Source organism: Penicillium arizonense (assembly GCF_001773325.1).
Source record: "Penicillium arizonense strain CBS 141311 chromosome Unknown PENARI_contig019, whole genome shotgun sequence".
NCBI lineage: Eukaryota > Fungi > Ascomycota > Eurotiomycetes > Eurotiales > Aspergillaceae > Penicillium > Penicillium arizonense.
Window position 1 is genome coordinate 530,309 of NW_019173296.1, and position 67,428 is coordinate 597,736.

Consider the following 67,428-nt stretch of genomic DNA (forward strand, 5'->3'; position numbering starts at 1 on the left):
CAGTTTCCAGCTGTCATCGTCGTGATCCTTGCCCTTGCCCAACTCCTTGATCGCATTGGAGTAGAAGATAAGGACCAGATCTTCAGCTCGCCGGTCCTTCTCCATGCGCTTTCGGAACGAGTCTTCTTTCAAGGTGTTGAGAAAAGCAGCGAAAGTGCGTACGACCAGGTGATCTTGGTATTCCTTCCGTTTCTCCTTTCCCATCAACACGCCCGTTAAGCGCTTCTCCAGCTCGGACACGAATCCATGGGGAATCCTTGTGCTCTTGGAGTCCCTGACCAGCGAGAAGTCACTCATCAAATCATGAATCGAGGTCGACGATCGCTTTGGCCGCGCCGGCGCGGCTGGGGCATTTTGGATGCGACGGGAGCGAGGGTGGAGGAGGTAGGCAAGATAGGCGACTCGAACGGCATGGCTGTATGCCACGTTGGCATTCAAAGGGCGTCGCCGTGACAAAGAGGAGTTGCGCGAATGGCGACCCTCATTTTGGAGGCTGTTAATCCGTCGGTTGACTCCTCGGGATTGGCTAGATGCTGTCGACATGGGGTGGTGCTCAACTAAATTCGTGCAACTTTGCGAGGTAAAAGACACTGGAATGCGGGACCATGGAGTGGAAGACCACACCGGGAGATAGAGGCTTTTCAGGATACTTTTCTCAAAGAACCCGAGGTGAAAAGCTGTCGCAAAACCAGAGGGGATAATTGTTTGAAGGGGAGAGAGGGGCGGAGGTGAAACAAAAGCTCCCGAACCAACTGACGTAGGCGCCCAAAACAAATACTATCTACCTGATAACTGTTGGTGTTTACTTCCCCTATACTTCCAAGGGGATGTCCTTGTTCTCCTTCGACTAAACAGGGATCGTCGATTTAAAGCAAGGGTGTAACGTTATTCGACATATACCATTACCATCCCCAGTATGTCATGCCGTTGCGCAAAGGAGTGATACTGCGACAGGTTTGCCTCTTTGTCTCTTTGGCCCTCTACAGACACCAGTCTCTCCAGATGCGAGCCTACAAAGATCAAAGTAGTTTTATCCAAATTCATTCCGAACATGCAATCGGGCTTTTCGGGGTTTGAAACATGGGACTGTCGGCCAACCGACCATCAGTCCCTCAAGTGACGCCGAATATAAAAAGTCGTACTGGTATTTACACAACAATAAAAAGAGACCAGATGCCAATCACCACTTGTCTTCACCGGACTTGCGAGCCTAGATAGAAGTATTAGCTCGTCTGCTCAAAAGGTCTCCACAGAGGGGATATGTATGGTCACGTACCGGTAGAGCATTGGGCCCTCCCAGCTCCTTCTCCAGACCATCGGCATAGGTCTTGGGGGCACTCGGCTTGTCGGGGTAGTACATGCCGACAACGCCGCACACGCTAAGGAAAGCGACAACGAAGCATCCGAGGTGGAAGAAGCCCTTGCCGGCGGAGACGTGGGTGTATTGCTCGGGACTGAACACACCGAGGATTTCGTTGTCCTCGTGCACAGGTTCACCGAAGTTGCGCTTCTCCTGGGCGTCCCACCAGCCACCGTAGGGATCTCTGAAGGCCCGCTTCACACGGGGAGGGTTAGGGTAGTTGTTGTTCTGTCTCGGTGTTAGATGCCGTCGCTACCAGGCGGGGAAGACCGTATAGGCGCCATATAAGGTATATACCTGGAAAGGGTCCTCGGCTTCAGCAGCACGGAGGGCTGGGACCTGGGAGAAGGCTGCGCGGGGAGCAATGGCGCGGGCGGCAACCTGGGGGAGGCGCCGGGCTAGGATCCGTTGAGACAGCATCTGAGAGGAATTGAACGTCAGAGAAGGTGCGGGGGAGAATAAAAGACGGCGTAGAGCTAGACAAAGAACTCACTGCTATGCTGAAAGACCGGAAGCAAATGAGTGTCTGAGGGAGGCAAGAGAGCCAATTGAGTAGAGGGGGTTGAATATCGATGATGAACGGATGGAGGTTTGCGGAATGTGGCCTGAGGCCACCAGTCACAGGACTCAGGCCGACAGGCAGCCACGCGCGGCGCGACCAGGTAATCGCTCCAACGAAAAAACCACTCTCCACGTATTCTCATTCATCTTCCATCCTTTTCCGTCCCCATCAATGCTACGGTGCCGATAAGCATGCGAAACTTCGTGTGGCATATATACTCGATCATACCTACTCGCTAATGCCAAAATATTTCACTCTGACCGCGCCATTATTGGGATAACTGGGGTCACCTGCCATAAACGGCCCCTGTCGTCTGCGCCTCTAAGTCATGCAAAACGGCAGCCCCGACGGCCCATCAACTCAAGATGAACGCGTAACTCCTGTGCCTGATCTCACACCTCTCAACGGGTCTGAAATCGAAAATACAACGGTTTCTGCCCCCCACGAATCGATCCCTTCCGAGCCGAAAGATGTCGAAGCTGTCCCGCAACCCGAAGAGCCCCCATCCAAGAAACGCAGGCTTACAGATTCTGCCTCATCGCCACGTTCAACCCCCCGGCCACCATCTCCGCCCTGGAAGAAAGCTGGTTTCGATGGTCCGACGTCGTTCTTGCTTGAAGGGAAGCGCAGGTCTTCGCGGACCAACGCGGTACCTGTCGAACCCCAACCTCCATCAGATAAGAGACACACGCGGGGGGCGCAGAAGCAGCATGGCAGGTCCGCTCGCGATAGCACAAAACCGGTCACTTCCTCGCCGTTATCCGTGACGCAGTCACGCGCCGAACTCAATGGAAAGCTAGGTGGCAAGCCGACTGCCAATGTATCGCCCAGAACGCCATCGTCGCGCACCGTGGCTACCAAGCCCCAGCGAGTCTCACAGACGCCGGCTTCCAAACCAAGTCATTCGCGCACACGATCTCGAAGTTCCGCTACCCTTCCTCGTCCCCCCGGTGCCAACGTGAACGGGACCAGTTCTCGTTCACTCCGCGATCGACATTCACTTTCAAACTTAGCGCAAGAGGTCAATGGAGGCTCAGATGATGTTAAGGTGGATGGCGGTGAGCAAGATCAAAGCTCACAAAAAGTTCCACGATTACGGCTTAAAGTTGGCAAGCCTGTCCTTCCGATTCGACATCCCGGCCATATTCCACAAAGGAAATACACGTCATTCCGGGAATGGGTAGACCAAGAAGACCGCTCGAACACACTGTCAAATGATGAGGCCATAATAGAAGCGCGCAAGCGGCGTGAGGTCATGGATGCTGCGGAGGCTGGTGGACCACTAAGCTCGGAAGTTTGCTCGGCATACCTCACTGAGCAGCAGGAGGAGCCCCCACCGCAGTACTCACATCAGGATCATTTGGTTTCCCACGCGCTTTATTTCCAAAAGCTCCTCGACAAGGAACACAAACGTCACCGACAGACCGCCAAACTCTTCGCGCAATGGTGTGCAGATGCCTATCGGAAACGCCATAAAAACCCTGAGGATATTCTCCGCGAACAACAAGAGGAAATGCGCGGGAAACGCAAGCAGCTAGCCAAGGATCTCCAGAAGATGTTCGACTTAACCCGTGCCGAAATTGACCGGGTCCGTTTAGCACGCTGGGAAGAAGAGCGCAAAGTACAAGACCAACAAGCTCTTGATCGTGCGATCCAAAAGTCCACAGCGCTGTTTGAGAAACGGCGAGCCGAGATTCTAGGCGAAGCTCCTAGTGATGCCCCCGCGACCAGTGATGAGGACCTCGAGTCTGGCTCCGAATCTGGCTCAGGTGAAGACGATGAGAGCAACATGTCGGGTTCTGAATCCGCAACCGACGACGAAGCAAATGTAGATGACGATGCTGCATTAACGGCCGAAGAACTCCGATTGAAATACGCCAACCTACCTGATGATCAGACCGACCGAATGTCCATAGTCTCTGGAACCACTGCGATGACCAACCCCAACGAATCCATGGACCCTGAAGCTGCCCTAGAAGATGTCGATTCACAAATTACTCCCGGAGATACCAATCTTGATGACGTGGACTCGGTGCTCATGGACGACAGCGATGCCTCCACCGATATGGATGACGATATGGGTGATAGTGACGAGGAAGAAGATGACTCGAGTGAAGAGGATTCAGACGAAAATGGCGATGACAGGTCTGGTCTGATGGGCTTCTTTTCCAAGAAGGAGATCTCTACGCCCCAGGACGGTGAGGGAGAAGCTGAAGATGCGGATCCTGAGCCAGATGATGTCTCGGACGACGAGCAATCAGATGAAGATGAAGATGATAGATCTGGTTTGCTTGGTTTCTTTTCCAAGAAAGACGTATCCGCAATCAATTATGACCAGGACGTCAAGGAAGCAGGCACAGACCTTGAGCAAGACGACGAGGAGCTCGACTTCGAGGATCAGGATGAAGTCTCACTTGTTCCAAACGGGCCAACAGCCAGTGAAGGCAACTCGCCAGAAGGAACGCCCTCATACATTGTCAATGCCTCCGAAGCTTCTCCTGCTAATGGTGGAGAAACACCTGCCACGGATACCCCGATGGAAGACGGACACACTGAAACAGAAGCCGAAGAAGGCCCCCCTGTTGGTGCCACAGATGACACCGATCAAGACCAGCCTATGGAGGTAGATACCGTCTATAACGGTCAACCCAGCGGCGAACTGTCCAGCGAGGCTTCGCCGGGAACATTCGCAACCAAGCCATCTGAACCCGAGTCCGTGTCTTCGCTAGAGCCTGCCATGGAGAAGGCATTGCAAACAGCCCATTCACCTGCTCCTGGTATGCAAACGCCTATTCCATCACTCCTCCGCGGCACGCTACGTGAATACCAGCACTACGGTTTGGACTGGCTTGCAGGTCTCTACAACAACCACATCAACGGTATTCTAGCAGACGAGATGGGTCTGGGTAAAACGATTCAAACAATTGCCCTACTCGCCCACCTTGCCGTGGACCATGGTGTCTGGGGCCCACATCTGGTAGTTGTTCCCACCAGCGTGATGCTCAACTGGGAAATGGAGTTCAAGAAATGGTGTCCAGGTTTCAAGATCATGACATACTATGGTAACCAAGAAGAGCGCAAGCAGAAGCGCCGCGGCTGGACAGACGATAATGCCTGGAACGTGTTGATTACATCATATCAACTCGTCTTGCAAGACCAGCAGTCTCTCAAGCGAAGGAACTGGCACTACATGATTCTTGATGAAGCGCATAACATCAAGAACTTCCGATCGCAGAGATGGCAGGCCCTTCTCACGTTCAAGTCTCGCGCCAGGCTTCTCCTAACTGGTACGCCGCTACAGAATAATCTGACTGAGCTGTGGTCCCTACTATTTTTCTTGATGCCCTCAGACGGTTCCAGTGGTGGCGTTGAAGGATTTGCAGACCTTAAAGATTTCTCTGAATGGTTCCGCCGTCCAGTAGAACAAATTTTGGAGCATGGTAGGGATACCATGGACGAAGAAGCCAAGGGTGTGATCACCAAACTTCACACCGTTCTTCGTCCGTATATCCTGCGTCGACTCAAGGCCGACGTCGAGAAACAAATGCCCGGCAAGTATGAGCATGTAGTCTACTGCCGGCTCTCCAAGCGTCAGCGCTATCTCTACGATGGCTTCATGTCGATGGCGCAGACCAAGGAGACGCTCGCATCGGGAAATTTCCTCTCCATCATCCACTGTCTCATGCAGCTCCGTAAAGTCTGCAATCACCCGGATCTCTTCGAAACTCGCCCCATCTCCACCTCCTTTGCCATGCCGCGATCTGTGGTAACAGATTTCAATGTCAAGGAATCTCTTGTTCGGCGAAGGCTCCTTTTTGAACACCCTCTCACCAAGATTGACTTGGATTTCCTCAACCTCGCCCCCGTGTCTCGCGAGGATATCTCGCGACGGTTGGCCGACGACAGTATCAGGCTCATGGCTATTGGTCCTTTCAAAACTCTTCGAGAACGCCAATACAATCGAACCAATTGGGAAATGGGCTTCGATGGCTCCAACATGCAAACCATTTTGGAATCTCTCGAGAACGCGTGCCGCAAGAGGCGAATGGCCGAGTTAGAGCGATGTCTCTACTTTGAAACCAAGCGCCACGGCCGTCGTCCTATCTATGGTAGCAGCCTCATTGAGTTCCTCAGGGCTGGCACCAAGGAACATGCTCTGTCCAATGCACCATTGCGGAAACGCTCGATGGCCGACTGGCTGTCGAGCCGATCCTCGGTGCTTGCTTCGATGATACTGACTGTCGAAGAGCGAGCTCTGGAAATGGATGGCTATGTTCAGAGATTCGCCTGTGTCACCCCTGCTGCCGTCGCTGCTGGCATGAACGAAGCCGCCTTGACTCCTGTTGAGACACGGCTTTTGACGAATACCCGCAAAGACCAGCCCTACGATCCGTTCCATGAAGCACGGATGCGCCTCTCTATTGCGTTCCCAGATAAGAGACTCCTACAATACGATTGTGGCAAGCTGCAGCGCCTAGACAAGTTGTTGCGCGACCTCAAAGCCGGGGGCCATCGAGCCTTGATCTTCACCCAGATGACCAAGATGCTCGATATTCTGGAACAGTTCCTCAACATCCATGGCCATCGCTACCTCCGGCTCGACGGAACTACAAAGGTCGAATCGCGACAGATGCTCACGGAACGGTTCAATAGCGATCCTCGTATCCTGGCTTTCATTCTGTCGAGTCGATCCGGTGGTCTTGGTATCAACCTGACGGGCGCCGACACGGTCATCTTCTACGATCTAGACTGGAACCCGGCCATGGACAAGCAATGTCAAGACCGTTGCCACCGTATCGGTCAAACTCGGGACGTCCACATCTACCGCTTCGTGTCTGAGTACACTATTGAATCCAACATCCTCCGGAAAGCCAACCAGAAGCGTATGCTGGATGACGTGATCATCCAAGAAGGCGAATTCACGACGGACTACTTCACCAAATTGGATACTCAGGGTCTGGCCGAGAGCGACGAGCGCGACGGCCAAGACGAGGCCAGTGCCGCCATGGACCGTGTCTTGGGCAATCGCGTCGCGGGCACTCGCGTCTTCGAGCACGCAGAGGACAAGGAGGATCTAGATGCGGCCAAGAACGCGCAGAAAGAACAGGAGCATGCAGATGACGGCGACTTCGAGGAGCCCAGTGCTTCACATGGGACGCCTGCGCAGGTCGGCACGCCCCTGGACGATGGCTCTGGGACCCCTACACAGTCCGTACCCACCGAGGACCCAGACCTAGAGGTGCAGCCTGGTCACATTGATGACTATTTGTTACGCTTCATGGAGTGGAACATGAAGGATGAGCCCCTGGTTCTGCCTCCAGATAAGAGCAAGAAGAAATCCAAAAAGGGCAAGGAGCATCATCTCAAGAGGCGACGCTAGGAAGCCGTCAGGAGAGCGCATTTCTCGCACCAATGGCTTATTGTTTTCTCCACCCTAACCGTTTCACAATTCAATAACTCGGAGCGCCCTGCCTGTTTGGCGATAGTTGCCTCCTCCCCGGTTGGAGGCAAACTTTGTGTATTAGTCTGTATAATGGCGTGGTTTTCTTTCTGAGCTTGTCTTTATTATTTTACTACTTACTATTGTCTCTTCTATTTGACCATCTCTATATCTCCTGGCTTTCCCTTTCCTGTTACGGTTAATCTGTGGTTAACCTGCAGTAGAACTCCTTAACTACTAGTATTGCACAGTGGGGAAGAAATAGAGAAATAGACTTTATAGTGCATCCGAAATAGCATCCGAAGTCGGAACCGGCCATTGACACTATCCTATATTAACCCGGAGCTGCTACCTAACTCGTTAAGTGGATCGGGGCACATCTGCAACCCAGTGCCTTGGGTCTCGTTGGGGTAGATCATGTTGCAACCGCCGGAAATATAGACCCTGGGCTTGGACCTGCAAGACTATAACGTTTAGCCCTGGAGTTTATTGTGGACGGCGTGGACCGCAAGGGAATTGCCTATTGTGCACACTCCAAGTAGTTGGCCAGGCTTATATTAAATAGATCGGTATGAGATCATGGCTGTTCCAGTATAACTGCTAGTGCAACTGTTAGTGTTGGTGAGTTCTTGGTACCGAGTTTATCGAGAGAAAAAGTTGGACAGAGTAGATGCAGGTACGTTTGGCACACCGCAATTGGAGTCCGGTCGGAGCCATGTATGTCGTGTATCAGATAGAATGGTTCCAGGTTCCAGTCGAACGTACAAGGCAACGTGACGGAGAAGATGACGGCAGATCTGCTCGGGAGGCTTTCCCCTATTCTTCTGCCTGTACTCCAATGGAGAGCCGTGGCCCGGTCGATCTTCCCCAAAAGCCAATTTCCACTGCCTCGGCAGGTCCTCTCCGAGCAGCCATTGAGCGGTAATATGGGGTGGGAAGAGTGGATATGGTGCACTTGGACCTCGGATACGATGATTATACGAGGGGTGCGAAAGCATATGATCGTGACTTTAGGGATTAGCGGGAATAATACCTAGGCGTGGTTCGTCGTTCCTTTTGCATAATTGGGGGTCATGTTGGAGAAGATTCAAGACATTGTTGCCGAGCATTCCACGGGGCGAAAGATGTTTGGCTCTTGGAGATTAATCTCCACATGATCGCCACCAGTCGCCACCAAAACTGGAATAGTGTAGGGCTTTCGCAACGAGGATACTCAATTGAGTGAAAGACCCGCGATCCAAGCTTCGAAGCTTTTTCTCGGGCAACCTCCATGTGTTGCAGTAGACCCACGGTGATCTGGAGATCCCTCTAGCCCATTAATATCCCGGCGTGAACTCGGCTTGTGGCAGCGAGGGATTAGCGCGGGACCGCTGGTGGCGCTGATTGACCAGGTCAAGCTCGTCAAATATAGTAACTAAAAACAACAATTGCCCTTGGCCCTATGAGAAGGGCGTGAAACGAAAGAGGAAAGAGCGGAATATGCGGAAATAATATGCCAATGATAATAAACACTCGGAGTTTTTGCTTTTTTTTTGCTTCCTCTTTTTGCTTTCTTTTTGCTTTTTCTCGACAGGTCCAGAACTGCTCCTGACATGCGTTAGTATTGATTTTCTTTGTATGTCCCAAAGTGGATATGGTAGGATAGTTGCCTTGGAGTAACTCCGTGGTTAGATTGGAGATCCGCGCGGATGGAAAGCCGGCGCGGGCCATGTTACTATCCTTGTCCATCTGAGACGGTCTCTAACAAAGAGAGGCATTTAGGTTTGGTCCATGGGGACCAATGCAAGGCGGCATTTCTCCAGATCCTCTGTCCCGACGTTGGAGCTTTAACCCATGGATTCGTGATCAGTTCAAGATATTGAACCACACTTCAACATCCGAGGGGTCGGTGTGAAGAATATGACATATGCACGGAGAACAGTGATTGGCAGCGGGGAAGCAGATGCAGTGGCAACCCCTGCCGGGACCGTGCAGGTGGTTCTGATTCTCCTTCGTCAAGTAAAACGTTCTGTGTCTCAAGACTAAACTGAATTGTATAATATTTTGAGCCTGGGTGGTCTCCCATTGGGTGATTTTCCGGACAGGCAAAACGTGGAGCTTGCCAACATCCACTATTGAGGACCCGGGCAGATCGTTGACGATCAATTTGCCAGATCGATTGGCGTTCGTACGAACCGGTACTCCACGGATGCCCTAGCCATTGGTCCGAGTCATGAGGGGCTGGACACTAGTCCAGACACCATCTGTCTTAGCGTATTCGGTTCAAGTTGAGTCCGGAGAAGCGTTCCCAGTAAGATGGATGGGGTCGATAGTGTTGGATCCCAGTCGGGTCCCAGGCACATGATGCGATGATCCTCCGAAGCTCACATGGGATATCCAATATTCCAGTACGGAGTCAGGGTAAGGTTTCGAATCTCCAACGGCTTCCTTTCACTTTGGGAAGATTCACCGGGTGCAGAACCACAAACTGTCTTGTGTGGGAATCCCGAAATGATCGGCGACCACGAGGAGGGATCTAAGCCCAACTCCGCGGGTGAGAGAAGCTAGACACGGGGCTTATCAAGGCTAGGCGATGTCTCCCATCTGACCGTTCTGGGTCTCTGGATCTCGGCTTCCTTCCGGCTCTTGATGCCGGTGAATCCATACCGGAATGGAACAGATCGAACTGTAGAGAGAGAGAGAGAAAGAAAAAGTAATACAGTAGTTTGTTGTCAGAGATGATCCATCCATTTCGGATGCTGGTATTGCTTTGTTAGGATGCGCCAAGCACTCGACTGGGCATAGTGAAGCAGATGTCAGTGAATGCCCTCAAGGGATCGTCGTAGATCCACATTAATAACCACGTCAAGGATGAGCTTCATATCGTCATGCGAATCTGGATGATCGACGGGGGGGTGTTTGACAAGGCAAAAGAGACTGGCTCTAACAAACACCTCTATATTTGCTCCTCCCCGGCTCTCTCCACTCCCTTATTTCCTCCCCATACTTATATTCCTGTCTCGCCCGTTTCCTATCTCTTTTTATTTTTTATTTTTTTGGCTTTCGCTGATCATTGATCTTCTTCTAATTCTTATCCTTAACTCTTCTTTCCTACCCTTCCCCTCCCCTAACCCCTTTGATTGGACAGTGAGTTTCTGTCCTCTGAGGATGAAGACTTCGATTTCGTCGGATGTATGGGAGAAGAAAAAGGCGTTGATTGCAAAGTTGTATATGGAAGAGGAATGGCCGTTGAAGCAGGTCATCAAGCAGATCCGGTCCGATGATTTCAATCCAAGGTGCGTTTGATACATTCGTCTTCACCTGGCAGGGTTGTCCTAACATCTTCTCTCAGTGAAACCCAACTACGAAGCAGACTGAAGAAATGGCGAGTCACCAAGCCGTCTCGTCAAACTCGCAAGAAGACTCAGGCCTCCAGTTCAAGCGCCGAGCCAGACTCAGACAGAGACGTGACCCGGAAGCCGTCTATCCAACGACCACTACCAAGAGATCCCCCAAGAGCTCGCCATGACTGGCCTGGAGCTCAGTCTATCTACACCCCCGTCTCAGAGGATCCACCTCACAGCAAATGGAACTCGCATCTCGCTCAGCAGCTCACCCCAAGCCCGTCGGGCGAACATGCCCTTGTCTCGGATCGCTCGGCAGTCCACTCCCACTCCTACCCAGACCTCAGCCCAACCACAACATCCTTTGACCACGCTCACGCCTCCCCAGTGGGCGAGGCTCTCATGGTCAACACCACTTCCGCCGTGGCCCCGTCTTACCCTGCCGGATCCGCCTACCCTCTGTCTCCGGAATCATGTCTGCCCAGCCCTGGTGGCACTGCAAACACTACTCCCGGTGGCATTGCCTGGCCTCCTCGTGCTGCGTCTGCCGATTACGGCCTCAACCCAGCTCAGTGGTACCAACTGCCCTTCGAGGCCATCACTCCTCCCAACGGCGTCGCCCAGTCCACTGCCCCCATGGCTCCTTCATTAGCTGGGTACCTCCCGCCTATCTCGGGTCATGTCTACCAACCCCAGTACTCCAATTACCAGGGCGAGGCATCTGAGTACCACCATGGCTATGGCGACAAGAATTGGAAACGTGCCATGTCGTTGCAGTATGACATGGGTGGACACCCAGCCCTTGGCCGGGCTGAGCATGTAGAGAGGAAGCTGATTCATCATGGTCAGCCTCAGACAGTGATGTCTCCTTCTCATACGCAGTCTGGTCCGCAGTCCGTGATGTGTGCTCCCATACCTTATATGGGTCAAGATCACTACCAGAAGCCCCCTGGCATTGGCTATTAGGGATACGGCTTGACATTTTCCTTTCTTATATTATTAAATACTTGTGATACCTTTTGATTTGAATATGTGAAATATGGGTGGTTTTGTTTTGTTTTGTCATACCCGGTATTGTTGCTTTTGGGTGTTTATTTGTCAAATAGTCTGGGGGGCGTTGAACAGGAACTGTATATATTGATACCTCTGAATCCAATGTTCTGTACTCTACATATACAGTGTCTGAGTATCTGAGTATATATGTCATCGGTGTTCTCTCCTTAGCCGCCAAGCGCCTCAGTTATCCGAGAAGCAACCTCGGCATCTTTCACGCGGGGAAAACCCGAGCTCTTTTCTGCAGCTCTTCTTCTCAATTATATCTGAATTGTTCTTTCTTCAACCATTCCATCATAAAATTAAAAGACATCAATCTCAAGTCTCCATCAATACTAAGAACAGACTCAAAATGCGTGCCGTCCAAGTCAGCGAATACGTCAAGGTACCAACTGGCAACCACCTACCTCCCAACCCATCTACAACCAACAAACCAAACTAACCTGTTCACAGGGCCCCCTGGACCTAAAAGTAACCGACGTCCCAACCCCAACCCCAGCAACAGACAAATACCTAATCGAAATCCACTCGGCGGGCACAAACTTCTTCGATATCCTCCAAATCCAAGGCAAATACCAACACCAACCACCACTCCCGTGGATCGGCGGCGCCGAATTCGCCGGCACAATCACCGCCATCCCAATCTCCTCCAAGAACCCGCGCTTCAAAGTCGGCGACCGCGTCTTCGGCGCCACACAGGGCGCCTACGCAACCCACGTTCTCGCACCCGAGCACACCCTCCTCCCCGTGCCAGCCGGATGGAGTTTCGAAGATGCGGCCGGCTTGTTCGTTACGGCGCCAACTTCCTATGGAGGTCTTGTTCACCGGGCTGGGGTGAAGGCTGGTGATTGGGTTCTTGTTCATGCCGCTGCTGGTGGTGTGGGACTTGCTGCTGTGCAGATTGCCAAGGCTATGGGCGCGACTGTTGTTGCTACTGCTGGGACGGAGAGAAAGAGGCAGATTGCGCGGGAGTTTGGGGCGGATTATGTGGTTGATTATGGGAATAGGGATTGGCCGGAGGAGGTGAAGAAGTTGTGTAAGGAGAAGAGGAGTGGCAATGGGGCTGCGGGTGTGGATATTGTTTATGATCCTGTTGGGATGATCGAGGCCAGTTTGAAGTGCGTTGCTTGGAATGCGCGGTTGTTGGTTATTGGGTTTGCGGCTGGGAAGATTGAGAAGGTTGCGTTGAACCGGGTGCTGTTGAAGAATGTTAGCTTGGTTGGGCTGCATTGGGGGCAGTATGCCAAGTTTGAGACTGGCACTGTTGGTGACGTTTGGAATGGGATCTTTGATCTTGTTGCTCAGGGGAAGTTTAGGGGCACTGCGTTCAAGGATGAGAGCTTTGTTGGGCTGGAGAGTGTGCCCAAGGCCTTGCAGGCGCTTGGCGGTCGGGAGACTTGGGGTAAGGTTGTTGTCAACGTTGTTGGCAACGAGAAGGCGAAGAGCAGACTATGAGGTCTACATGATGGGCTGAAGATGTACTGAGAAGCAATAGATTTCATTTCATGGTATATGAATGTAGTGCGCAAGGAGTCATGCTCTCGTAGACAAAGTTAACCCAGAAGGGAAGACTCGAGCAAGTATAACATGAACTATGAAGGCCCTTTATTGCTCTGGCAACTGATGAATTTCAAGTGAGCGCGAGATCCTCGAAAGAAACCCGGCTCGCAATCCAGCTCCAGTCGGTCGCGGCCACAAGACGTGACGCTGCGGTGACTGTCCTCCAGAGAGGGTCCTTGAATATATCCTGGTATGGACTGGGACAGCTGGATTGAGAAGTTGCGAATGGCAGATCTTGTCTGGCGTAGATGTGAGACGGCGTATTGGAGGTCATTGAAAGGTTAACTGTGTTATCTGGAGCTGTTAGTGTTGAACGGGGTTATTATTCGACAGATGCCCTCAGAATACACATTAGATTCTGTAGAGACGTTGTCTTACGCGGAAAAAGTTGGGTGAGTGAAGGAAGAAAAAAAAAATAGAAAATAGAACAGCGCGGGCTGTCAGCCTGCTGAGTCAGCCCAGCCACTTTCCCAATTGTCGGATTGGATCTATAGGATTGTACCAGAGCATACATCAACTTCCAGTCAATGGCATGATCACTCGGTTTACATGAAACTTATAGCTTATCCACACATCAATTAATTTACAGAAGATTCCGGGTCGAAACACGAGCTGAAACCACAACTATGAAGGATCCAGATTTCCCTAACATGAAACAAATAAGATATAGAAAAGTAACCGTAACATCATGACTCAATCATATCGTAAGTTAGTATCTCATTAGCGATATTTCGTGATTCGCATAGCAGATCAATCACTCGTGGACCCTCAATGATGACGCTCACGCATCTCGACAACAGTAGTCCATCCCTCACAGCAAGATCGGCTCATGTTGTGGCCACACCAACAGCAAGTCACTTTGTGAGGCAAGAGAGGAGCTGGGCGCAAATCAGACATACCCTGGGAGCTACGGGAGATAGAAAGGTTGCCGAATTGTCGCGAGCCAGAGAGTCGCCGGCTACCAGTGTGGTCTGGGATGAGGACATTGGATTTCTTTGAATGGGATCGACCAAGCTTTGACTCTGTGCCGAGACGTTCTGGACAGGCAAGTCGGGCATAGACCTCGGAGGGCATATCTTGCCAGTATTTGCAGCGGCAGCAGATGACGAAGATTTTGGCGATGGTTTGGGGTTTCCGTGGGCTTTTATTCTTTTGGGATCTTCTTTTAAGAATACTTATAGGGCCGTTTCGGAGTGGAGGAGTATCAGGTTGGCTGCCAGGTTGGGGCATTCGACTAGCAGGAAGGTCTTGTGTAGTTGCCTCCGCAGTGGCCTCAGGCTTAGTCTCCACACGAGTCAGCGAGTTAAGGTGTAATTCAGGAGACTCAGGTGTATCTTCGTCCGCAGTATCATAATTCGAATGTTCATCATGGGAAGAAGTGTAGGACGGTGTGCGGTTGTGCCCTGGAAAGAATCCTCCGGGTCCCCTGCGCTTATCCTGGTTCCCTGAGGTATCATTCGAATTGTAAGAGGTTCGACGGGGAGATCTCGCAGGAACAGAGTACGACCCATCTGCCAAGTTTGTCGATGTTCGTCTGTTCTCCTTGTTGGTGGATGGATGAGATTGCTCATCAGGCGAAGAATTTCCCGTGTGGAAAGGAGATCGAACAGCCACTTTAAAAGGAGCTGGATCGTCTCTCGGTGTATGTGGTAAAACATTATCGGTTGAAGCAGTTGATTGCCTCCAGCTGTCTTGGCTTCGCCTTTCACTTTTGATAGGTATCTGTGGCGGTTCAGGTGAATCTGGGCCCTCGTGAAAATTTTCCTTGAATCGACTCTGCTGAATAGGACCAGAAGACGTAGGCAAGCGACTTCTCCCTCGATTGTCATCAGGCTGAAGAGGATGTCGAGCTAGCTGCGATGCGTTCGCATGGAGACTTGGCATTGTCGATGCCTTCGGGATCCTAGAATTTCTCTGAGCCACGTCATCTGTGTTTGCGGGGTTCAAAGCAAGAGGGGAAGATTTGTAGATCTTTGGTTGGGTATGCGAGTTAGGTTCCAATCGACCTGGTTTGACAAGGTCCCCTGTAGAGTTTGCGTGCGCCAGTTGGAGGGGATGATAGGTTGATGCAGCAGGTGAACTCGATGCATACTCTAGAGTTTCTGGAGGGGGTATTGCTTGCAGCTGCCGCGCTGTGGAAACTTTGAGAGTAGGCAATCCATGCTGAAGAAGATCAGCTTGCGTTGAGGTTTTTGATGTTGGCATGGTGGTAGCCCTGTACGAGCCATCGTTCCGAGTGAGACGCTCAAGGGAGTAGTCCGTCACTGGTACACTCTTCCGATCATGTTTAAGCACCGCAGAGAACTGCTCACGATCTAAATCACGCGGGAGAGTATTTGTCTCGCTGCCTTGAGCACCGTGTGGGGATTTGGGCAAGCCACTGACATTGCCCTGTGTCTGCTCAGGCATTAGCGGGTTTGGGACATTCTCATCATTCTTTGTCTTCCATGCCTCGGCCATTTTCCAACTCTCGCGAAGATCATCAGACTTGGCTGCCGAATGCAAGGCCAACCGGCGTTGCATTGAATTTGTCGAGTTCGTTGGGTTCTGCTTTTGCTGGTTGGTGGATAGATTCAGTGAAGTGCCGTGTTTGGAAGCCAGCTCTCGTGTAATGGCTGTACCAAACCTTTCTGGCAGAGTCAGAGGGAGAGATGGGGGGCTAGTATCTGTCCGAAGCTGGCTGGCGTCGGCAGACTGGAAGTCGGCGTCACTCGCATTGGAGTTTGAACGAGAACGTCTAAACAGCGAAGAGAAGCCGCTGGAAGATCGGGGCCGTTCCCTGTTTGCGCTAGAAGATCTGCTCGAGGTGCTGACGGGTTGCTTCTTGGTCAGTCGACGGGAGTTTCTGTCGTAGATTCCATGGTCTGCATTGAGTTGGGCTTCCTCGAGGGCTTGCAAACGCTTCTCAAGTTCCTTTCTCTCAGCCTCCAATCTCCTTGTGACACGCTTTTCCTTTTTGCTTGTATCCCACGTCGGAGATTTACAGATCTTGGCTCCATCGTTGGGATTGTTAATGGCCAGCGGTGTCATTGGCTGGGTTGGGGTATCATCCTCAGGGACTCCAACCGGTGCAACTGATGGGCTAGAGCCAGGTGTGCCAGTAGAGGGCAAACGAGAGTGCATAGAAGAGTAGGAAACTGAACTTGGCCCAGTTTCATCCTTCAAAGAGCGCCTGGTCCAGGAATGGTCGCTTGCTGCCTTGTTGTGCGCAAACGCTTCGCGGCGCGCAGCTGGAGACACAAGGTCGCCATGAGAACTGTATCGTTTCTTGGGGGTGTCAAATCATATTCTCAATATTTGCTATGCTGTACTTACCTCCTGGGACTTGTTAAACACACGGTTGAGATGCCCAGTAATTGATGATCGACGCGACCGACGGGGCTGCTCCGACATTCTGGCTTGACGCGACCGAGTGGTTAATGAAAGAAAGCAAAGGACATTAAATCGCTGATAGAGCGGCTCAAGAAGAGGCAAACCGCGAGGATGTTGCGGGGACCGGTGAGCAGAGAAGTGAAAGGTTGTGCGATATGCGAAAAAGAACGAGAGACAAAGACCCGAAGGCCATACGAGCAGAGAAAGAGGAAAAGAAAAAGAGACACGTTAAGTCTTGAATCGAGAGAAATTCTAAAATCCGCCACTATGTTGCATTGGTCACAGCATCTGAAACCTGCAGGCCTATTCTTAGCTTCAGATTTGATATCTCACACAGGCACACAGTGTATACAGTAAGTATATTGACGCTGATACACTGTTGGCTTCTATCTACATGCTACCTAAGGAGGTATACAAAAATCAATAAGCATGTCAAAATCCAGAAATTTACAATGCTTGTAATCTACACCGCATACTCGGACAAAGAAGAGGCAGTCAAGTTGGAAATGCATCAGTCTATCTGAGATTCAAAGAGAACTTGGATCAAAATATCGGACGTCCAACGTTAAAACTCTTGCGCCCCCAAGCTTGGCATTCTCACCTCTCACCTTCCAAAGCCAACTGAGCTTTGTACTCCCCCCAGACGAAAATCAAGATCTCCAGATCTCCCCACAAAACAAGGCTACCAGCCACATCTGCAGTCATGAACCCCTTCAGAAGAAAGACCGATCTACCGCCAAGCTATGATGCATCACAGTCGATCTCCGGCCAGCCACAGTTCCAGCCGCAGTCTCAGTATCAGAGGCAGGCAGAAGTCAACCCACCACCCTACCACAACTGGCAAGAGGCAGTCCCAGACACCGCCACATTCCCACCACCACCAATAACAGGCTACCTCATCTCGGGCACCGGCAACGCCTCAGAAGACGACGCCCAAAGAGCCCATGACTTCTGCGACAACGTGCCTCTTTGGTTGCCTACCCAGCCTTCAAATGCTGTCTACAGTGATGTCCAAGCACACGATCTGAGACCAGTTCATCCACGCGAACTGCGCGGTCAGGTTACTGCCACCGCGCGCGGACGCTGGAGCGGCCAGAGTGCGGACCGGAATGGGGATTGTGTGATTATGACGCAGTTACCGATGTACTTTCCTACCATGGATTCGCCGTTTGTGCGGGAGCAGAGAAAAACGATTTACTTTGAGGTTAAGGTGTTGGCGTTTAGGGCTGGGCCTGCCGGTAATGGTGATGATAGCGGGATTTCTATTGGGTATGCGGCTCAGCCTTATCCTTCTTGGAGATCACCTGGTTGGGAACGAGGTGGATTGGGAGTGTTCTCTGACGATGGATGTCGGTTTGTTAATGATTCGTTTGGGGGCCGGGATTTCACCAGTGCGTTTAGGGTTGGTGAGACTGTTGGGATTGGGATGGTGTTTTCTCTTCCAGATGATCTAAATATCGGGGCAGGTGACAAAAAGATGACTTGCAAGGTGGAAATCTTCTTTACTCGAAATGGGCAGAGGGCCGGGGGCTGGAATCTACATGAAGAGGTTGATGCAGATTCTGGGGGCGTCGAAGGTCTGGAAGGCGATTACGACCTGTACGGAGCGATTGGGTTGTTCGGTGGCGTCGATTTCGAATCTTGTTTTAACCCTGCAGGCTGGCTATACAAACCTGCCGAGTAAACAGTTGCTAGATGCAGGTTTAGTCCAGATCGCTCATCTTGCCAAGCTGGAGTAAGAGGTTACGATCCGATCCGGTAGGGCTGAAACTGGAATTTTATATGGGATATTGCTATTTTTGCTTAGTATCAATCTATCAGAAACACAGCCCAAGAACCATCCGTAATGAGTATCACAAGGATTCTATTAAAAGAAACAAGACAGACGTCCAAAGCCCAGAACAGCAAGATGGATTGCCTGATTGAAGCCTAGGGCTTAAGACATTGCACACAGCCTATTTCAACGGCCAACGCCGAGTCTCCAGACGCACCTGCATATGGCGTAAACGAGTTCTGCACGAGCATGGGTTCTAGAACGGTATTTTTTTTTCTTTTCTTTTCTCGGCCAACACATCAGGATTCCTGGTCACCGCGCGCATTAGTGCCGGGGGGAAGCACGAGGTGCATGCCGCTGCGACTATGGCCATCGCTACGCTTAGGGCAATGGGAAGAAGCCTGCATCTCCTGCCGCTTTTCCGTAGGCCCCAGTCACTTCGTGCATCGATGCATGAACGAGCCGGAATTGTGGCTTGACGTCATGAGATGCCTGCCGAGCGCATTGCGATCTTTGGCGTTATGCATATTTTGTAGTCAATTAGGAGGTGCATGTATACGAGGTGTTGCGCGGAGGGCTTGAACTTGGATGGTATTGTTAGGGCTATATACCCTCCTTCTCAATATATTGTGCAGGAGAACCATCACGAATTTTGGGTCTAGAGGCTGAGCTACTACAGTAAATTAATGTAAGATAGATTATAGTTATATATTATATTATATTATATTATATGTTTTCTATTTTACTAATTCATTTGCCTCGGGATGGAGGATGGGGGTCGGAGCGCGCACAGATAAGCGTAAGCGATAGATAGTACGCGTACCTCAAGAGCCGCAACATCGGGTCCAAGTTCGCTACATGACTCAGGAGAGAACTAGTACGGCTGACATGATTAATGAGACGGGTTAAACATACGTTAATGTGTAAAAAAGTCTTAAGTTAGTAAGTGTAGTGTAGTGTAGTGGTGTGGTGTGTGTAGTGTACCGGACATAAGTGTCCTTTGTTCTCCGGGTGAATACAGTAATTTAGTTACCAGTGGAGCCAAAGTCGGTGATTATCCCGGGGCTAAAGCGATGGTTGCAGTAGGATGGAGCCACCGCAGCCATAGCTGCAGCTAAACCCGCCAGAATGCGAGTGGCCAGAATGGCTCGGATGATTGTACCTTCGAATAAACCAACCTGTCTGATCCTATAATTATTCTTGGCGTCCTATTTGGTCAAGTGAAAAGTACTCGCTTAGGTAGTACTGTGCATGTACTTAAGTGGTCCCCTGCATAGTCGTTGCCACAAGATCTATATTCGAATCAAAGTCGCAAGTTGAAAGTGGATAATGCTGACTCGAGCTCTGCCCGCTGTGGATGCGTGAGTCTCCAGTTTATACACTTGGCTGAGGGGTAATGGGCCTACTGGAACAGAAAATCTCGAGAACAGACAATGCGGTTGTGTACTTTAGCCACCAGAGAGGCAGTTGGGGCCAAGAGAGGGGAAAGTCTGATCGTCCTGCAAGTCATCGCCCCTTTTTCCCGTGACATCTGTACTGTATTTGGCGTTCACTCCCGTTTATATTATTATACTTTTAATACGCGGCACAGTTCACAGTTCGCACTATATTCTTACATGTTACATACTACATACATAGAATATATAATATCTAATATCTAATATATTATATCCATGTATTATATATTACTATTACTATTTACTGTACTATATTCTACCCAAGTCCGGCCATTCCCGAGGTGGGGATGTCCGTGCAGCCGAGATACGCGTTTGTTTCACTCCACGTCCTGGCGAATCGGCCTAACACCGTGGCTAATTATTCCAATCGGTCCCCGGTTCGGCCGGAACTTATATGCAGAGTTGATCCAAGAAGGAAATTCTGCAGCTTGGAATCATACCGGGGTTTGGGAAAAGCCCGCGGAACTGCGGCCTGTGCTGGAGGGGCCTTAGCGGAGAGTTTCAATACAGACAGCGATTGCGTAGCCAGAGTTTTCGACGATCATTGTGGTCATATCCACATCGGGCCTTTTGCAGCAGGTGGGATCCTCCGTGCTCCATTCCGCTAAGGCTGGCCTTAGGTATGCCTCTCATTAGACGCCAAAGCGATACTGGCGCGAGTCTGCGGTTGTCTAAGACCGTGCTTGACTAGAGAGGAAGGAGTCGACCGTTTGTGGATGCCAATCATCAAATGTCAAAGTTGCCAGGTTGCTAACCCTGGAGGTTGCCTTGGATATATTACTAAGTTGAGCACGGCCTTGTACTCACGAGACTTGCCCTTTACACTTCACGCCACCAAGGCATTTGCTAACCTTTGCCTTTGCTAACTCTTGTTGTTATCAGGCCACCTGCGCACTTTGCCTTGAAAAGTACTGTTTTTAGGCGAGTGGCTCCACTCGAGCTTGTGTACGAACTAGGTCGCACGGGCAATTTGGCGATCGCCACTAGGATTACCGTTTTACCAGTTCAGCCCAAGTCTAAGCATTTGGCACAGGTCGTGACTTCCGACCATTTGGCATGCACGTTAAAATTAAAGAATCCATCTTGGGGGCACGCCCAGCGTTTAACTATGCCCGATACTACAGCTCGTGCGGTCGATCTATGGAGCTTTGACGATTCGGCCGTGTTGTAGTACTTTTGATCTTCGACAAGGCGCTAAAAGTATTGTCAGAAAGTGGTTATGGAGTATAGACCGTCGGGATTGTTCCACAAATCATAGCATCCCCAAAGATAAAGATCAAACACTGTACATTTACAGTGTATCCTTCGGATTTGTTCTCCTGAAGCACACAAGTACGTGGTTGCCTTTACATAGATCGACATACTAATACAGCCCAATCACATATACTTCCCCACAGCGTTTACATACTCCGTGTAGAACATAATTTATGATCTGACTGTAACATACCATGCATGGGCCATCCTCTCCACCCTTCATCTAGATCCAGGGTCTCTGACGCACGAGGCAAAACTACACCTGCAGCACACTCAAAACGACAACGGAGACTGGGGCATAGCTTTTTTAGTCTTTTCTCTTTTGGGGGTTCCCGTTTTATTTTTAATTTGGTTGTTTTATTGTTCGCATGTGCTTTTTCTACTTTTAATCGGCTTTCCCCAAAGTACTTCATTTTTCCTTTTCCCCTTTCCTTTTCTCTGGAAGCTTTGTCTCCCTGACATTCGTTTTTGCCTGGCATATTGGGTGAAGCGAATTGCCTCTGGTATCGAGTTTGGAACATGGCATTTCCGTTTCTGCGAGCCTTTGTCGCGCTATTGTGAGTATCTTCCTGTATGGGTTGGAAACTAGGCTAACGGACCAAGTGTCTATCGATACACCCGCCTCGTGCTGAACCTCTTCTCCTTCTGGACCTTTAAGCCAATTCCACCACCGGAGAACCCCAAATTGACCTCCCAAGATGTGACGGTCATTATTCCAACTTTGGAGGGCTGTGGCGATGAATTGGTGGAGACAATACGGACAATTCTCGACAATCAGCCCTTTGAATTGCTCCTGGTGACCATCGAGGCCAATCGCAAAAAGGCTGAAAGAATGTTGAGCGCAATGCCGGCGTCCAAGTCACGCATTCGCTTGTTCACGGTCATGCACCCTAATAAGCGGCGTCAGATGACCCGGGCTATCCCCGAAGTCCGAACGGCCATTACTCTCCTTGCGGATGACGATGTGAGCTGGCCCCGTACCCTGCTCCCCTGGATCTTGGCGCCCTTTGAAAAGGATGAGAAGTACGGTGGTGTGGTGACCTGTCAGCGGTTGCGCCGCGCCATTGAACCGAGCCTCTCACAGCGAGTCTGGGGCTTCCTGGGCGCGTTGTACCTGGAACGACGCAACTTTGACTGCGGCGCGACAACCCATGTGGACGGTGGCCTTCCCTGCATGTCGGGACGGACGGTTGCGTATCGGACGCGAATCCTGCAGAATGAGGGCTTCACTTATGCCTTTACGAATGAGGAATGGTGGTGGGGGAAGTACCAACTCAACGCCGACGATGATAACTTTATCACCCGTTGGATGGTCTCGCATGGATGGGAAACTTATATGCAGTACCACCCGGAGGCCGAGGTACTTACTACTCTGGAGGACAATCCCCGTTTTTTGAAGCAATGCGCCCGCTGGTCTCGAAGTAATTGGCGGAGCAATCTGACGTCCATGTTTCACGAGAAGCACATCTGGTAGTAAGTTGCACTCCGATTGGCCTCGGTGTCTATCGAGAATAAATCGTCGAAACAATGCTAATCACTTTATAGTCGTCAACCTTGGAGCGCCTATGCTGTTCACTTGACAACCTTGTCGCCGCCTGCCCTGATCGGAGACTTGTTACTTGTTTGGCTGTGCCACAAGGCCACTGGATCGTGGGGAGAGGTGTTCCATGATCGCTCCATGACTGCTCTGTATATGTGGATTTTCACTAGCAAATGGATCAAGCTACTTGGTCACTATCTTCGTTATCCCGTCGACGTCTTCTTGTTGCCAGTTTCTATCCTCTTCGGCTATTTCCACGGCGCAATCAAGATGTATGCAGTGATGACACTCAATGTGGTATGTACAGTCCAAGCGCGGCCCCCTCTCGTATTCTTCCTATAATATCTCGGCATCACAACGCTTTGATCCTCCTTCTTGCATCCTCTGCACATTGATACTGACTATTCCCTTTCTAGACTACTTGGGGTAGCCGTGACGGCGCTGATGATTACGACGCCGAGCGTATGAAGAAGCGAACGGACGCTGATCGAACTAAGCAGCCCTATTATCCGCAATATCTCATCAAATGAGTAGCCATTTGGCTTATGACGAAATGCCGTGACGACAAATTTTCTAGATGTGCAACCTTTCGTCGCACAGAGGCCTTGAAACGTCCTTTTCCCCCATGTTCTTCTTTGCACTTTTTTTTTCTTCTTTTCTGTAAATTACAAAAGCATGGGCGGATGTCGTTTTGCATGACTCTTTCTTCCATCTTTGATTCCCCTGAGCGTTGATCTTTACTTAGATGCACGGGCGGTCTTTTCGAGTCTTCTCTTGGTTTTTGCTTCACTGGTAATCTCTAATAGGGGAAAAAAACGCAATTTGTTCTGATCTTGTGTCATAGTACCTGGCTCTGATGCAATATTGCAGAAGACCTAGATCTAGAACCGTCTCATAGAGGTTCAGAGTAGAAAGAAAACAGGGTGAGATCGACATGATCACAAGAATACAGACGCATAAATTATGCGAGACAGGTAGAAGCTGTGGCGCGTGTGGCGGGCCAAGACTTCGAAAAGTTCACTCCGAACGTCAACTTTGATTCAGGAACCACCTTCTTCTCTACTTTACTTTATTGCTCGACTCTCCCAACACATCATGATTCTTCCTCGCGCTGCGCTCCCATCGCAGCTATCGGCTGTTGCTAGGCACCCCGTGACGCTATGTCGGCGCATACATTCATCTCCCTTCAGATCGGCTGTCGCACACCCAGTCACAGCTCACGGTCCTCCCCCTAAAGCTCCTGATGCCTCGCCAGAATTTAAGGAACCCGCAGGGTCAAATGCTCAAGTTGCACCCGAGGTCGAATTAAAACGGACCCCCAAGCTTACTGCCGCGCTCAAGAAGCGGTTTTGGAAGGACGTCCATGTGAACGGAAAGTCAGGTATGGATAACTGAAGCAGTTGTCCTTGCTAGTCTTACTCGCTAACACACGTTCTGCTGTTCAGATGAATACGAAGTCCTGCTTGACAAGCGACCCGTGAGAACACCCACGAAAGAAGTGCTCTCAATTCCTCCTACAAAGCCTCACCTCGCCCATGCCATTGCCCTCGAGTGGGATGTGATGACCTCCGCCCAACAGGCCCTTAAAAGCCATCTCATCCCCATGACATCCCTCGCAGCCCGTGCGACCGATATCGCCCGCGAAGATGCCCAGGGCGTGGATACTACCCGAAGCCAAATCATCACAACTGCCATGCGCTATCTAGACACCGATACCCTGCTCTGCTGGGAGCCCGAGCGGGAAACTCACTGGTTGGAGCGCACATCAGGCGAGGGTGATGGGCCTACCGAGAGCCTACGGGATATTCAAATGCGCGTTGCTAAGGATATCATGGCCTTCTTGTCAACGAAGGTCTGGCCCGGTCTGGAAATTGTTCCTATTCTCGACTCTGAGAGCATCCTCCCTCTCTCCCAACCTAAGGCTACGAAGGAGAGTATTTGCACTTGGGTTTCGGAGCTGTCTGCCCATGACCTGGCTGGTCTTGAGCGTGGTATCCTTGCATCGAAGAGTCTTCTCATTGCGGTTCGTCTGCTGACGGAGTGGAGTGAGAACTTCCGCCATCTTCAGCGCCACGACGCGAACAAGTTCGGCATTGAGGAGGCAGCTGAGGCAGCAAACTTGGAGGTAAAGTGGCAGACCGATATGTGGGGTGAAGTTGAGGATACCCACGATGTCGGAAGGGAGGACCTGAAGCGACAATTGGGCAGTGTTATTGTGTTGGTCAGCGGAGAGACTCGATAAGCATGAGGATTATACTGTACGATACATCTAGACCGTGGGCCTTGCTTTATGCAAGTGTATATACAATGAATATACTCCCTTTGGGGACAATGTTAGGCGGATCCTAATTATAAATTCGCGATCGCGATCGCGATTGAGGGCATCCTCATGTTGCCAAGGCGGAGATCAGCGTCATTTGCCCCCCAAAACAAAGCCCAAAGCGCCCCCCGAATTTCCTCCCGAACCCATTACCTTCAAGATACTCGCTGATGTACTGGGAATAGTTCAACATGTCTGACCGACCCGAAGGGTGAGTTCCCATGCCTAATCCATGGTAATCCATGGTGACTGTGGCAGAAGCGATGTCATCAGTGGCTTTCATGTCTTCACCTGGGCCTCTGGGAATCCTCGAGCCCCTGCCCCGTTGCATCATACCTTTACATGTGATACTAATATGCCACCTTCCTTCAGGCACAAGCGCTCTCGAAGTGCCATAGCACTTGCCCTCCTTCACCGCGATAAATCCAAAGGTGAAGACAAGGAGATGGACGACGATAACAACTCGGTTACTTCTGCCTCCTCGAATGGCCCCTCCTTGAAACACACCCGCAGTAGCAGCCGTCGCAAACAAGTCCAAGACCCGAGTCCTCCCCCGCCCATTCAAGAATCCACCGAAGATATGGACACAGTGGAAGGTCTACCTTCCTTGACCCAGATGGAAAGTGGCAGCATGTCTCTCGAGCAGTCGGTTCGCACCTTTCGTCTCTTCGAGATCCTGCGCAGCGGGGATACCACTGCTATCTCCAAGGCTATCAACGATACTAAGGACGCGCAGGGCGCGAGTGGTCTAAACGGAACCACCGTCCTCCACCTGGCTTTGCAATGCGCCGAGCCACAGGTCGTGGAATATGTGCTGTCCGCCGCGGAGGGTTTGGATATCAACTCGCGAGACCGCGAGGGAAACACCCCACTCCACATTGCTGCCCAGCTGGGCCGGGGCCCTCTGGTTCGCGAATTGCTGAATAGGCCGCTCATCAATGATTCCATTGTCAACTATCGGGGTCAGACGGCGCTGGATATGGCTCGTACCCCTGAAATCTTCCAGCAGCTTCAGCTTGCCCGGTCTCTCTTTATCGATAGCAAGAACCAGGAAATTCAGTCCTTGATTGCGAACGCTGATTACAAGAATCTGGAAGCTCTACTGGAGGAACCTCGCGTCGAGGGTATTATGGATGTGAACAGCCAAGAGCTGGTTACCGAACGAACCACTGCTCAGTCTGGTGGTACGCTACTGCACGAGGGTGCTAGGAATAAGGATGCGCAGCTTATTGAGATTCTTCTGACGCATGGCGCTGATCCTTTCCGCCGTGATAAGAAGGGGAAGCTTCCACAGGATGTCACTAAAGACGATAAGACTCGCGCGCTCTTGAAGAGATCCCCGGCTGCTGTTATTGCTCAGCGCGGTATCCAAGAGAAGGCTATTCTTGGAAATAGCAATGCCCAGGGACTTGCCGGCCGTGCCTCTATTGCCGATGCGCCATTGGCAGGCAAGGACGCCCGCGAGATGAGAGGATATCTTAAAAAATGGACCAATTATACTACTGGGTACAAGTTACGCTGGTTTGTTCTTGAAGATGGAGTTTTGAGTTATTACAAGCACCAAGGTAAGTTGTCAGGTCTCTTGGCTGGATTTTTTTTCTTATGCGAATCATACTGATTTGCTTGAAAACAGATGACGCGGGATCTGCCTGTCGCGGTGCGATCAATATGAAGATTGCCAGACTTAATATGGATGCACAAGACAAGACGCGCTTTGAGATTCACGGCAAATCATCAGTCAAATATCACCTCAAGGCGAACCATGTTGTCGAGGCAAAACGCTGGTTCTGGTCTCTCAACAATGCCATCCAGTGGGCCAAGGATGAGGCCAAAGAGGAAGAGCGACAGCGGTCGAAGAATGCAGATCTCCTTCGCCAAGCTAAAATTGACCAGACTGAAGGACGTGTTGCAGACGCACCATCTGAATCTGGCCTCTCTCACAAGCCCAGCACCAAGGGTCTAGCTCCACCATCTCTGGGAGGTGCTAGCAGCAGTGGCACGAGGTTGAGCACATATGCCTCTCGCACCACTCTCGACATTCCGGGTGGAGACGAAGATAGTTCCGTCTACGGTGGCTCTTACGACCAGAGCGCCCCCAATGACATGAACAGATCCATCAGCCATGTAACGACTGGACCTGAAGGAGACGACGACGAAGAATTTGTTGACTACGCTTCAAGCCACGACAATGAAATGCCCGCCGCTGATAAGGATGCTCTTAATATCACCGCACAGTCCGCGAAACTGCAATTGGATCTTCTTGCAAATGTGGCTGCTTCTTTGCAGTCTGAAAAGGCGAAGAACCCGGAAATGACCATTGCGGATCCTGCCCTCGAGCAGGCTCTCGGTGCCTATGAAGCTGCAGTCAGCAGCCTCAAGGGCTTGGTGCAGAACCTTCTCAAAATCTCACGGGACCGAGACTCATACTGGCAATCTCGTCTCAGCAGAGAGGAGTCCATTCGTCAGATGTGGGAAGAGAGCATGGCTCGTGTAGCTCGCGAACATGAGGAGCTCCAATCCAAAATGGGTGAGTCAGAAGAGAAGCGAAAGCGGACCAAGCGAGCTCTGAAGGAGGCCTTGGAGAGTGCAACGGGCAGCAGTCGTTCCATCAGTGGGCCTTCCCGTGTTCCAACAGAAGGCCCGAGTCTGGAAGCAAGCCAAATCGAGGCCGGTGTTCCAGAAAAGGCTGAAGAAGAACGAACTGCTGAGCAGCCACAAACCAAGCCCACCCTCAGTAGGAAGCCATCCAAGCTCAGCAGTCTTTACGATTCAGAGTCGGATGGCGAAGAATTCTTCGATGCTATCGAAGCTGGTGAGATTGAGGTAGAGGATTTTAACAAGACCGAGGACCACAAGGTGGAAGAGCCCAAAGATGAGAGCGCCAAGCTCCGGGCTGTCAAGTCTTCTGTCATCAAACCTTCCTTCAGGGGTTATGAAGAACCCGTGAGAGAGCGTCTCAAGATGGATGCCGACGACCGGCCAAAGATTTCTCTGTGGGTAAGTATAGAGCGCTATCCCCTTTTTACATAGCAAGCTTACCATTCATTGTCTAGGGTATCTTGAAATCCATGATTGGAAAGGACATGACGAAGATGACTCTTCCGGTGTCTTTCAACGAACCAACCTCTCTGCTCCAGCGTGTGGCTGAGGATCTCGAGTACACTGACCTTCTCGATATTGCTGCGGATCGGACCGACTCCATGGAACGTCTGGTCTATGTTGCCTCGTATGCCGCCAGTGAGTATGCCTCCACCATTGGTCGTGTGGCGAAGCCCTTCAACCCTCTGCTTGGCGAAACCTTTGAGTATGTTCGCCCGGACAAGGGTTATCGATTCTTCGTGGAGCAGGTTAGCCACCACCCACCGATTGGTGCTGCGTGGGCTGAGTCGCCCAAATGGGACTACTGGGTAAGTGTGCTCTTATATACACGTATCACGGAAACTTATTAACCACATGTATAGGGTGAATCCTCCCTCAAGTCCAAGTTCTACGGTAAATCCTTTGATATCAATCTGCTTGGTACATGGTTCTTGAAGCTGCGACCTTCCTCCGGTGGAGAAGAACTCTACACTTGGAAGAAGGTGACTTCATCTGTCATCGGTATCATCACGGGCAACCCTACAGTTGACAACTACGGTCTGATGGAGATCAAGAACTGGACCACCGGCGAGGTCTGCTATCTCGACTTCAAACCCCGCGGCTGGAAGGCTTCATCGGCCTACCAGGTCACGGGTAAGGTTGTCGACAGTGAGGGCTCCCCCAAGTGGAGTATCGGAGGTCGCTGGAACGACAAGATCTACGCTCGCCACACTCCAGGCTTTGAAGCTCCGGTCTCCGGCCAGGATCCGGAGTCTGCTAAGACTTTCTTGGTTTGGCAGGCTCATGCTCGTCCCACGGGCGTGCCTTTCAACTTAACTCCATTCGTCATCACTCTCAACGCTCTTCCTGAGGGTTTGAAGGATTGGCTCCCTCCTACGGATACCAGACTGCGTCCTGATCAGCGTGCCATGGAGGACGGTGAATATACATTGGCTGCTGATGAGAAGCATCGTGTTGAGGAGAAGCAGCGAGCTAGGCGCAGGGATCGCGAGACCAAGGGTGAAATCTACTCGCCGCAATGGTTCACCCGTGACCGGTGTCCTGTCACTGGTGAAGAATTCTGGGCTCACAATGGGAAGTATTGGGAGTCCAGGGATGCTCAGGATTGGAGTAGATCCGAGGATATTTTCTGAAGGGCGACCAAGCAATGACGGATGCTTGGGACATTTTTGCTTCGGATTTTATTTGCGAACAGGATCCTCTAAGAGGTTGCTAAGACCATTCACCTCGTCCCTTTGTTTTGTACAAGAGTTTCAATTGCCATGAATAAAATGTACAAGTTCTCTATCTCTTGATCGTATGATTGGGTGGTTGTAGGATTACAGCCATTGCTCTCGCTAGGAGCTTATATTTGGCTCATGAAACGAGTACTAAATATTACACACAGTTCGCTGTTCGATTACCTACAAATGGACCGTATTTCATCAGAACTTTTCATCTAAATAAGTTAATGTTTTTGGAGTGAGCCATCGTCTATCAATTGTTATCAGTCACGTGTCACCTAAAAACATCCCCAGAGCAATCTGGGTGGGCTCACTCGTTCCCCTCTACACTCAATTGACACCACAATGGCAGGATACACTTGTATCCAGTGCCTCCAGGTCCTTCGTCAAGGAGCCCGGGCAACATCCTCTCAGGCTCGCCTCCAGAGCCTCGCTACTTCACGGCGGAGAAGCGCAGTCTCCCCATCTCTGATCCGAAGCTTCGGTTCGCATCGTAATGGCCGATCGCTAGGCACCAACCCAGCAGAGCAGACCAAGCCCGTTTCTGGGCAGACCTGCTGTGCTCCTAGGCCATCACCTTCGACTATCACGCAGAGGGGTGTCGCAAGCAGGTCCTCCGTGAACGCCTTGACCCGGGATAATCTGTTCCACTCCTTCTCGAACTCGCCCTCAGATGCCATCCGCAAACGCGCCGAGTTCATCAAGCAGAATGCCTTCTGCCCGCACCCAAGCCACCAGCAGACCCGCGCCCCCGTCTCGCCGCACGACCCAGAAGCGAGGAAGGACACCAGCGAATCAAACCTCCCACCGGCCCATTCGCATTTCGAGTGCCCCGACTGTGGCGTGCCAGTCTACTGTTCCGAGGGTCACTGGATGGATGACTTTGAAGCTCATCTCGAGATCTGTGATACCCTCCGCCAGATCAATGAGGATGACCACGACCTGCGCTCCGGCCGCCTCTTCCCTGAATTCAATTACCCCGGTCCTCAGGATGATAACTTCGTTATCAACATGACTAACTGGGATACTTACCTTTACACCCGCGAATTCCCGGCTATCAACGATGACCGCTCTATGCGCCAGGTGACTCGCATGCTCACCTACCCGCAGACCATCGGTAGTGTCTTGCACGAGCTTAGTCCCTACGGCGTTCGTTCCGGTGGACGGCTTACGCCCGAGGGACTGAAGAGTGTCAGTGGTAAGTTTGACATTGGGTGCTATCCAAGTTTCGATATTGTAGCAATACTAACCACAACCGTCCAGCCCTCCGCTACTCCCTGCACCCCCCAAAGGCGGGTGAAAGTACCGATATCAAAGGTCTCCGCCTAAAGGCACCTCCAGTACGAATCTTCATCCTGGGTGCCCGCGCCGAATCCTCCTTGCCCCGTGACGTGTGGCTGCAGCTGCAGTACATGTACCCGCGTGCTCTGCTGCATCTCATCTTCATTGGACCCGAGAGCATGGCAAACCGGGACGGCGAGTTCCCGCTGCCTGAGCGCACTCCCGAGAATCCCTTCGGCGGAATCGTCGAGGACAGACTGGGTGGCCAGATGAAGATCACCACTTACGTCGACTACTTCCACACCATGAACAAGGCACAGTACTTTGGTCCCTTCGATCCTTACCTTGATTGCTTTATGCTCTTCCATCCTGGTCTGGGTCACCCTGCTAGCTCGCATGAGTGGGAGGAGACTCTGCCTCAGCTTCTTGAGACCAAAGTCCCTATTCTCTGCACTGGGTACACGCAGTGGGATATGGAGCGCGATATCAATTGGGTTAGTGAGAAGTGTCGGGGTGAATTTGATGTGCTACTTGAGCCTGGTGAGAACATCTTCCGCAGTCTGCGCTGGGATCTGAATGACCAGGATCCTCACGATGTCTCGTGTGGTAATTGGGGATTGTGGGCCTTCCGAGGCAAGAGGTATGTGTTGCCGTTGTGGGTTGTATTTGTATTGGATTTTGGCTGACATTTGCTGCAGATACGAGGCTACCTTCAAGCAGGAGGACTAAGCCGTTATAGCTTTCTGTACGATATTTTCAGGATCACGATTTGGGACTGTTGTAGTAGATAAGATCAATTTCAATCCTCTCCAAGTTATCTCGAAGTCATCACGATTAAGTTAGCTCCGAGAACATTCAATGTTTGGAGTCATCTGGGTAGAAGTTTTGTAACACCGCATCCAATCCATGAATGTAATGTAATCTACACGAAGATATTGATCTGAGTTGATATTACTGTGCAAATTCACACTACAGAATGAATTGCCAAATCAAAAGTAAAACTCGTAAATCTTACGCTCGTCAATTGACAGGGTTATAAAATTCAAGGGCACAGATGCAAGCATCAACGCCAAGAGAGAGAAAAAAGGATCCAAGGTCAACCAAGACGACAATAAGTATTAAAAAGTGAAAAGCTTGGATGACATCAGGAAGCGAAAATCAACAATGTAAAGAAGGGTATAAATGTCAGAAAATCGGAAATCACATCAAAGTACCGCAACCAAGTAGAAATAAAGGTTAAAGGTGGTATGTCGGTGAAAAAAAATATATAGAGAAGAAAAGATCCAGAATAGAGACATGTGAAATGTCAGGTGGAACCATTGTCGAATGGTTAGCAGTCCAGCCACCGAGGCTAAAGCTGACTAGAAGCGACAAATGTCGAGATCATCAAGATCTGGGAGCCAGGAAATTCGCGATTCAAATTGGCCATTGGCTGTACATTTAAACCAGAAGAAGACCGGCGATGGCGGCGGCACCGGCGGCCATGGCACCAGAGAACTGGAGCGAGGTCGCGCCGCTGACAGGAGTGGAAGGGGCCGGGGTGGTGGAGCCGGAGACTACACCAGTGGCCTTGACCAAGGGAGTAGAGGAGCTAGGGATCCGGGTGAGAGAGGCAGCGCTCGAGGAGACGGGAGTGCTAGTGGACATGATCGGGGTCCAGGTCGACGAAATGGTCGGGGTCGAAGTTGGAGTCGGGGTGGATGACGGAGGAGGAGTGTATCCAGAGGGCACCAGGGTGAGAGTCTTAGTGCTAGCAGGAGCTGAGGCAGCTTCAGCTGCGAAAGCGACAGGCGCAATGGCCGAGAGGAAAACAAGAGCCTTGGCGAAGTGCATTGTGGGTATGTGATGTTATGATGTTGATACAAGGTATTTAGATCAACGGAATGAGAAAAAGGAGTGAATGGAGCTGGAAAAGAAGGAGACAGCCCGTGTCTGGGACAAAAGAGTGACACTGTTTACACAGGAAGTTGGGATGAAGAAGAAGTGAGAAAGTGAGAAAGTGAGGAAGTGAGGAAATGAGTTAATCTAAGGGGAGTCGCGCTTAGCCCGTTGCGCACTAGGGAGATGTTACATATCTCCCCTCGGCCCCGGGGCGACCACTGGAATGTTGATCTTCACTGCATCTTCACTTTATCTTCTATAGTTGAATGCTATGCAGTGAACATTGCTCTATTCTCTTCTGGTTCTCTTCGAAGCAAAGTTTACAATTTACCCATGACAGTTTACATTCCACACCTGTCCGGCCTCTTTGCCAGTTTCGGTAATGAAGCCTAGTTCATTTTCATCAAGTAGATTAACGAATCAGCAAGGTGATCCGACGGGGACATAACAATAACTCTATTGTACAGGGTGCAAAGCAAGGACAAATGCCCAAGTCGGGGTATCAAAAGCAAAGCAGACCTCCCAATCATCTCTTTTCATAGCATATCAAACCTCATTAGCCAGGTTGGACATTGCCCGGTCAAAAATCAAGTCCTCTCAGTGGTTTAGAAGGACCATACAGCCGTCACAACCAGAGCCACAGTCACCCAATATCCGCTGGAATGCAGCAGGGTCGTCATCATAGGGCTACCGGCCGAGGTGTTCAAACTGCTATCGGCCTGGGTGGTGCCGTTGGGCAGAGTGCCGTTGATATAGATGGTCTCGGTGCCGTTCTCCTTCACCACACGCACGACACTGGAGTTCTTGGGCACGGTGCCGTTGAAGAGCGACTCGTAGTAGGTGCTATTGTTGTTGTTGTCGCATCCACACTCCGAGTACTCCTGGCACACACAGACGACCGGCAGAGACTCGTTCTTGTGAGTGTTCTGGTTCATGTAGTGATAGTTGTTGCTGTAGGGGTAGGCGTAGGCGCTGTATAGCCAGAGGCCCGGGAAGAAGCCTAGGGCTGCACCGCCGAGGACGTAGGGGGCAATGCCGCCAGCGGAGCGTGAGCCAGATCGGTAAGGAGTTGTGGCCCCGCCGGCATAGTAGCTGCCTCCGCCGTAGGTAGCCCGAGTGCCGGAACCAGAGGACGTTGTGCCGCCAACGTTGCTGGACGAGCCACTTCGACTACCGGAGCTACCGCTAGAACCACTGGAACCGCTGCTACCACTGCTACCACTGCTGCCACTTGAACTACCCGAAGAGCTGCCAGATGAGCTGCCGGAACGGCCACCACTGCTACCTCCGCTAGAGCCTCCACCACGGCCGCCACCTCCGCCGCGTCGTTTCTCGAGATCCACAAACTCGGAGATATCTTGGGTGGTATCTACCGAGTCCAGGCGCTCAAGGAGATCAGTTGAAGGGATTGTCAAGGAGGTGACCCCGGTCGAGAGCAGGAGAAGGGATGTTGCCCACGTCAGCTTCATGGTGATAAACAGTTGTGAGTTTATGAGTTTGTGTTGTGTAGATATAAATAGGGGGGTGAAGTTGTGGAAGAAGAGAGCGTCATATATAAAAGTTGCGAGAGATGACGAAATGCTGATCGAAGTGCGCCCTGTTAAGAGCAAATCAAGACTTTGCTGTTCAGTTCCACACAGGAAAATGATGAAAGGGTCAAAGTCTAAGGGACTCAGCCTCTCAGCCTCGAACCCTGGGCGGGTCAATACGAGAGCGACTATCTTATATACTCCCACGTATACTCCCACGGAGTACGAAGACACTGCCACAATCCACTTGGGGCAACTTTCCAGAATCTTTATTAAGTTAATTAAGTTAATCCATCTGAGTTTGCACTGCCGTGTCTCTTGAGCCTTGGGCCTAAGCCATATATGGTGAATGAGTCCAAGGGTTGGGCATGAGGTGCCATATATATCTCGGTCCGATATACTGTTTAGTCGCCCGTTTCCGGTGTTGGATCAGACGTCAGATAAATTAATTGTGTTAAGAGTAAAAAAAGAATAAGTGGAAAGAGTAGTAGACCCGACCGGTATCGGGCACCGACGGCTTTCTCCTTTGATCTTCACCTTCCCCCATCCACATTTCAGGCCTCTCGGCCATGGCACGTCAACGGGGTCTTTCAAATGCATCCTCCGTATCCTCAGCCCCAGACCAGGTATGAACCCCTCCTGAGCCGATGAGGCTGATCTAACGGTGCCTAGGAGCTGGGGAGTATGTACGATTACCTCGCCAAGGTCATCCTCCTGGGACCAAGCGGTGCTGGCAAGTGAGTAACACGTGGATCCTGCTGTGGTATGTGAGTCATTGACGCCTCTGTTACAGGTCCTGTGTATTACATCGATTCGTGAAGGATGAGTGTACGCCAAACCCCCCGATCCTGGGCCGAGTGATAGGCTAACATGTGGACAGGGCGAGTACTCTCATCACAAACCATCGGCGTCGAGTTCGCGTCCCGCATTGTGAAACTGGGTACGGGTTCGCGACGGATACGAATCAAGCTTCAACTCTGGGATACCGCCGGCACCGAACGCTTTCGATCGGTCTCCAGATCATACTATCGTGGCGCTGCGGGCGCTATTCTCATCTACGATGTCGCTTCCTACACCTCCTTCGCCTCCCTTCCGACCTTCCTCATGGACGCGCGCGCCCTCGCCTCCCCGAACTTGTCGGTCATCCTAGCTGGAAATAAGGCCGACCTCGCATCTGATGCCCAATCGGAGTTGGAGGATAATACACGCCCTCCCCCGACGCCGTCCAGTACATCAAGCAGAATGTCGTCTCTGCCGTGGGATGCGAATGGCTCCATTCGCTCGAGTCATTTGGGCCCAGGGACCAGACTGACAGCCACTCTCGCGTCTGAAGGTCGTGAGGTGAGCTCGGAAGAGACGTCTCGCTGGGCCGCAAAGTCAAATATCCCCGTTGCGGTTGAGATATCCGCCTTGACTGGGGATGGCGTTGAGGAGGTTTTCAACCGGCTAGCGCGCATCATCTTGACCAAGATCGAGCTCGGGGAGATTGACCCTGATGACCCGCAGAGTGGCATCCAGTACGGTGATGGCGGTCTATACGGTCATGGCAGTGATGCCTCGAGTATCAGAAGTCGAGCCACATTGGATGAGAATTCCATGCCTCTGCAGCGCAGGGCTCCCAGGCGAAAAAGCAGAGCTGGCACTGGGAATGGCTGGAAGGGTGGAATGAGAGAGTGGGAGGATGTATTCCGCTTGGGTGGCTCTGGTAGCCGCAGGAACCAAGGGTGTTGTTGATCTCCAACTGCATTTTTCTGATTTTAGGCGATGTTTTGACACTTGGTCTTTCTTTTACCAGCTGCACGATACCCCTATTGACATTCGTTCGTGATCCTTTCTACGGATGTCACATTATTCAAGAGCTCGAAATTCACGAGTTCAGAGTACTTAATCATTTCTTGACTCTCAGGAGTCATTTCATTGCTCACAACTTTTGGGTCATCTCTCATCAAAATCCTGCTAAATCACAACTCCCCGTTTGCCCCAATGAATCCCGAGATTCGGACACTTACTCATCAATTCCAGCAATCAAGGTCTTGATACCCTTGCCAGCCTTGACCTCCGTAAAGGCTTGCTCGGCCTGCTCGAACTTGACCGTGCCGGTAATTAGCTTCTTGACGTCCACCTTGCCGCTCGAGACCAGGCCGACTGCAAGCTTGTAGTCTCCGCTGCCATAGCGGAAGCTACCCTTGATGTTGAGCTCCTTGGAGCAGGCCGCCATGATGGGGAATTGGATCTCGCTGCGGCCCATGCCACCCTGCACGTACGTACCACCGTTGCGCAGGACGTGGATGCCGGTGTGAACAGAGGGCTCAGCTCCAGAGGCATCAATTGCCACGTCGGCACCAGCTCCCAGGTCGTTCTCCTGCCGCAGACGCTCTGCGTTCTCCGTGGCCGGGACCTTGCTGGGCGTAAAGGTCGACGTCACGCCGTACTGTTGCGCAAAGTCCAGACGGGACTGCTGGATATCCACGGCAACCACCTTGGAGGCACCAAAGGCAGTCGCCACGGCGCAGCACAGCAGGCCCACGGGGCCAGCTCCGAACACGACGACCGACTGGCCCGGGCTGACACCAGCTTGGCGCACAATGTGGACCGCGACACTGAGGGGTTCCACGAGGGCACCCTCCTGGAGAGACATCTGCTCAGGAAGCTTGTAGCAGAAGTCCTCGGGGAGAACATAGTACTTGGCGAGGGTTCCGTCATATGGCGGGGTAGCAGCAAAGGCCATGTTCTCGCACAGGTTGTACTTTCCGGCCTTGCAGGGCTCGCACCGGCGGCACGAGATACCGGGTTCCATGGCGACCCGGTCACCTACCTTCAAGGCCTTGACTGCCGATCCGACCTTGCTGATGATACCTGCCGACTCGTGTCCGAGGACCATCGGATCTTTGACGACAAACGAACCGATCGCTCCGTGCTCCCAGTAGTGTACCTGTTTCCCGGATGTCAGTCTGCTGTCATGTTGTGATTCGTAGAAGACATACGTCACTGCCACAGATACCAGTGTACTTTACATTGATCATCACATCGTGGGGGTCCTTCAATTCCGGGATCGGTCGGTCTTCGAACTTGACCTTGTGAATGCCCTCGAGGACGAAGGAGAGATTCTACCCTTTGTTAGGCTGGTTCCAAACATTGAATAGAACTAACTCCTACCTGGGCTGTGGCCATTGTGAATGTATGTCGGTTGGGGGTGGAGGGGGAGAGTAAGGTGTGAATTCCGGGGGAAGCAATGTGGGGGGAAGTCGAGAGAGAAAGAAAGGTGGTATAAAAAGGAATGTCCAGGTGACCCAGAATATAATATATATAGTCTCAAGGACCGGGAGAATTAAATCGAATCGAATTAAACCGACAGCTCCCCCAGAAGAGGTGGATACAGGATATCTCTTTTAGCCGCTAGAATTAACCGGTGAGGGTCTCGCGGGGATACCTTTCCCAATGATGTCCGAAAGAGGCAATACATATGACCTCAGGGTGACTTGTTATTCCAAGTTAAGTTAGTTAAGTTAACTACCCCGTGGTCATTTTCACCTCTTTTGTGTCTGTCTCAGTAATATTATAATAAATTATCAGGTATTGTATATGTCTATTCGCTGTACTCTTAGATCCATATCCCGTATCCCATGTTGAATATATAACACAATACTCGCAATAACATGATCTCAAATAATTACTTAATGCTATTATAGGTACACGTAGGTACCCAGTAGGTACCGGAATCTGCTTACATCTACGGGAGTACTGGCCCGCCAAGACTCGGGACTCGGTCCGGAGACATCTCCAACTTCACCTGCAAAGGTCCGCTCCTTCACATCAACCTCACCAACATCATGGTCCGATATAATGCTCTCGCCTTGCAGGGGGCGATGCGCAGTCTCCGGGTCCGACCTGCTCCCGCTCGCTTCCTGCAACAGCGCCAGTTCGGAGCATCGGCTAAGCGGGCCAAGGAAAACCAATCGTTCAAGAGTCAATTGTACGAAAGCACACAGCAGCGTCTTAAGCGCGAACGTGCAGAGCAAGAACGCTTCGCCCAGTATCAGCAGACTCAATCCCCAGCTGGCCGCTCGGCAGCGCTGGTCTTTGGTATGCGAAGAACTGACATTTTCTTGCCTCGGGTTTTTTGCTAACGGTGTTATAGCTTTGATCTTTTTTTCGACCGGTGCTTATTACCTAGGATCCATCAAGCCCGCTGCCCTCCCTATCTCGTCTACCACCTCTCTATCCGAGATTGAGGCGCCGAAACACAACATCTCGAAATCCAATCTTCAAGCCGCCTGGGCCGATTTCGTGGACATTCTGGGAAAGGAGAATGTCTCGACTGCAGATGGTGATTTGGCCTCACATTCCGGGTCGGATTGGTCGTCTTACTCGCCCAAGGAGGGTGAGAAACCCTTCTTGATTCTCTACCCGTCCAGTACCGAGGAGGTCTCGAAGATCATGAAGATCTGCCACCAGCGCGTGATCCCCGTAACCCCTTATTCCGGTGGCACAAGCTTGGAGGGCCACTATGCGTCCACGAGAGGTGGAGTCTGCATTGACTTCCGTCGCATGGACCGCATCTTGCAGCTACACAAGCGTGATTTAGATGTCGTGGTGCAGCCTGCGGTCGGATGGGAGGAGTTGAACGAGGAAATCGCCAAGGATGGACTGTTCTTTCCCCCAGACCCTGGTCCAGGTGCCATGATTGGAGGCATGGTGGGAACCGGCTGCTCGGGAACTAATGCATACAGATACGGCACTATGCGCGAATGGGTACTTTCGCTGACTGTCGTCCTTGCTGATGGAACCGTCATTAAGACTCGGCAGCGACCCCGCAAGTCCAGTGCTGGTTATGACCTGACTAAGCTCTTCATTGGAAGTGAAGGCACTCTTGGCTTGGTCACAGAGGCGACACTGAAGCTGACAGTCAAGCCCAAGAGCCAGAGTGTGGCAGTCGCAAGCTTTGGCTCCATTCAGAACGCTGCTGAGTGTGTGACAAATGTGGTGGAGGCGGGTATTCCCGTGGCCGGTGTTGAGATTTTGGATGATATCCAGATGAAGTGCATCAATGCCAGCAAGACGACCAGCCGCCAGTGGAAGGAGTCTCCAACTCTCTTCTTCAAGTTCACCGGAACCCCAGCGGCGGTCAAGGAGCAGATCAGTATGGTGCAGAAGATTGTAACTAGTGCCTCGGGCAAGTCCTTTGAGTTCGCCCGTGGTGAGGAAGAGATGCAAGAACTTTGGAGCGCCCGCAAGGAGGCCTTGTGGAGTGTCATGGCAATGAAGAGAACCCCCGATGACCACGTCTGGACGACAGATGTCGCAGTTCCAATGAGCAGGTTACCCGATATCATTGAGGCTACCAAGGAGGACATGACCAAGAGTGGCCTGTTGGCTGGAATCTGTGGTCACGTCGGAGATGGCAATTTTCACGGTAAGGCTCCCCAGAATGATATACGTTGGTGGTACGGTTTGATCTAACAACCCCCTAGCCATCATTTTGTTCAATAATAGCGAAAAGAAGACAGCCGAGGGTGTTGTTCACCGGATGGTGAAGCGTGCCGTGGAGATGGAAGGTACCGTCACTGGTGAACATGGCGTCGGTCTCGTCAAGCGAGACTACCTCGAACACGAATTGGGCGAATCTACAGTGGATGCCATGCGCCGAGTAAGTCTACTCCGTTCCTATAGCTTTGTCTACTACTCCTATCAACCATGACCGCTAACATCCATGTTCTCATTATAGCTGAAATTGGCTCTTGACCCGCTTCGCCTGCTCAACTGCGACAAGGTTGTTCGCACCGAGCAGCCGGTAGCCGGAGAAGTTAAGGAATGGTAGATGTCTTCATCAGTCCATCCGTTGCGATTTCAGTAGCCCAAACTACACCAGGGTAGCAATGTCGTAACCCCTAATCTGAAGAATCTGAACCAGACCGTTCATGATGGTGGTGGTGGTGGTGGTGGTGATGGTGCCGACGAGAACGGTTTTCATCATCACTACCACTCCGAGAGCCCGAACCGTATTGGGGGCGCTCTTCATGCTCATAATGGCGCTCGATGCGATACTCATCGCCGCCGCCATCGAACCGCTGGCCAGAACCTTCTTCCTGTCTATAGCCAGGATTCTCAAACTCGTTATAGCCAGGCTGTGGTCTACCATAGCCGGAAGAGGTCTCTCTGTACACATTTGATCAATATGGGACAATTTAACCAGATAATTCAAACAAACTTACTTTGCAAATCCTTCACCGTAGGCTGGGCGTTCCATACCCCCAAAAGCAGGAGTTTGGCCTTCCCCATACCCGTATTGCGAGGTTTGCTTGACCGTCTCTTTTCTTTCCTCTTGGTAGTAGCCATGGCTTTCCGACTGATATTGGTAGTGCTCCTCGCGGCGGTAGTCAGCCGGTGGAGGTGCGTAACCGCCGAAGTCTTCGCGACGCATCGGGGGTTCTCCATAGACCGTATCACTTTGATATTCATATCCACCGGGACGAGGACGGAACTCTTCGTGGTGAACTGGAGGCTTTCCGTAGCCTGTGTCACTGGGATACCCATAACCACCGGGGCCAGAAGGCGGCGCTTGACCGTACGAGTTCTCTCCATATTGCTCGTGGCTTTCATGGTGAGATGGACGCTCATAGTCATTTCTGCTGTCATACTTTGGAGACCCAGGTCTCTCCCGCCCCGGCTTGGAGTCATCACCATTGAGGATCATTGAGCTCATGCCTCCCACAAGTCCACCAACTAAACCACCTAGAGCTCCTCCTCCAATGGCCTGAGAGGCCAAGCCCTCAAGACCAGAGCTACCGGACTGCTGGCCTCCACCAGAGCTTTGGCCTTGGCCTCGATGAAGGGCTAGCGGCTTGCCACACCCGTGGCCGCAATCTTGTACGCCATCTTTGTGGTTTCTACCTTCGTAGACACCATCACGGCTCAGCTGGTCACGGAGAACATCACGTTCCTCGTCCCCTTTCTCACTCCACCACTTCTCAACCGTCGAAAACATGGTCTGGCGAATGTCACGAGCTCCATCGTTTCCGTACTCACGTAGAGCGGGATGATGGAAAACACCGGAGATGATTCGGTCAAGAGTTCGGTCAATATCAGCGTCTTCGTCATCCCAGCATTGCATGAGCTGAGGAACCGACCACTCGACAACAGCTGATGCAATGCGACCAGCTGGCTCATTCAGGATGTTCGAGAAGTGGTCCTTGGAGAGCATCGAGTGAGTCGGGTTTGAGCAGTCGTCGTCGTTAAACACGATGTGTTGCTGCTCTCGGCTGCTCTGGATGACTTCAGAAGAACCAGTCTCCAGCTCCGACTTGACCTGCTGGATGATGGGCAGAACGTAGGGGGCCAAAATAGAAAAGACAAAAACGGTGATTTGATCCTGGATTTGCTCGATCAGATCTGGCAACACTGGTATTTTTTCGATGGCCTCATTGATCTGTTTCAAAATTTGGTCATGCCATTCAAGGACCGGGTAAATCTGTTTGTGGACATTGCTCAAGTAAAGTGCCCACTCTTCAGGTTCCCGAGGACTGATGTTCTGGCTGTCGTGTCTGGCATCATCTGCCTTGGATTTGAAATCATCCATCTGATCGGCCTGGTCGTTGCTGCTGCCAATGAGACCTTCGGGAATTTTGCTCAGCAAATCTTGCAGGAAGCTTTCAGAGGGACTCTGATTCTCAGATTCAGTGATAACACCTTCCAGGGACTGCAGTTCGGACTGCATTGTTTTATCAGACAGCTCCCCAAGAACCGAATGAAAGAAGTCGACACCACCAAATGTACCAGTTACTATTGGATAGACATAGTCACTGGCACCTTCAACTTCCAATTTAGTGTTACGTCCGACATGAGGGAATACGTCCGTCTCTCCCAGTTCAATCAGACTAAGTTCTGTGTAGTTTGAGTGAGCGGCGTAGTCTTCCAGGCAATGAAGACCAGTGCCAAGCAGTCGCAGAGCTTCGTAGAGATCGTCCTTGTTCCCAGATCGACCATAGCGACGGCCAAGCTGCATTGAGCGACCGAGCACGCGGCGAATCAGAGCAGCTGAAGTGTCAATCCCCATGTCCTCTGTCGCGATATAATGCTTCAAGCCTGTCCCGGGTGTTAAGTTAGTTCGATTTTCATAATAGCAGCGTGATCGACTTCCATACCGGTTCGAGGGTCAATTGAAAGCTCTCGATTTTCGTCAACAGGACCGCGCAGGCGTCGATCGTAGGAACGCGCATCTTCTCCCTCAGCGTACCCCAAAGGGTTATCGATGTGTTCTGTGGGTTGATAACATCCTAGTCGCTCGGTGGTAACCTCAAACTCCGCAGTTCCGTAGCTAGCAAGACAGTTCAGTAAATGTGGCAGTTAATGCCTCATATAAGTGCTTACCCAAAGCTCATAAACCCCAGCACCCAGATAAGGATGCGGATTGCCTCAGCACTGACATACTTGACAGTGCCCACATCGACTGCCTGGCTGTAATCACGCAGCCAGTTGCCGAAGTACACCCGTTTCACATCAAGCTTGCCAAATTTCTTACCACCGGCAACTCGAGCCAGGAAGAGGGTTAGAAGCGTATCCTCGATGTCTCCATGACGCCAATTCTGGCCCTCGAGACGGGAAAGAGACGCGATGTTGCCAGCGCCAAAGGCATAAGCTTGGCTGGAGAAGGCGACCAAGATCAACAGGGACAACCCCAGGTTCTGCAGTGACAACAGACCCATGATTGAGAACGAACAAGGGAGCCTCGACAGTTTGATAATACCAAGGGAAATGGAAGAGAAGAAAGGGGAAGATGTCAAATTTCAACCCCACCTGTACGGAGTGTGTCAAACATGGTGGGGTGATCATTCGATACGGCTTCTTGGCTGCAGCCCGTGTCTCCCACTAGTCCCCGGGGCTTTCTTAGCGTCTTGGCGACTGCATCGCTCATGTCTGTGACAAGGACATGCATGAAAGAGGCGATGTTGCAATCGGCCCAATAGTCTTGCTTCTTTCCCGTTCTAAAGGGGACGCGGATTTATGGGATTGTGGGCAGTGAAGAAGATAGTTGGAATAAAGAAATGGTGTCAATAGACCGAGGGATAGCAAACAATAAAACAATAAACAAACAGAATACCTCTCTAGAGAGTATTATAAAGAAGATAGTAAGATTTACGAAGGAGAGAGGACTTATAGAGAGTGGTGGACAGAGTACGGAGTATGGACAAAGTACGAAGTCCGCATGCGGTCTGGATCCGTCTGTCTCCGGCTTCACCGCCGTCCCCTTTTCTTTTCTCTCTTTACATCTTACATATCCCCGGACTTCATTCTGTTCTAGTCTCTGGTGTCTATCTCTCTATGATGTGCTCGGCTTAATTTATCTTCGCGATATCACTCCCCGCTTATCTTTCCCCGAGTCTTTCCCCGCTGATGGTCTCGCCCACTTCTTCCAATACTTGTTCCTCTAGCACCGGGTCTCAGGCGCCATTCCGCATACTCTGCTCTTGATCTGGTTTATCTTCCAGTCAAACTGATTGCGACAATCATGCGTCGCGCGATTCAGCACTAAAGCATCGTTCGCTGCGCTTAGTCTGAGGAGAGGTATGGTCGCTTTTCTCACCATGGCCCGAACCGACATGCAATATGTCCAAGACTCAGCTTTTCCGGTCTCAAAAACTCGACCTTCAGGCGAGTCTGGGTCGCTCAAGCGTCCTTCCAAACCTGCAAGAAGACCTGGTGTTGAGGGTGGACGCGCCGCATCCTATCATATCTTCCCGCCTCAAGATCCAGACAGCTCGCAAGACCGGATTCCCGTGCCTGATGTATTCGACAATTCGTATTCACCTGTCGACCTCAGAAAGCGCGGCTCCATGGCTTCGAGCATGGCCATGCAGGGTACTACACCCACAGAACAACTGTGGACCTCAGAAGCACATTTGATGAACTCTTCGGAACCCAACACTTCTTATGAAGGTGTTGAATATCTGTCCAGCAAGAGCAAATCAGTGAAACCCAAGGTGCACATTAAACCCATCCTGCGCAAAATGTCCCGAGATGATCAGCCATCCACCTCGATCGACTTGTCTCGATCTTCTACCGAACAAGAAGGTTTAGGCATTTACATGAACTTTGAGCGGGATCGACGACGCAGCGAATCAGTGACAGGCGTCTCTTACAGGAGAACACCATCCGTTCTTCACAATCGATCTACCAGTGGGACATCTCAATTTTCGACCGGGTCCGGCTCGAGTGTCGGTAAGCCGGGTACACAGTACGTGCATCCCATGCGGCAAATGCCGCGATCATACACTCCGCCGCTGGGTCAATCCTGCCAGGCATCGACTCATGACAGCGAAGAGCTTGAGGGAGAAGCCGAAGCCGAAGATGAGCCTGATCCTGTGGCTTTATTAGAGAAGCGTGCTCCCCCATACCCAGCCCCACCACGGCTATCGCTACATATCCAAGACGATTCCTTCACACGTCTCCCGGGAATTTCGCAAACCAACGTCGCTAGCCGACCGTCCTTTGGATACTCACGGGATGAAACTGCATCCCCGATGTCTAGGACCTCTCTCGACTTCGTGTTCCGATCCCGAACTCGGACAAGCACTGATCCGATTTCCCGCGCAGCTACGGTACAAGCTGCTCGTCAGGCATTCGAGGATAAAGAAGCCGCCAAGAGCCGTCGGCTTGAAAAACAACAGGTCAAAGCCGAAGAGAGACATTCACGACGCCGTTTGAAGCGCAACCCGTCTGATGACCTCACTTCCCCCGTTGCACAATCTACTGAGGAGATTTCTGAAAAGCCTCGGTGGTCCACTGTTCACGAGAGGGACGAGCCGTCAGCTTCCTGGAAATCCCAATCTAAGAGCACATGGGTGCTTTTCATGACATGGTTACGAACTCGGGTTTTCAAATTCCGACGCAAGGTCCGGAAGATTCGTTAGCTTTGAGCCGTTTATTAGTCACATTTTCTCCTTTTTCCCTCTTCCGGTCTATAGTTTCAATGAGCGAGCGATTTGATTCTTTTTTTCTTATCTTTGATCTGGGAGTTTCTTGCAAATTTATGGGAACTCTTGATGTGAGCTGGCGAAACGGCGTTTGACTTTCTACTTTCGCGCATATGTCTGATTACCATAGGAACTCGCTGGACGACTATCCTAGAGCAATTCCCAGGAGCATGTTATGGAAATGAGAGATGTAGCTGGACGCAGTGCCAAAAGAAGATCCATACAGTTTATTGAAATTCCTGGACTGTAGACCGGTCACATGACTCCCAAACTGCACAACTGAGGTCTTCCGCGCCCGTTTCCCTTTCCCCAGAGACTACGGCGTACAGCAGCGACAACAAACGCCTGATAAGCTCCACATCTTTGGGGCTCTTATATTTCTCCAGACGCGCCTCCCCGGGAGGAGCGCCTCCGCCATGGTGTACGATTGGGCTGGGAAGCGAGAGATCTGCTTCCAGATGTACATCCAGGAAAAGAAGGCGTTAGAGGAGATTATGGAGTATATGAGAACTGCCTATCAGTTTGCGCCAAGGTAAGTCGCTTACATATTTACTGGGGCTTTATTGCATCGGACACTATTTAACAACGTTCAATCGTCTAGTAAACGTGCTTTTCAGACCCAATTCAAGCGATGGGGATTTCCATCTAAACAAAACCCGGCGCACAAGAACGTCGAGCTTGTCGCACGAGTCAAACAGCTTTGGGAAAGCAACACAAGCCAGCGTGATATGCTCCGCATTTTGAATGAAGAAGGCTTCGAGATCAAGGAGAGAGAGTTGATGCGAGTACGCGCAAAGAATCGCTGGCTGCTACGAGTGCCCAACGGAATGAAGTCCCACACAAACGTCGAGGCACGAGCTGTCCACCCGGAGGACGAGGGATTATTTGCCTTGCAGCAGGAGGTTTACAAGGTCGAAAGCGCACTTGACGACCCGAGCTCTCTCACAGCAGAGCCAGATGCTGAGCGCCGAACGACTGAGTCACCTGGACTGTCCCCAGAGGTCATCGCAAAACGCCAGGAGCGGCTGGACCGCCTGAAAGCAGAAAGTGCAGAGCGTTGGGCCTCCCGTAAACGTCGACGTCGTACCCGAGGGTGGGCAGGATTGCCAGCTGACCCTCCGGGTCCTCCACGCTTCCCCTCGGAGACGACCATTGATGAAAGCAAGCAGTATCTCAACTTGGACAACACCATGTACCGACAGACCAGAGATCACTTCCAGCGAATCTGTGAGGAAGCAGGCTTCATCAAAAAAACGGCAGCTGGCCCGGAAAGATGGCAGGCAGCAAAAGACAAATTAATACAAGAATCCCCTCATCTCCAGCAGGTGTTCAGCACAGATCCTAGTCAACGCGACGCAAAGGTTCTTGCGCTCGATGTTGTGTGTACCGATGTCACTAAGCGGATGCGGACTCTCGAGAGGCGAATGACTATTGCCGAAGCGAAGAATGCCTTGGGCATTAACCCGGAGGAAAGCCGACAGATCCGGAACGCTTTTTATGACACTCTGAAGGTAGATCATTTTACGAGCAAGTTTGAGGCTGGCGACGAACATTGGAGAGAGCTGAAAGAGCAATGGGTCGGGAACTCTGAGCTGCTCCGACGAATCCTCGCGCCTGGACCAGCTGACCCAGATCACGGCAATAAGCTGAAGGCACTAGAAGTGCTTTGTCGCGACGTCATGAAGAGACTTCGCGATGACCAGACGAAGCGAGATCCGGGGCGGAAGAGATCCTCGGCACGCGCCGAGTCTCGAAACTCGACACCTACAAACACATCGATGGGCAATATGTTGGGCAATGAGATTAGCAATGGGATTAGTACTTTGGCCTCTCAGGCACTAGCAAGTGCACCCATCACGGCCACGGATATCGGTGACATGCAGATCGACCCTTCTCTGCTCCAGGCTGCTAACGACCCATCCTTTTCTACCAATTCACAGCATGACACGGGAAATGCCTTTGAATATGTGGATCCTATGCTCAGTTCAGCTTTGCTACAAACCCCGGTGTATTTCCAGATTGGCCCTGATAACCAGTCTCAGGAGACGACTGCAAAGTCCTGGCCCGAAAAACTAGCCACGCGCACGGTGGATGAGCTCCGGCAATTATTTGCTGCCAGGTATCCCTATTCCATCATCTCCCGGATTGAGGGCTTTGACAGGGATGAGGATGGAAATGAGATTCCTTTCCCGATTGACGAAGACCACGAATTGGATGCTTACTTGACCCATGTCCACGGACGAAAGGCGCTTCTTGTGTTCACCTTGGGCCAGATGTGATTAACTGGCAAGGTTTGAAACAATGGTATTTCTTTGATGGAATTAAATATCGATTAAAGGCTTTGTTGAAACAACTGTCCTCGCATCCATGGATGTAGGTAGCCCTAAGGCGAGTTACGAGATGACATAACTAGCCTGAGAGTGGCCATAGATAGTACAGATAAATCATGAAGTTTTTTTTGAAAGGTTCAAGACCCGATACATATACATTGTTCGCTCTTCACAATTCCAATGTTCAAAAAGGAGAAAATCCCCGGCCAACCGCTATACCTGTGCACCGAAAAAGAGACTACAAATTGTTTCGATCTTCAGGTAGAGCCCAGTGTTTGAACCACATTCCTGAAAAGAACACCAATAGCAGGCAAAGAGTAAGCAGGAGTATCACCAAAGACACTGGCCAATCCCTTGGCTTGAGCAGACGAATCGGTGTCTTCGTCATTCTGTGCAGGAAGCCTCTCTTGGCCCCGAGTGAAGAGACTCGCAAGCCCACTGTCAATGTGTCCGGTCACATCGCGAGACTGGTTGTTCTGGCTCTTCTGGGATGCCTTGTCCATACAGCCAAGTCGCTGCACACCCACTGCGCTGTCAATGACGATATAGTCACCTGAATAAGAATCCGAGAGCAACGCAACTGGGGAGATCTTGAGGGTCTCTTGGAAGACAACTTCGAATGACGGGACATCATAAATATTGATTTGGAATCGGTTCTTGCCACGTTTTGAGCCACGGGTAGCAATTGCCAACGACTTGGTTCTAGCATTCACAGCAATCAGCTGTGAGTTGCCCGCGCCTGGCAAGTCAACAGACTCTGAGGACTGGATGGTCTTGACAATGTCGTCAACGGTATCCCAAACGGCAACCGAATGGGTGGAAGCAACAATTAAATGGCTTCCCAGGAAGCTTGTCGAGCAAGGATTGCCCAGAAAAACACCGGTTCGTCGGTAGTGCACAGCACAGTTCCGTGCGTCGATCAAAAGAACAAGGCCATCGTTGGCAGCCGAGGTCGATGGCAGGCAGACAGCCAGGACTGAGCCATCCTCGGAGAAGCTCATGCTAGCTGTGTCCAGAGGCGAAGCTTGGGCGTTGTCTAAACATCCCTTCAGGTCAACAAGACCTCGACACTTCCAAGTACTCTGCTCCGGTTGATCTTTAGCCTTCAAACCGCTGCGATATCTAGCCGTTGGACACCAGAAACGAAGAACAGAGTCCGACCCTAGGGTTGCAAACTCGTGAGCACCGGGGCGGGATGCCAAACCAAGGACGGTCGATTGGTGATTCTCGGCGAAATGAGGACCGTCAATACGTGTAACAAGTTCCCATGTATCAGATGAAGCATCCCACTTCCAAAACTTCAAGAAAATCTCTGGACGAAGAGCAGCAATCGATTTCGGGGAGCTGCGGTCAAGTGCCTCCACATCTTTAGCGTGTGGGACCCAAGAGTCAACCGTAGCCAGCCATTTTGCATCATGCACAATATCCATATGTTTGACATCGGGTGCGACAATCTGGGACCCCTCTGGGCTGACGCTCAAAGTGGTCGCATTGGTTCGTGCAAGAGCTTGACGGGAAATGTGGGAGTTGGCACGGATGTCATATGTCTGAAGCACAGCCGCGTTTGCAGGTTGAGAGCCATGTTGATTTTGAGTAAGCTGGTGGGAAGCTGGTACGGCCACAATTAGTCGCTCTGGTTGCTGCGGGTGCAACTTCGCCACAACGGAGCTCTTTGAGGGTTCCGCACGGCCTCCTATGTCTGGGCATAGCTGCAATCCGGTGATAGTGGCGAGGGGCTGCAGTTCTCTCGTCGACATAACCATGACCGAGTTATCGGCCAGTTTAATCACATATGAGCTACCACTAGTAGAGACGACAATGTTGCAGATAGGGGAAGAAAGATGAGGGAGGAATTGCTTCCGGCCTGTGTCTAATTGCCAAAGGACCATAACTGATTCTTGGCCACCTGAGATAATATAATTACCTGTGAAAGAATGAGGTAAGTACTCTCGCTCGAATGCTCGAATCCAGGCGCTATAGGGGTTACATACCATCTTTGGACCAACGTACAGTGTTGACAGATCCTCGGTGCCAGTGCAACTTCCTGGGGGAAGACTTCTTATCGCTGGTTTCTTTGCCAAAGAGGGTGTTCAAAACATTCTGGTAGATTAGAATGGAACCACCACTCTCTCCTACTGCCAGGTCGATCGAGTCTGAGCCTCGGATATCAAAGCAAGTAGCATTGACGGGAAGGGTGGCCTCGCGCCAGCTGTACTGAACAGTCTCAAGATTTCTGAGCTCTGCGCTGGTTGTGGTACCCATGAACAGGCGCTGGCCATCACTGGCAACGATAACACGGCCGTCGTGAGTGACCTTGATGCTATTGATCCTCTGGCTAGTTTCGAGGGCGTTGGTGCCTTGGATCTTCTTGTCTCCCAGCGTACTGATAGAAATCTGCCTTTTTCCATCCTTTTGCGATGTGATAGAAAAGGAGATAGTAGTTTTGTTTCCTTCCTTTTCAATGGAAGCCAAGCTCGTTGAAACGGTTGTCGAGGTGGTTTCCCAGCGAGAAATGCGTTTCCCGGAGCTCCAGTTCCACTTGCTGATAGAACCTGAAGATGTGAAAACAAATAAGTTTTCTTTGTCTTCTGGGCAGATGCTAAACCCAATGATCCTTTGGCCAGCTTCCATTTGCAAAGTGCGCGACAGGCGGGAGGTAGCGGTTGCGAACACTTGAATGGCAGTGTCGAGACAGACTAGGAGATATCTGCGATTGAAACAGGTCAGGATGAGTTTTATAAGATTTCAGGAAGGTGATTCTTACGCCTCATCGTCAGTCAAGATTGGATCCAAGTTGTTGTATCTGCCGCCAACAGGACGAGAGAATGACCACGGCGCGGGGCTTTTTTGCATGTCCACGTCTTGTGTCTGGGCATTGCTATTGGAAGCGTCCTTCGCCCCGTCAATTGGCTCTTCCGTATTCAAGTTCGGGCTTCCATTGCCCCCGGAGACTCTGCGCCTTTTGGAACGCTCTTCATTGGGCCGAGCAGGCTTCTCGGAGGCCGCATCACTGAGCCGGGATCGTTTTTGGTGTCGTGCTGACTGGTTGGCTGGCATTATTGCTGATAAATTAGGGTCAAATCAATATTAAAATCTGGGCGAGAAAAGACGCGACTCAGATAGTCATAGCTCTCACAAATCGGAGCAGAGTTGCAGCGACTCGAGTCTGTTGATCTTCATGGCAGATCGGACTACTTTTTTTTCCAAAGATAAAACAAGGCGGGGAATGTCGGCAGAAAAAGCGCAGTCGTCCTCATTGGGTTAGCCTCGACTTCTGTGATCTTCCGGGAAAAAAGTCTGGTTCACAGCGACATCATTTCTTTTTGACTGACTTCGCCCATCTCTCACCTTGAATCGCCGAAATGATTATCCCTGTTCGCTGTTTCTCCTGCGGAAAGGTAGGCATCCCTCATTAAATCCGCGTATTATCGTTTACTGAACTTGTCATTGTAGGTTGTTGGTGACCTTTGGGAGCGTTACTTGCAGCTCCTGGACGATGGTGTTCCCGATGGGTAAGCCGGTCTCATTTTGTTTCGGTTGTTTCTAGCTGACAATCCGGGTTTGTAGTGACGCTATGGACCAACTTGGCTGTAAAAGGTACTGCTGCCGACGAATGGTCATGACTCATGTGGATCTGATCGAGAAGCTCCTTCGGTGCGTCAAAAGAGGGAAATCCATGTCTTCAGTTGGAAAGTGTTACTCATTATGCACAGTTACAACTCCGCCGAGAAGGACCGCTCCAAGGCTCAAGTATAAAGCCAGTCGGTTCACCAGTCGAGACTTACAACCTGTTGTCCTCATGCCGAAGCTTCCCCGCCGCCAAAGAATGCACAATCGTCACGTCTCTCCTTTCTGCTCGACCATTAAACCTCCCACCATCCACCACTGCTTTTCCTCGGTCAGAAGAAAGTGAGCGCAGTTTGACAATGGCCATCGATAAAGCGTGCGAGCTTGATAGTGGCTCTCGATCTCAGTCAATTTTCACCATTGACCATTACCAATTCGAGAATGTGCCATGTCCAGTGAGGTGGTTTTGGATATGAGCGAACCAGGCCTCGGGGATGAGAGAAATCCCCCGCAGTTGGTTCTTCTGGGTTTTGCATTTAGGGTGGCGTTGCACACTACACAGTGGGATATGGCGTAAAGGAAGGCATTTGCGTTTTAATTTATCGTTATCTTCAATGAAGCTTACAACTCAGCGAGTTGCAGTCTGTAGTCTGACCTAGAGTACGAGTATAATCAATATACTTCCAGTCCGGGGGAGAGATATAATGCATCATGGTCTTTGGCTATAAAGAATGGGGGTGTCTTCCATCTGTACACTCAATCAGAGTTGACTATCGGGGAGATTCCAACTGTTAAAGGTGACAGCTAGAGCTCACAGCTCCCTTATATTTACAAGCCAAGAGCGCGTATACTTTGAGCCCAGCTCAACCAATCACGGTTTTTGCCATATATTCCCAACCGATAACCGACAGTTAGGCGCCGTGATGAACATGCATCAGGACCTCCACCGGCCACTCATATCACGCGGGGCTGCATCCGACTATACTCCATAGAGGACAAAAGCGCTTACCACATTTTACGGCCAATTGAGAGCCACAGTGTATTGATACAATTGGTTATACTGTATTCAATATTATTGTTCTCGTATTGGCAATGGGGTGAAACCCGCATAGAATACACAGCACTTCATCTGAGCTCCTTAAGTCCATCACGTGTATAGTACCAGGTAAGCGATAACCAGGCTCAGCTCCTCCCCTCTTCTTTCATTGTTCCCCAAGGATTCTTTTCGAACCCACTGTTCATACTCTTGGCCATGATGGCCGTCAGGTCGCCGCTATCTGTCCTACCCTATCGCGACGCTGCAAGCGCGGCCTACTACTCTCCACGCTCGGCCCCTATGTAAGGTCCATGTTGCGTAGAGACTGCGCGGCACTGATGTGTGAACAGGTCTATCGATGGCGTTTCCTTCGAGGGCACTGAGAGTTCCCACTCCTCGCCTAATCTGATAAACCGAGACATCTTATCAGGGGCCTCGGCCCCCAATGAGGACAAAACAACTGGAGGTAGCCCTGCAAAACCAATACGTGGATCGCAAACATCCCCTCAGCCTGAGCTCACAGTATGTACCAGCGGCAGCAGATTGGAAACGACTGTCTGGGGTGGGCTCTGATTCTCATAATTGAACAGGTCCAAACCGGGTATACAAATCACGGCCTCAGCACAAGATCGGATGAGGACGAACCCCCACAATCAGTGATACATGCTCCACCTGGGTTCGGAGACTTTGTAGGAGTTCCACCATAGGCTACGCAGCCTATAACGTACCGTTTTGATATGTTGGCTAACGGCGAACCTACGCAAAGGCATCAATGCAACCGACGCTCGAAGGTCCCGATGAGTCGCAATCATCATCCGGCTCAGATGAACAGAATGTTTTAATAAGTGTACCAACAAGGACCAAAAAAGTGATTTAGTCCCAGAGCCTCATTGTGTAACTTGCTAATAGCCCGATCTATACAGGGCAACAGTCCAATCTCACCCCCTCCGTTGACAACTACCGTCGACCCAACAATCGATTGCTCTGAGCGAGCAACACCCCGTGCACAGACGAGACATGAGTTTGATGAATTTGACCGACGTACTCGTTCAAGCAGTTTAGAAGGTATTGTACCCGACCTCTTCAATATTTCTCCTCAATAGGCATTTGGCTGACATTTGATAAGATATCCCCGAAGGTACAAAGACAATGATAACTTTCATACTACTTCGGACGACGCAAGGTACTGACTTCGCTGCAGGACTAACCAGCAAAGAGGCCGAAATCAATGCTCTGAGAGATGCTCTCGCTGAATGTTGGACACTATGTAATACACTGGCTAATCTCAGTTATATCCATCGCGAACGCCTCTTGAAATCCTACAGTGATGATATGCAGGAGGATGCCTGGAGGTCATGTTGGAGACTTTGCCAGAAACTCTATGACACACGAGACGACGACTATGCATCCCAAATTCATCCTACTCTGGATCTCTGTCGAGATTTCTGCCAAGCATTATTTGAAGCCCGAACCCGGGACGCTGATGTCTCTGACTCAGTCTTACGAGTCAGCTTTGAACTGAATAATCACCTGTACAACACCCACGATCGAAATCTCCCAGATGCTTTCCGTGAGAGAACTTTGGATTTCTATATTACATTATGCCATCGACTTATGAAGCAACGGATCCGTATGACGGAAACTGACTCTTTGCTGAGTGCTTGCTGGACATTAGCTGAGATGCTGTTTAGCATTCGCCAAAGCAAGAGAGAAGATAAGCCACTGGATGAAGAGCTGCTGGGGTCAGCGGTCCAGGCGTGCTGGGAGCTTTGCGACATCTTCCGCGAGGGTTGGACATTGCACAACTTGCGCAATTCTGATCGGGGGACCCCACGGCCAAGCCAGACTACTTTCTCACAGGCATTCCATCAAGCGTCTCAACAGTCGGAGATTGATTTTGGGGATGACCCACTTAGCCAACTCGGCAACCCTGAAACCCCGACGACCATCTTTGAGGATGCAACCATCTCCCCCGACGAGGCACCGATCCCCAATATTCTCGTTCTAGGATACGGTAATACTCACGACCCCCACACCAAGTGGTCATCTAATGCATCGAGTATCTCGGAAAAGTCACGGTCATCGGGACATACGGCTTCCTCGGTCAACACTGTGACCACCGTCTCAGAGGACCCCAACCTCACGCGGTTGAAGATTCTAATCACCAGAGCTGCTATCGACAGTGGATATCAGCGAGGCAGTACCCAGAATCTGTCCTCATTCGTGAAATCGCTTCCCTCTGATGCCTTTGGCTCTGCAGCCTGGCAAACCTCGTTGCTGAAAAACTATAGAAAGGTCGTGTCATTTGACCCGGCATTCCGAAACGTCGGCATACAGGCTCGGGCAGGTGCCATCGATGTCGCGCATGCTTGTCAGGCGATGCTGCAAGGTGGCCAGTACTCCTGGCTTCGCGACCTCTACCGTTTTGTCTTCGGTTTCCATCTAGAAGAATCGATGGGTCGCAAAGGCGTGACTATCCAAACGTAGCTTCAATGGCTGATCCGCGAGTCTTTCGGCCCTAGCTTGTCCTATCTGCTGTTTCGCTGGCAATACAAGATCTATTGGCCCTTCGTTGCTTCTTAGAGACCGAGCCGAGTTTGGGTTGGTAGGACGTCAGTATCTAAAGGGGAGACGAGGCCTAAGCCTCATTTCGTGGACTCAGGAATTTTCTTCTATTATGTACAGGGCTTTGATGCGCTATGTTTCCTCTGGCTTAATTCCAGGATGTTCTACTTTCCTATGGGGTTGGCGGAGTTTGGATTTTGCCGGTACATACCTCTATGTATAACCGGGCATGCTGTGGAATATCAACACCCTTGATGAGAGGAATATCCCCTTCGGCTTGGGAGGCGACGTTTGTGGGACTGTTACCATATGCAGATTCTCTCAGGTATCATAGTTGAAACTCGCCTTGTCTGACCGTTATTTTGCACGTCTCCTTCAATATCAAGTTGCCATAAGCACACTCAGGCCTGGCTTAGAAGCCCAACACCTGTCAGCTCCAGGACACAGGATATTCTTGCTATAAAAAGTGGATTTTACTTCTTGCCTTTGAAGCCAATGCAACTATCTCCAAAGCACACCGTCGTCTGGTCTCGGAAAGAAACAAAGGACACGTTTCTGCATTAGCCACTAGCCAAAGCCCTCTGCACCCTCTCTGCGAGTGACATTGAAGGACTTCCCCTCTGTACCTGACGCTCATTTTCTACTAGCATTTACTACCTCTCTCTCGTCTTGGGCTTGAAGTGGGAAATGCTAGTCCGATGTGCATTCTCGGGAGACGTCTATAGGAGTCTATCCATGACTGCGACAATGGGATTACGCCTCTTCGGCTACAATCAGTTCATCTCGGACTCAATTTTCTCGCTAACAGTCATACAGAAAGTGTTATAAGTAGTCACCGATGACCTTCCCGCGTTGGCAATTCAACCCTGGAAGGAACAGGCACAGCACTGTATGAAATTGGTACGTCGTTCCAAAGGTTCGTGGTCTCTTATTGATGTTAAGGTTGCCTTTTCGAAGCCATATTGATGCTCGTCTGAGATGATTGGGCTTGTCGCAAGGGAATCATCAGCGGTGCTATTTTCATGATTCTCGTGGTTATCCAGGTTACTTGCTACGCTGGCAACTCTCATCTATTTTTGGTGGTATCAATGTAGTTCTCTATGCCATATTTGCTATAGCCTATTAGTTTCTGATTAAGGGAGTTAATCTTAAGCTCTTCCTATACGGTACCTTTGGTCTGATATTTTCGATGATGATCATCTTTGCATATCTCTATGCCCCAACCAAACAGGACCTGCTAAAGGTGCCGCTGTTAGTCCCTTCACATATATTGCTAGTTTTGGCGCCACCTGGCTTCCTTTGCCGTTGCTCAACCCAGCTAAGCCCCTATCGAGACGCGTGTGCGCAGGCATGCTCGAACTGCTTATTGAACTTCTTAATCGCGATGGTCATTCCTATCATGATTTCCAACATTCAGCGGGGCACTTGCCTTTCCTTTGCTGTTGTTAACGCTTGCTTCTTGTCTATCATATACTTCTTCTATCCGTAGACTGCTTGTCACTCTGTGGAGTAGGTAAATCTGATCTTTGCCAGGGGGTTCTTGGAAGCCCTATCATGAGCATGTCCGCTATCCGGGACCGATTTGGCGTTTTTGAGATCTAACGTCCAGCATTGGTGATAAACCGGATCACTCAGGTGATAATAACGAAAAGATGTACCAAGATATCTTAGAATATTCCGAGTAATGCTTTTCTCGACAAGGCGTAGAGGAACTTTCAGAAATACGGTTTTTGCTAGGCATGAAATTTTGTAGCTTAAATATTAATATAAATGCTTAGTAAGCAAGGCTGGATACACTATTATTATGATTTAGAAGATATATAGATTTACTAGTAACATACCCGTTTAATGGTATTTACCCGCTACCCCACTAAAATATTACCCCTCTAACTACCTACCATTTTATTTTTCTTGCTATACTACTACGTATCCGATTATAATAAAAACCATACTAAAACGTAGAAAAAATGCTAAATTAAGCTATAAGTAAAGGTTAGCTATCATCTATGCTTATAACAACAGTGTTTCGTAGTTATAACTGGCTAATAATTTTAGCTATACCTATAAGGCTATCTATGATACGCTTAAGCGCTTTAAATAATATAATTCGACTAAGTCCCTTTCCTAAACCGGCCGTCCGAAGCTTGACTCTCGAGCTTGCTGATTTCACTATTTATAAGCGTGTCGGCACCTATACTAAATTTATAGGTAGCTTAGTACTACGATGCCTAGTTACCTATCTTAGTCTATTATATAGCGAGTCTTTAAGTAATTCTGTTTATCGAAACGGCGCTTAAATGAAAGATACTAATTAAGCTCTATATTCTAAGAATGCGGCTGATATTTATAAGAAACCAGTGGCGAGAAAGCTTCTAATCGTAGATCTTTTTAGATAAGTGTTTAGTATAATAAAGTACATCCGTGCGATTTAAAGGGCCTTTACCGCGATTTCGTGAATATAAATGTTTACGTTACAGATATTTTATAAATAGGTTAGACTAGAATTTAACTTCGAAAATGTCTAATACTACTTTGTATCTTTAGGATGGTATTTTAACAATATAACGCGAGGATTTACCTAGCGTATATAATAAAAGAGTGGTTTAAAACGCGGGGGGGGTATACGTTAAGAACTAGTAAACTTCTCCAAAACCCAACTTAGGTCCGACTTCTATAACCTAACCTAACCTAAGACCTAATGCTAGGTACCTATTGGGGCCCTAAGAAAACCCAATTCTGCAGAATTTTTTCAGAATTTTCTACACTTATATTATATGCATTTCTCTACTATTTACGGTTAGATTTAATCCAAATTTTTATTAGATATAGATCTAGATCTAATATATATATATATATATATATATTAAATTTAAAGTGAAAATATTAAGTATTAGTGGAGATAATAAGCTAAAGGTAGATTTTAAATTTAATAATTTTTGAAGTTTATATATATTTAAGATGGTAGTAGTAGTCATACTATTTTTTTATGACCCTCTATAATTTATTTGGATTTTTAAAAGTCTAATAAGCTATTATATTATTGTAATTTATATAATTTATATATTAATTCTATTAAATATTCTAAATAAATATAAAATTCTATATATAAAGGGATACAAAATATACTATAAACGTACTATATTAAAAAACTTAGCGTATTTATAGTGTTTATTACCTAATTAGGTACCTAGGGGTTTTGTTAGGTTACCTAGTTAGACCTAAAACCTAACCTAAAGCTAGGTTAGGTAGGGTTAGGTCCGGGTCTAATTAGGTCGTGGAGAAGTATAAGGACTAGGCTACTTACCTACCTAATCTAATTATAATTAACCCTATATAGCGCTAGGCAAAAGTAAAGCTTATTAAGATCTTTCTAGAGCTTATTAGTATAAGAAGAAAGGAGGTAGACTAGTATTATTTTAAATAATAGTTAGTAGAAGCTTAGCTTATATTAGATTAGGCTAAGATAGATACGCTAATATTAAGTATAGTAGATGCTTAAAAGTAATATAGAAGGCCAAGGGCTATTATATAAAATATTAAGCGAGATTTTATTACACTAGTATTAGTTAGGCTTATTAATTCGTTAGAATAATATATAATATAGTGGTACTATATACTATAATAGTGATATATATATTTTAGAATAGTAGCCCTAAATAGTAGATAGGTAACTAACTACTTTAGACCTATATATATATACTAATATAGGTTAGGTAATAGGATCTCCCCTATACATTATACTATATCGTTTATATTTATAGAGCTCTATTAGGGCGTTATTCTCTATAACTACTATAGATCCTTTCTTACAGGGTCTAAATTATTAGATACCTTATAAATTCACTATTTTTAGGGATATTATCTACTATTTACTTAGTATATTAGTAGGGTTCTTCTTTCTAGCTTTATATTATATTATAAAATTGACAATTTTACTACATATTTAGACTACTAGGCCTAATACCTATATGGGGCTTTATAGTTATATAAAGTATTATATTTATATAGTAAGTGTTATAGTAGGGTATTTACTATTTATCTAGCGAGCTAGGCCCCCCAAAAAACACTATAGTAAATACGATATATTCTACACTAATACCTTAATAACCACAATTTTATTTTACTTAATTATATACCCGTTTAAAAGTATTTACCCACTCCACTTTTTCGGGTGTATTCTTAATATATATATATATCACTTATATAGTATATAGCACCGCTATTTTATAGTCTATAATAATATAATTAAATTTTAGGGTTGCTTAACAATAGCGCTTTCGAAAATTCGATTAATATTTTGTATAATACCGCTTAGCCTTCCGCACTACTATTAAACGTCTTATTATACTTGATATTAGCGTATCTATCCTTACTTAATCTAATACCCTCTAAGCTTCTACTAGGCATTTTTTTAAAATAATACTAGTCTATCTCCGATCTTCCTATACTAATAAACTCCGGAAATAATATAAAAGCTTCACCTTTAACTAGTAATATACTAGTTTAACTAGGTTTAAATTAGGTAAGTATAGGGCCAGTCTTCGACGTATACTCTATAAGTTTTAAACTACTCTTTCGTTTCCTTCGCTAGGTAAATCCTTACGTTATCTTACTAAAATACTAAATTAGGGGTGTAGATTAGTATTAGACCTTTTTCGAGCGTTAAAATATACGACTTTATAGTATAGCCCCTCTCTAAAGCCGATTCTTCGTCCTATTTAATAATTATTAAATATATTCGACCTCCTAGCTAGATTCCAGCCTAAACTATTTATAAAATATATTTAGCGTATAATTTTATATTTATAAGGTCTTTATAAAGGCCCTCTAAGACTATACGAAAGCACTATTATAGTCTAAAGTTCGAAATTCGTTATACCGAACACTCGTCCGAAAAGATCTATAATTAAAAGCTTTCCTACCGCTATTTTCTCGTAGATATTAGCCGCCTCCTTATAAGAGAGGGCTTAATTAGTATCTTCCTTTTCGAATACCGTTTTCTAAGTCCGAATTGCTTTAAAACTCGCTATATAATAAACCGAGACGGATAACTAGGTATTATTATATTAAGCTATTTATAGTTCTAAAATAGGTGCTAGCGCGCTTATAAAGAGAGGTAGGTGCTAGCTTAAGAGTAGACTGCGGCATATCCTCTCCATTGGATATTGGGTCACATACCATATCCGCAAACTGAGGATATCCATAGATATCCGCGAGGATATAAGGATATTTTGCGGATATCCACACTAGCATAAACCATCTACTTAAGAGGTAGTTATGTGCCTCTTATACAGCTTACCAATTTATTTTTTAGAACAAAAGATACATATATTCGGTCCTAACTATACTACCGACCTTATTTATCCTATTGCTTAATAAAATATTAAGAAATAGTCTTATATTAGGCAATCTTTATCGCCTTTATTATTGCTTATAGTATCAATCTTATTTTTTAAATCTATTAGAGGATATAGGTCAGTTTTTTTTTAGTTCTATAGTACTTTACTATAGAAATATATATTTACTCTATATAGTAGGATAGGATATTTTAGCTAAACTAAGTATATATAATTAAAATCGCTATTTCTCGGTCAAATCTAATAAGCCTAATATAAAAAAAATGGTCTAAGCTATCTTTAAAGTATACTAAGTTTTTAAAGTATATTTTTTTATAATAGTATAAAAAACCCTCGGTCGTAAGCTCTAATATTACGGACTTAGTGATTTTATTTTCTCTAAAATTAATACCTAAGGATAATTAAGGATATATTACGGATATATATAGATATCCGCAAGATATCCGCAATATATCCTTAATTATCCGCATTAGTGATTAGTAATAGCCAATTATCGCTATTAAAAGTTTAGGATATATCGAAAACGCGCCCGTAAGTCGTGACTTATTTACTATACCTCTAATATTCTTAGCTAGTCCTATATATACGTTTCTCTCTCTTATTCTCTTAAAGCCTATTTCTAGGTAATCCGTGATTAAGTATAATATATCTTACTTATAGGCATCTTAGTCCTAGTACTCCTCCTACGCTAATTTAGATCTTAGTCGAAATCCTAACCTACTTTATTTAGATAATATCTCCGATCTTATTAGTAGCTAGACTCTATTAACCTCTATATTATAAGTTTTATCTCTAACTATACCTCTCTCGCTTCCTTATATTAGCCTCACTCTTTAGTAGTACTAGGTCCTCTATTCCTCTAAGCCTAGTAGCGAGATAGATAAATCCCGGAAGAGCTTTATAAGGTAGTAGCTAACTATAGAGTTTAGATTAAAGCCTAATATATAAGACTCTATCCGTTAGGACGGGAAAAAGATAACTAATATCTAGGATAACTTTAATTAGGTTATACACGAGAAGACTAGTAAGCTAAAGGTTATATATACAATATATCTCTACACACTTATTTATCTAAGATATCGCCGTGCTAGGTTATCGCTAATAAATATATATATTAAGGTAGGCTCCTATACTCGAAAGCCTATCTAGAGGGTTAATTAGCTACTAAAATAGAAAGTATATTATTCTTCTATAGACTCTTAATATCTCCCTTATCTTTATATACTATCCTAAAGCTAACTCTCCTATAAAGCCTATCGTTCTTCTAGGAGCGTCTAGTAAAAGTAATACTAGACTTTATCTCTACCGCTTACCTACCCTTCTAAATTATTAAGTATACGTAGTTTAAGGATCTAGTAGAGCTTATTTAGTAAGCCCTAAGTAAGGTCAATATTCTATCTACGCGAAGTATATAGCGTTATCTTAACTCTATAGTTAAAAGTAAATAGAAGGAGATTCTTAGAAAGCTTCTAGATAGGAGTCGCCTTTTAATAGCCCTTAATTACTAGATATCACTATTCTAGTAAGTATTTATAGCTATTATAGGTTACTTCCTTAATTAGGATTAGAATTACTATAAGGTTCTTCTTATATTTAAGTATCCTTGTAGGTTATATACTAGTAAGAATCTAAGTAAAACCATAATTTAGCTTCTAATTATAGAATTACCGACCGCGTATTACCTATAAATATAGATAATATAACTAATAATACCTTAATAATAAATATCTAAGAGACAATCTAGTCGTAAAGCCGATCGGATACCTTAATCTTCCGAGTTCTATATATTATATATATAATCTAGTTAAGCTTAAATAAGCTTCTTAGGAAGCTAAAAGTGATACTACCTAATAAAGAGATTAAGCTAGAGTAGTCTAATAAATAAACCTATTTATTTTAGACTAAAGGATCTAGCTTAACTAGATAGATTGCGGATACTTTAAAGAAGGTAAATTTCTTACCTTCTAAGGCTTTTAAGTTTATTCTAATAAGAGGGTTTAGGATCCGAGGTCTTATAGTCTTTATTAATATAAGTCTATAACACCGGGAGGCATTTATAGCTTTATAAATAAAGGAGCCTTATTTAATCCCTATTTAGGATATCTAAACCTAATAGAACTTAATCTTTATAATACTTAATCGTGCTAAAAGGCTATAACTATTCTATAATTAGTATTATATAGATTATTAATATCTCCACTTGAAACTTAATTAAGAAGAGTAGCGATAGATTAAATATCTTCTTCTTCTCACTAAGCCTTTCTTTAATTTCACCACTATATTATTAAAGACTAGGGATATTACTATACATAATATCTATAGTATTTATAATAAGCTTTTCTCTTATCTTAATAAAGCTAAGAGAAAGTTAAAGAATAAAGGAGTTATCTAGAAGCGTATACTCTAGGCTCTCTAGACTATAAAAAGGAAGCTCTTAAAGTATTACACTACTACTAATTATAAATTATATAGTGATATCTATATACTTATAATAATCCTTTGCCTATTAAAGAAACTTCGATATTTTATATTAATAGACTAGTAAGGTAAAATTAACTACGTAAAATACTATTATAGAGTCCTTAAGCGAGAGTTTTATCGATATAAGGAGATACTTCGCTATAATTTAGATACTATAGTCTTATAAGATACCACTAGAGAGGCGCTAGATAATAATTATTATAACCTTAATACCGCTTATACTTCTTAAAACTAGCTATAGGATAAGCTCTTAAAGCCTAAAGATTTAAGATTGTAAGGTATCTTACCCGCGGGGTTAAGAGATAGAAGCCCTAAGTATTCTAGAAAGAGTATAAGCACAAGTTTCCTATTCTTATAAGGCTAGCACGGGATATTCTCTTAATCCTAGCTAGTGGCGTAGGCGTTAAGCGATTATTTAATTACGCTCGCGATATCTACTACTATTATCATAGTTAATTAAAACTAAGTACGATCTAAGGACTAATACTTTATTAGTTCGCTACTAACTTTAAGGTTAAGTAGAAGGAGATCGAGATTATTAAGGAGTATCTTTCCGCTAGAGAATCTATATTATTAGATTAATCTCGGAAACTAATGCCCTATCTTAAAACTCTTAAGCCGATTAGTGATAACGAAGAGGAGGATTAAGAGCCTAGCATTAAGGATACACAATAGATAGAGAGCTACGATAATAATTTAGAGGATAGGAAGACTAATAATAGAAGCAAGTAACTATAGCGTAAACGATTAAAGAAACAATTATCTAAGGCTTCCGAAAACGATAACGATAGCCTTCTAGAAATACTAATAGACGAGGGGCATATAAGGAAGGTCGGGACGGATTCGGAAGCAACTAAGGTTACCTAATAGATTTTAGATTAATTTAAGATAGTCTACGTAGTATAAAAATAATAAAATTATGTCTACCAAATTAAAAACTTCAATAATAATTACACTATAATTACTTAAAAAATACAAAGGAATTCGTATAAATAATACACGCTCAAAAAGGTTATAAGGCTCGGCATGTTTAGCCTATTTTATATCCACTAGATATCCTCAAATATCCAGAGGATATTGGGTAGCATACTATATCCACAACATTGATACTAATTAAGCCTTCTCTTATAAGGAAATAGCTAAGATTTACGCGAAAATAGCGGCGTAAAAGCTTCTAATCGTGGATCTTCTCGGACGAGTGTTCGGTGTAGCGAACATTAAACTTTGGACCACCGTAGTGCTTCCGTACGGACTCTAAGGGTCGCGATCGTATAAATGCTAAGGCTCACGTAAAAGATATTTTATAAGTAGTTTAGGCCGGAATCTAGATAGGAGGTTAAATAGATTTAATAATTATAGAACGGGACAAAGAATCGCCTTTAAGAAGGGGTTATACTACAAAGTTGTATATTTCGACGCTCAAAAAAGGTCTAATACCAATCTACACCCCTAATTTAGTATTTTAGTAAGATAACGCAAGGATTTACCTAGTAAAGGACATAAAAGAGTAGTTTAAAACTCACGGAGTATATATCGAGGATTGGCCCGCGCACTTGCCCGATTTAAACCTAATTGAACTAGTATAGCGCTAGTTAAACGTGAAGCTTTTTGCGATATTTCTAGAGCTTATTAGCTAAGGAAGGTCGGAGGCAGACTAGAAATATTTTAAAAAAATGCCTAGTAGAAGCTCAGAAGGCATTAGATTAGGCAAAGATAGATTTGCTAATATTAAGTATAGGAAGACGTTAAAAGTAGTGCGGAAGGCTAAGGGGTATTAGATAAAATATTAACCGAATTTTAGAAAGTGCTATTACTAAGTAACCCTAGATTTTAATTATAATATTATAGACTATAAAATAGTGGTGCTATATACTATACAAGTGATATATATATTTTAAGAGGGGACCCGAAAAAGTGGAGTGGGTAAGAACATTTGAACCCCTATGTAGCTTAAACTTTAAAAACGATTAAATTTATAACTTCTACCTTTTATCTTATTATCTCCACTAATACTTGATATCTTTACTTCGACTTTATTATATATATCTATATCTAATAAAAAGGTAGATTAAATCTAACTATAAATAGTAGAGAAATATAGATAGTATGAGAAAATTATAAAAAATTAAGTTCTTTTAGGGCCCTAGTGGGTACCCTTAATTAGGTCTTAGGTTAGATTAGGTTATAGAAGTCGGACCTAAGTTAAGGTTCTAGCTAGAGAAGTCTACTTATAGGTGTAGCTAAAACCTCTAGCTAGTTTTGACTATAAATACTACTCTTATAAGCGTAGGAAATAGCTAACCTTTACTTAGGGCTTAATTTAGCCCTTTTTATATATATTAGGCTAATATCTATTAAAATTAGATACGTAGGGGAGGTATAGCAAGAAAAATAAAAAGGTAGGTTAGTTACTAGATTAAATATAACTTTTAACTAGTATCTGTAGATAAGGCTTTTTAAGATTATATAATATATTTCCATACTAAGTAAGCTAGCTACCCTAGAACATTATAATAAATATAATAAAGTATATTATTATAATAATACCATCCCCTACCAAATGTTCCTTCCCACTCCACTTTTTCGGGTTGTAACGGAGTCCTCAGGAATCATGCACAGAGTCCTCAGGAATCATGCACAGAGTCCTCAGGAATCATGCACAGAGTCCTCAGGAATCATGCACAGAGTCCTCAGGAATCATGCACAGAGTCCTCAGGAATCATGCACAGAGTCCTCAGGAATCATGCACAGATCTCTCGCACTGTCAGAGGATCAACATCATACAGGTGTCGACACGTCAGCGCTTCCTCACCGCAACGCTGATCTCCCATGTTAAATAGTGCACTCCAGGAGAACCCAGAGGTTCTCCAAGGATCAGTCTCTGTATTCCTCCAATATACTACTTGCTTCCCAGGCATCTTCGTCTTACCTAGTTGACAGGCTCTATCCTGCAAATACTAGAACCCCTTTCTTTACAATTCTGATCCTTCTTCTTCAACTACCTAAGATTGAAGATGCCTCCCAAAGCAACAATGACTACCCGATCGTCGGTCGCTCGGGGATCGCCAGCGAACCCACACCGAACCGACACCGAGTCCATTGTTCCTCCCGCCACTATCTACGACGGAAGTAGCAGCCCGGAGAACAATTCTCAGGACCGGACTTCCCAACTTAGCGAGCACCTCGCTGAGGTCGAACGCCTCGAAACCCTTCATGCGTTGCTTACCCGAAAGAAGGAACTCGAGGAAGCAATCGGCCAAATAACCGAGAAATCGTTGTCGGATCGCCATCGACGCTCTTCCTCTACATCATCTGATCGAGGACGAGCTTCCGGAGAAATCAAAATCGAAGTTGCAATTTTTAAAGCACACTACAGTATACAACAACGCCAAACCTGGCTCAATGACCTCCAAGACATGTTCGCAGGCGCACCCCGCAAATATGGATCGGACGAGAGAAAGATCCTTGGTGCCACCAACTGCATGAGTTCTGACTGTCGCGAAAGATGGCGACACTATGTCGAAGAGAAGGCGGAGCCCCAGCGAACCGCTTACAAAACGACATGGGAACTATTCGAGAAATGGACTCTTACGTTACTACACAATTCGGCCACACTACAAGCCGACATCGCTACCTCTTTACAAGAGGCCCGGCAAGGTCCGAATCAAAGTCCAAGCGATTTTAATTCCTACCTCCTCTCGCTCGAAAGACATTTCGAAGCACCGTCGGAGGATCAACGGGCACTTAACTTCTTCACTAAGTTACAGCTTCGCCTCCGATCACGTATCCAGAATGCTATGCTTCATTTGCCTAAAAATCGGGACGAGATGGTATCGACAGCGATGCACTATTGGAACCTCATTCAAACGGAGTCGGGAACAAAGGACTACCCTCCCCGCTCAACAAACAAAAGACATCACTCCCCTGACCAACAGGGATATCGAAAACGGACTAACTTCAACGGGCCATCCTCCAACTTTGGTCGGGGCCGAGGATGGAACCGTGGAAGCTTCCGAGGACGAGGTGGTGACCGAAACCCAAACACTAAACCATATTCAAACCGGCGTGAATTCGGCGCAAAGCCGCATGATCGCCAGCGAAACGATAATACAACTCCACAAAAACCATACAGCTGTTTCACCTGCGGGTCAACAGACCACTGGAAGGACCAGTGCCCCCAAAATTCGACTAAGGTTCAGTCGGCACCAGCGCATTCGGGAAAAGCCAGAGGGTCGGTGTAGAAGCCGGGACACCGACCCCTCAAGATAAAATTGGGACCACAAGCCGCCTATATATCCCAATTACCGTACGGGGCGACATCGAAACGCATGCGGATCTCGATAGCGGAGCCGAGGTTGACATCGTCAGTCATCAATTTGCTCAGCAATACGGACTCCGTCGCGCACCACTCACCGGCGTCATTATCTCAGCTATCAATCGAAGGTCAACACCTACTTATGGGGTGTGGATAGTCCCTATCACGGCGACCGACTCGCGGGGGACTACTCGCACCTTCGAAAGGCGTTGTCTAGCTATCGATCGAGACCCTCGCCTCGAAGGAAGCCCGGTTCTCCTATCTATGACAACGGTGCGAGATGAACACGTCGACTTTTCGCCACATAAACGCCAGTGGTGGTATGTCGCACCGTCATACTCGATAGCCACCCCATATCAATTTGTAAAGGAATGCCGGAACCACGCGTACGTGTATGCGGTGGTAAAGCTTCCTGAGGAAGTGTGGCTTCCAGGAGACAACCAAGAATACCCCGCCTCACGTGAGGAGGGTCTCCCTAGCGAATTACTAGCGTACCGCGACGTATTCGCTCCCGAAAATGCCAAGACCCTACCACCTCAGAAAGCAACAGACCATACTATCGAGCTAAAAGACGGCGAAACGCCGCCGTATGGCCCAATTTACCCTCTCTCTCAGACAGAACTTCGAGAGCTTCGGTCCTACCTAGATGAAAACCTTGACAATGGTCGGATCCGACCCTCGAAAAGTCCAGCAGGGGCCCCTATCCTATTTGTTCCAAAGAAGGATGGCAGTCTACGTCTCTGTGTAGACTATCGGGGATTAAATAAGGTCTCAGTCAA

General features: G+C 48.3%; 23 protein-coding genes across 23 annotated transcripts in view; 15 read left to right on the forward strand and 8 right to left on the reverse strand.

Moving 5' to 3' along the window:
• The window catches only part of PENARI_c019G03715 (C2 domain protein), a gene marked incomplete at both ends in the record, with an annotated part of 4,210 nt that extends 3,667 nt beyond the window's left edge, over positions 1–543 (reverse strand). The window contains one exon of the mRNA XM_022634755.1: positions 1–543. This exon is cut by the window's left edge and continues 1,379 nt beyond it. Coding sequence (XP_022485360.1) covers positions 1–543 — 543 coding nt within the window.
• A 637-nt stretch (positions 544–1,180) lies between these two features.
• PENARI_c019G08177 (uncharacterized protein) lies at positions 1,181–1,780 on the reverse strand (the record flags this gene model as incomplete). The annotated part of the gene is made up of 3 exons (XM_022634835.1): positions 1,181–1,210; positions 1,277–1,588; positions 1,658–1,780. The coding sequence occupies 3 exons, from the start codon at positions 1,778–1,780 to the stop codon at positions 1,181–1,183; spliced, it is 465 nt and encodes a 154-aa protein (XP_022485352.1).
• A 470-nt stretch (positions 1,781–2,250) lies between these two features.
• On the forward strand, positions 2,251–7,302 carry swr1 (putative SNF2 family helicase/ATPase (Swr1); the record flags this gene model as incomplete). The annotated part of the gene is made up of 1 exon (XM_022634726.1): positions 2,251–7,302. The coding sequence occupies one exon, from the start codon at positions 2,251–2,253 to the stop codon at positions 7,300–7,302; it is 5,052 nt and encodes a 1,683-aa protein (XP_022485326.1).
• Positions 7,303–10,509: 3,207 nt separating this feature from the next.
• Positions 10,510–11,651, forward strand: PENARI_c019G09102 (Clr5 domain-containing protein; the record flags this gene model as incomplete). The annotated part of the gene is made up of 2 exons (XM_022634849.1): positions 10,510–10,637; positions 10,694–11,651. The coding sequence occupies 2 exons, from the start codon at positions 10,510–10,512 to the stop codon at positions 11,649–11,651; spliced, it is 1,086 nt and encodes a 361-aa protein (XP_022485328.1).
• A 439-nt stretch (positions 11,652–12,090) lies between these two features.
• PENARI_c019G00485 (NADPH:quinone oxidoreductase family protein) lies at positions 12,091–13,193 on the forward strand (the record flags this gene model as incomplete). The annotated part of the gene is made up of 2 exons (XM_022634694.1): positions 12,091–12,123; positions 12,192–13,193. The coding sequence occupies 2 exons, from the start codon at positions 12,091–12,093 to the stop codon at positions 13,191–13,193; spliced, it is 1,035 nt and encodes a 344-aa protein (XP_022485269.1).
• Positions 13,194–14,066: 873 nt separating this feature from the next.
• PENARI_c019G05424 (uncharacterized protein) lies at positions 14,067–16,691 on the reverse strand (the record flags this gene model as incomplete). The annotated part of the gene is made up of 2 exons (XM_022634786.1): positions 14,067–16,565; positions 16,614–16,691. The coding sequence occupies 2 exons, from the start codon at positions 16,689–16,691 to the stop codon at positions 14,067–14,069; spliced, it is 2,577 nt and encodes an 858-aa protein (XP_022485406.1).
• Positions 16,692–17,373: 682 nt separating this feature from the next.
• PENARI_c019G07761 (SSH4 family protein) lies at positions 17,374–18,354 on the forward strand (the record flags this gene model as incomplete). Its single annotated transcript, XM_022634826.1, has 1 exon — positions 17,374–18,354. The coding sequence occupies one exon, from the start codon at positions 17,374–17,376 to the stop codon at positions 18,352–18,354; it is 981 nt and encodes a 326-aa protein (XP_022485329.1).
• A 3,320-nt stretch (positions 18,355–21,674) lies between these two features.
• PENARI_c019G12439 (glycosyltransferase family 2 protein) lies at positions 21,675–23,225 on the forward strand (the record flags this gene model as incomplete). Its single annotated transcript, XM_022634909.1, has 4 exons — positions 21,675–21,712; positions 21,759–22,628; positions 22,701–22,992; positions 23,112–23,225. 4 exons carry the CDS (start codon positions 21,675–21,677, stop codon positions 23,223–23,225), a joined length of 1,314 nt encoding a protein of 437 aa, XP_022485446.1.
• A 565-nt stretch (positions 23,226–23,790) lies between these two features.
• PENARI_c019G06468 (ATP synthase complex assembly protein ATP12) lies at positions 23,791–24,937 on the forward strand (the record flags this gene model as incomplete). The annotated part of the gene is made up of 2 exons (XM_022634801.1): positions 23,791–24,076; positions 24,141–24,937. 2 exons carry the CDS (start codon positions 23,791–23,793, stop codon positions 24,935–24,937), a joined length of 1,083 nt encoding a protein of 360 aa, XP_022485233.1.
• Positions 24,938–25,206: 269 nt separating this feature from the next.
• Positions 25,207–29,247, forward strand: PENARI_c019G10267 (OSBP family protein; the record flags this gene model as incomplete). The annotated part of the gene is made up of 5 exons (XM_022634872.1): positions 25,207–25,226; positions 25,388–26,580; positions 26,649–28,012; positions 28,069–28,422; positions 28,477–29,247. The coding sequence occupies 5 exons, from the start codon at positions 25,207–25,209 to the stop codon at positions 29,245–29,247; spliced, it is 3,702 nt and encodes a 1,233-aa protein (XP_022485265.1).
• A 435-nt stretch (positions 29,248–29,682) lies between these two features.
• PENARI_c019G05108 (putative mRNA processing protein (Mss51)) lies at positions 29,683–31,347 on the forward strand (the record flags this gene model as incomplete). Its single annotated transcript, XM_022634780.1, has 3 exons — positions 29,683–30,535; positions 30,601–31,258; positions 31,317–31,347. 3 exons carry the CDS (start codon positions 29,683–29,685, stop codon positions 31,345–31,347), a joined length of 1,542 nt encoding a protein of 513 aa, XP_022485350.1.
• A 711-nt stretch (positions 31,348–32,058) lies between these two features.
• PENARI_c019G12533 (putative extracellular serine-rich protein) lies at positions 32,059–32,451 on the reverse strand (the record flags this gene model as incomplete). The annotated part of the gene is made up of 1 exon (XM_022634911.1): positions 32,059–32,451. The coding sequence occupies one exon, from the start codon at positions 32,449–32,451 to the stop codon at positions 32,059–32,061; it is 393 nt and encodes a 130-aa protein (XP_022485346.1).
• Positions 32,452–33,104: 653 nt separating this feature from the next.
• Positions 33,105–33,968, reverse strand: PENARI_c019G10132 (uncharacterized protein; the record flags this gene model as incomplete). Its single annotated transcript, XM_022634869.1, has 1 exon — positions 33,105–33,968. The coding sequence occupies one exon, from the start codon at positions 33,966–33,968 to the stop codon at positions 33,105–33,107; it is 864 nt and encodes a 287-aa protein (XP_022485440.1).
• Positions 33,969–34,597: 629 nt separating this feature from the next.
• Positions 34,598–35,762, forward strand: PENARI_c019G09834 (putative Ras family GTPase (Rab4b); the record flags this gene model as incomplete). The annotated part of the gene is made up of 4 exons (XM_022634864.1): positions 34,598–34,654; positions 34,701–34,765; positions 34,822–34,856; positions 34,909–35,762. 4 exons carry the CDS (start codon positions 34,598–34,600, stop codon positions 35,760–35,762), a joined length of 1,011 nt encoding a protein of 336 aa, XP_022485339.1.
• Positions 35,763–36,033: 271 nt separating this feature from the next.
• On the reverse strand, positions 36,034–37,199 carry PENARI_c019G04392 (NAD(P)-dependent alcohol dehydrogenase; the record flags this gene model as incomplete). Its single annotated transcript, XM_022634766.1, has 3 exons — positions 36,034–36,960; positions 37,013–37,135; positions 37,185–37,199. 3 exons carry the CDS (start codon positions 37,197–37,199, stop codon positions 36,034–36,036), a joined length of 1,065 nt encoding a protein of 354 aa, XP_022485238.1.
• Positions 37,200–37,858: 659 nt separating this feature from the next.
• PENARI_c019G06022 (FAD-binding oxidoreductase) lies at positions 37,859–39,846 on the forward strand (the record flags this gene model as incomplete). Its single annotated transcript, XM_022634796.1, has 4 exons — positions 37,859–38,111; positions 38,167–39,441; positions 39,500–39,675; positions 39,754–39,846. 4 exons carry the CDS (start codon positions 37,859–37,861, stop codon positions 39,844–39,846), a joined length of 1,797 nt encoding a protein of 598 aa, XP_022485303.1.
• Positions 39,847–39,916: 70 nt separating this feature from the next.
• PENARI_c019G11136 (Het-C domain-containing protein) lies at positions 39,917–42,730 on the reverse strand (the record flags this gene model as incomplete). Its single annotated transcript, XM_022634890.1, has 4 exons — positions 39,917–40,184; positions 40,241–42,110; positions 42,170–42,342; positions 42,396–42,730. The coding sequence occupies 4 exons, from the start codon at positions 42,728–42,730 to the stop codon at positions 39,917–39,919; spliced, it is 2,646 nt and encodes an 881-aa protein (XP_022485330.1).
• Positions 42,731–43,609: 879 nt separating this feature from the next.
• PENARI_c019G08457 (uncharacterized protein) lies at positions 43,610–44,935 on the forward strand (the record flags this gene model as incomplete). The annotated part of the gene is made up of 1 exon (XM_022634838.1): positions 43,610–44,935. The coding sequence occupies one exon, from the start codon at positions 43,610–43,612 to the stop codon at positions 44,933–44,935; it is 1,326 nt and encodes a 441-aa protein (XP_022485456.1).
• A 479-nt stretch (positions 44,936–45,414) lies between these two features.
• On the forward strand, positions 45,415–47,277 carry PENARI_c019G01057 (Clr5 domain-containing protein; the record flags this gene model as incomplete). Its single annotated transcript, XM_022634706.1, has 2 exons — positions 45,415–45,530; positions 45,600–47,277. 2 exons carry the CDS (start codon positions 45,415–45,417, stop codon positions 47,275–47,277), a joined length of 1,794 nt encoding a protein of 597 aa, XP_022485299.1.
• A 308-nt stretch (positions 47,278–47,585) lies between these two features.
• Positions 47,586–50,385, reverse strand: PENARI_c019G06302 (WD repeat protein; the record flags this gene model as incomplete). Its single annotated transcript, XM_022634798.1, has 3 exons — positions 47,586–49,252; positions 49,320–50,035; positions 50,093–50,385. The coding sequence occupies 3 exons, from the start codon at positions 50,383–50,385 to the stop codon at positions 47,586–47,588; spliced, it is 2,676 nt and encodes an 891-aa protein (XP_022485438.1).
• A 305-nt stretch (positions 50,386–50,690) lies between these two features.
• On the forward strand, positions 50,691–51,084 carry PENARI_c019G11462 (DNA-directed RNA polymerase core subunit RPB10; the record flags this gene model as incomplete). The annotated part of the gene is made up of 4 exons (XM_022634895.1): positions 50,691–50,726; positions 50,782–50,840; positions 50,896–50,982; positions 51,042–51,084. 4 exons carry the CDS (start codon positions 50,691–50,693, stop codon positions 51,082–51,084), a joined length of 225 nt encoding a protein of 74 aa, XP_022485315.1.
• Positions 51,085–52,150: 1,066 nt separating this feature from the next.
• PENARI_c019G04494 (uncharacterized protein) lies at positions 52,151–54,418 on the forward strand (the record flags this gene model as incomplete). The annotated part of the gene is made up of 6 exons (XM_022634768.1): positions 52,151–52,233; positions 52,282–52,453; positions 52,522–52,620; positions 52,698–52,778; positions 52,855–52,996; positions 53,058–54,418. The coding sequence occupies 6 exons, from the start codon at positions 52,151–52,153 to the stop codon at positions 54,416–54,418; spliced, it is 1,938 nt and encodes a 645-aa protein (XP_022485383.1).
• Positions 54,419–65,366: 10,948 nt separating this feature from the next.
• Positions 65,367–67,428, forward strand: part of PENARI_c019G06557 (uncharacterized protein) — a gene marked incomplete at both ends in the record, with an annotated part of 5,240 nt that continues 3,178 nt past the window's right edge. The window contains 2 exons of the mRNA XM_022634805.1: positions 65,367–66,565; positions 66,679–67,428. The exon at positions 66,679–67,428 is cut by the window's right edge and continues 3,178 nt beyond it. Of these exons, the coding sequence (XP_022485389.1) occupies positions 65,367–66,565; positions 66,679–67,428 (1,949 nt within the window). The remainder of the gene's footprint in view (positions 66,566–66,678) is intronic.